Source organism: Phyllobates terribilis, unplaced genomic scaffold, assembly GCF_046119375.1.
Source record: "Phyllobates terribilis strain yellow unplaced genomic scaffold, ASM4611937v1 Scaffold_3__8_contigs__length_932513732, whole genome shotgun sequence".
In the NCBI taxonomy this organism is placed as follows: Eukaryota; Metazoa; Chordata; class Amphibia; order Anura; family Dendrobatidae; genus Phyllobates; species Phyllobates terribilis.
Window position 1 is genome coordinate 754,291,265 of NW_027362763.1, and position 72,089 is coordinate 754,363,353.

The following is a 72,089-nucleotide window of genomic DNA, read 5'->3' on the forward strand; positions in this document are numbered from 1 at the left end:
GGCTTGTAGCAGTGTGTGGGACATGTTTAATTAGCCCATCTATACTAACCTCCACCAGGTTGCAAATTCAAAATAATTTTTATCTGCATCTAGCTCTGAAAAAATATTTGGGCTTGGGCTTGTAGCAGTGTGTGGGACTTGTTTAATTAGTCCATCTATACTAACCTCCACCAGGTTGCAAATTCAAAATAATTTTTATCTGCATCTAGCTCTGAAAAAATATTTGGGCTTGGGCTTGTAGCAGTGTGTGGGACTTGTTCTATTAGTCCATCTATACTAACCTCCACCAGGTTGAAAATTAAAAATAATTTTTATCTGCATATAGATCTGAAAAAATATTTGGGCTTGGGCTTGTAGCAGTGTGTGGGACTTGTTCTATTAGTCCATCTATAATAACCTTCACCAGGTTGCAAATTCAAAATAATTTTTATCTGCATCTAGCTCTGAAAAAATATTTGGGCTTGGTCTTGTAGCAGTGTGTGGGACTTGCTCTATTAGTCCATCTATACTAACCTCCACCAGGTTGCAAATTCAAAATAATTTTTATCTGCATCTAGCTCTGAAAAAATATTTGGGCTTGGGCTTGTAGCAGTGTGTGGGACTTGTTCTATTAGTACATCTATACTAACCTCCACCAGGCTGCAAATTCCAAATAATTTTTATCTGCATCTAGCTCTGAAAAAATATTTGGGCTTGTAGCAGTGTGTGGGACTTGTTCTATTAGTCCATCTATACTAACCTCCACCAGGATGCAAATTCAAAATAATTTTTATCTGCATCTAGCTCTGAAAAAGTATTTGGGCTTGGGCTTGTAGTAGTGTGTGGTACTTGCTCTATTAGTCCATCTATACTAACCTCCACCAGGTTACAAATTAAAAATAATTTTTATCTGCATCTAGCTCTGAAAAAATATTTGGGCTTGGGCTTGTAGCAGTGTGTGGGACTTGTTTAATTAGTCCATCTATACTATCCTCCACCAGGTTGCAAATTCAAAATAATTTTTATCTGCGTCTAGCTCTGAAAAAATATTTGGGCTTGTAGCAGTGTGTGGGACTTGTTCTATTAGTCCATTTACACTACCCTCCACCAGGTTGCAAATTCAAAATAATTTTTATCTGCATCTAGCTCTGAAAAAATATTTGGGCTTGGGCTTGTAGGAGTGTGTGGGACTTGTTCTATTAGTCCATCTATACTAACCTCCACCAGGTTGCAAATTTAAAATAATTTTTATCTGCATCTAGCTCCGAAAAAATATTTGGGCTTGGGCTTGTAGCAGTGTGTGGAACTTGTTCTATTAGTCCATCTATACTAACCTTCACCAAGTTGCAAATTCAAAATAATTTTTATCTGTATCTAGCTCTGAAAAAATATTTGGGCTTGGGCTTGTAGCAGTATTTGGGACATGCTCTATTAGTCCATCTAAACTAACCTCCACCAGGTTGCAAATTAAAAATAATTTTTTTCTGCATCTAGCCCTGAAAAAGTATTTGGGCTTGGGCTTGTAGCAGTGTGTGGGACTTGTTTAATTAGTCCATCTATACTAACCTCCACCAGGTTGCAAATTCAAAAGAATTTTTATCTGCATCTAGCTCTGAAAAAATATTTGGGCTTGGGCTTGTAGCAGTGTGTGGGACTTGTTTTATTAGTCCATCTTTACTAAACTTCACCAGGTTGCAAATTAAAAATAATTTTTATCTGCATCTAGCTCTGAAAAAATATTTGGGCTTGGGCTTGTAGCAGTGTGTGGGACTTGTTCTATTAGTCCATGTATACTAACCTCCACCAGGTTGAAAATTCAAAATAATTTTTATCTGCATCTAGCTCTGAAAAAATATTTGGGCTTGGGCTTGTAGCAGTGTGTGGGACTTGTTCTATTAGTCCATCTATACTAACCTCCACCAGGTTGCAAATTCAAAATAATTTTTAACTGCATCTACCTCTGAAAAAATATTTGGGCTTGGGCTTGTAGCAGTGTGTGGGACTTGTTCTATTAGTCCATCTATACTAACCTCCACCAGGTTGCAAATTCAAAATAATTTTTTTCTGCATCTAGCTCTGAAAAAATATTTGGGCTTGGGCTTGTAGCAGTGTGTGGGACTTGTTCTATTAGTCCATCTATACTAACCTCCACCAGGTTTCAAATTCAAAATATTTTTTATCTGCATCTAGCTCTGAAAAAATATTTGGGCTTGTAGCAGTGTGTGGGACTTGTTCTATTAGTCCATCTATACTAACCTCCACCAGGTTGCAAATTCAAAATAATTTTTAACTGCATCTAGCTCTGAAAAAATATTTGGGTTTGGGCTTGTAACAGTGTGTGGGACTTGTTCTATTAGTCCATGTATACTAACCTCCACCAGGTTGCAAATTCAAAATAATTTTTAACTGCATCTAGCTCTGAAAAAATATTTGGGCTTGAGCTTGTAGCAGTGTGTGGGAATTGTTTAATTAGCCCATCTATACTAACCTCCACCAGGTTGCAAATTCAAAATAATTTTTATCTGCATCTAGCTCTGAAAAAATATTTGGGCTTGGGCTTGTAGCAGTGTGTGGGACTTGTTTAATTAGTCCATCTATACTAACCTCCACCAGGTTGCAAATTCAAAATAATTTTTATCTGCATCTAGCTCTGAAAAAAATATTTGGGCTTGGGCTTGTAGAAGTGTGTGGGACTTGTTCTATTAGTCCATCTATACTAACCTCCACCAGGTTGAAAATTAAAAATAATTTTAATCTGCATCTAGATCTGAAAAAATATTTGGGCTTGGGCTTGTAGCAGTGTGTGGGACTTGTTCTATTAGTCCATCTATAATAACCTTCACCAGGTTGCAAATTCAAAATAATTTTTATCTGCATCTAGCTCTGAAAAAATATTTGGGCTTGGTCTTGTAGCAGTGTGTGGGACTTACTCTATTAGTCCATCTATACTAACCTCCACCAGGTTGCAAATTCAAAATAATTTTTATCTGCATCTAGCTCTGAAAAAATATTTGGGCTTGGGCTTGTAGCAGTGTGTGGGACTTGTTCTATTAGTACATCTATACTAACCTCCACCAGGCTGCAAATTTCAAATAATTTTTATCTGCATCTAGCTCTGAAAAAATATTTGGGCTTGTAGCAGTGTGTGGGACTTGTTCTATTAGTCCATCTATACTAACCTCCACCAAGTTGCAAATTCAAAATAATTTTTATCTGTATCTAGCTCTGAAAAAATATTTGGGCTTGGGCTTGTAGCAGTATTTGGGACATTTTCCATTAGTCCATCTAAACTAACCTCCACCAGGTTGCAAATTAAAAATAATTTTTTTCTGCATCTAGCCCTGAAAAAATATTTGTGCTTGGGCTTGTAGCAGTGTTTGGGACTTGTTTAATTAGTCCATCTATACTAACCTCCACCAGGTTGCAAATTCAAAAGAATTTTTATCTGCATCTAGCTCTGAAAAAATATTTGGGCTTGGGCTTGTAGCAGAGTGTGGGACTTCTTTTATTAGTCCATCTTTACTAAACTTCACCAGGTTGCAAATTAAAAATAATTTTTATCTGCATCTAGCTCTGAAAAAATATTTGGGCTTGGGCTTGTAGCAGTGTGTGGGACTTGTTCTATTAGTCCATGTATACTAACCTCCACCAGGTTGCAAATTCAAAATAATTTTTATCTGCATCTAGCTCTTAAAAAATATTTGGGCTTGGGCTTGTAGCAGTGTGTGGGACTTGTTCTATTAGTCCATCTATACTAACCTCCACCAGGTTGCAAATTCAAAATAATTTTTAACTGCATCTAGCTCTGAAAAACTATTTGGGCTTGGGCTTGTAGCAGTGTGTGGGACTTGTTTAATTAGCCCATCTATACTAACCTCCACCAGGTTGCAAATTCAAAATAATTTTTATCTGCATCTAGCTCTGAAAAAATATTTGGGCTTGGGCTTGTAGCAGTGTGTGGGACTTGTTTAATTAGTCCATCTATACTAACCTCCACCAGGTTGCAAATTCAAAATAATTTTTATCTGCATCTAGCTCTGAAAAAATATTTGGGCTTGGGCTTGTAGCAGTGTGTGGGACTTGTTCTATTTGTCCATCTATACTAACCTCCACCAGGTTGAAAATTAAAAATAATTTTTATCTGCATCTAGATCTGAAAAAATATTTGGGCTTGGGCTTGTAGCAGTGTGTGGGACTTGTTCTATTAGTCCATCTATAATAACCTCCACCAGGTTGCAAATTCAAAATAATTTTTATCTGCATCTAGCTCTGAAAAAATATTTGGGCTTGGTCTTGTAGCAGTGTGTGGGACTTGTTCTATTAGTCCATCTATACTAACCTCCACCTGGTTGCAAATTCAAAATAATTTTTATCTGCATCTAGCTCTGAAAAAATATTTGGGCTTGGGCTTGTAGCAGTGTGTGGGACTTGTTTAATTAGCACATCTATACTAACCTCCACCAGGTTGCAAATTCAAAATAATTTTTATCTGCATCTAGCTCTGAAAAAATATTTGGGCTTGGGCTTGTAGCAGTGTGTGGGACTTGTTTAATTAGTCCATCTATACTAACCTCCACCAGGTTGCAAATTCAAAATAATTTTTATCTGCATCTAGCTCCGAAAAAATATTTGGGCTTGGGCTTGTAGCAGTGTGTAGGACTTGTTCTATTAGTCCATCTATACTAACCTCCACCAGGTTGCAAATTCAAAATAATTTTTTCTGCATCTAGCTCTGAAAAAGTATTTGGGCTTGGGCTTGTAGTAGTGTGTGGTACTTGCTCTATTAGTCCATCTATACTAACCTCCACCAGGTTTCAAATTAAAAACAATTTTTATCTGCATCTAGCTATGAAAAAATATTTGGGCTTGAGCTTGTAGCAGTGTGTGGGACTTGTTTAATTAGTCCATCTATACTATCCTCCACCAGGTTGCAAATTCAAAATAATTTTTTTCTGCGTCTAGCTCTGAAAAAATATTTGGGCTTGTAGCAGTGTGTGGGACTTGTTCTATTAGTCCATTTATACTAACCTCCACCAGGTTGCAAATTCAAAATAATTTTTATCTGCATCTAGCTCTGAAAAAATATTTGGGCTTGGGCTTGTAGCAGTGTGTGGGACTTGTTCTGTTAGTCCATCTATACTAACCTCCACCAGGTTGCAAATTTAAAATAATTTTTATCTGCATCTAGCTCCGAAAAAATATTTCGGCTTGGGCTTGTAGCAGTGTGTGGGACTTGTTCTATTAGTCCATCTATACTAACCTCCACCAAGTTGCAAATTCAAAATAATTTTTATCTGTATCTAGCTCTGAAAAAATATTTGGGATTGGGCTTGTAGCAGTATTTGGGACTTGTTTAATTAGTCCATCTAAACTAACCTCCACCAGGTTTCAAATTCAAAATAATTTTTATCTGCATCTAGCTCTGAAAAAATATTTGGTCTTGTAGCAGTGTGTGGGACTTGTTCTGTTAGTCCATCTATACTAACCTCCACCAGATTGCAAATTCAAAATAATTTTTATCTGCATCTAGCTCTGAAAAAATATTTGGGTTTGGGCTTGTAGCAGTGTGTGGGACTTGTTCTATTAGTCCATGTATACTAACCTCCACCAGGTTGCAAATTCAAAATAATTTTTATCTGCATCTAGCTCTGAAAAAATATTTGGGCTTGGGCTTGTAGCAGTGTGTGGGACTTGTTATATTAGTCCATCTATACTAACCACCACCAGATTGCAAATTCAAAATAATTTTTATCTGCATCTAGCTCTGAAAAAATATTTGGGTTTGGGCTTGTAGCAGTGTGTGGGACTTGTTCTATTAGTCCATGTATACTAACCTCCACCAGGTTGCAAATTAAAAATAATTTTTATCTGCATCTAGCTCTGAAAAAATATTTGGGCTTGGGCTTTTAGCAGTGTGTGGGACTTGTTATATTAGTCCATCTATACTAACCTCCACCAGGTTGCAAATTCAAAATAATTTTTAACTGCATCTAGCTCTGAAAAAATATTTGGGCTTGGGCTTGTAGCAGTGTGTGGGACTTGTTCTATTAGTCCATCTATACTAACCTCCACCAGGTTGCAAATTCAAAATAATTTTTATCTGCATCTAGCTCTGAAAAAATATTTGGGCTTGGGCTTGTAGCCGTGTGTGGGACTTGTTCTATTAGTCCATCTATACTAACCTCCACCAGGCTGCAAATTCCAAATAATTTTTATCTGCATCTAGCTCTGAAAAAATATTTGGGCTTGTAGCAGTGTGTGGGACTTGTTCTATTAGTACATCTATACTAACCTCCACCAGGCTGCAAATTCCAAATAATTTTTATCTGCATCTAGCTCTGAAAAAGTATTTGGGCTTGGGCTTGTAGTAGTGTGTGGTACTTGCTCTATTAATCCATCTATACTAACTTCCACCAGGTTTCAAATTAAAAATAATTTTTATCTGCATCTAGCTATGAAAAAATATTTGGGCTTGAGCTTGTAGCAGTGTGTGGGACTTGTTTAATTAGTCCATCTATACTATCCTCCACCAGGTTGCAAATTCAAAATAATTTTTTTCTGCGTCTAGCTCTGAAAAAATATTTGGGCTTGTAGGAGTGTGTGGGACTTGTTCTATTAGTCCATTTATACTAACCTCCACCAGGTTGCAAATTCAAAATAATTTTTATCTGCATCTAGCTCTGAAAAAATATTTGGGCTTGGGCTTGTAGCAGTGTGTGGGACTTGTTCTATTAATCCATCTATACTAACCTCCACCAGGTTGCAAATTTAAAATAATTTTTATCTGCATCTAGCTCTGAAAAAATATTTGGGCTTGGGCTTGTAGCAGTATTTGGGACATGCTCTATTAGTCCATCTAAACTAACCTCCACCAGGTTGCAAATTAAAAATAATTTTTTTCTGCATCTAGCCCTGAAAAAATATTTGGGCTTGGGCTTGTAGCAGTGTTTGGGACTTGTTTAATTAGTCCATCTATACTAACCTCCACCAGGTTGCAAATTCAAAAGAATTTTTATCTGCATCTAGCTCTGAAAAAATATTTGGGCTTGGGCTTGTAGCAGTGTGTGGGACTTCTTTTATTAGTCCATCTTTACTAAACTTCACCAGGTTGCAAATTAAAAATAATTTTTATCTGCATCTAGCTCTGAAAAAATATTTGGGCTTGGGCTTGTAGCAGTGTGTGGGACTTGTTCTATTAGTCCATGTATACTAACCTCCACCAGGTTGCAAATTCAAAATAATTTTTATCTGCATCTAGCTCTGAAAAAATATTTGGGCTTGGGCTTGTAGCAGTGTGTGGGACTTGTTCTATTAGTCCATCTATACTAACCTCCACCAGGTTGCAAATTCAAAATAATTTTTAACTGCATCTAGCTCTGAAAAAATATTTGGGCTTGGGCTTGTAGCAGTGTGTGGGACTTGTTTAATTAGCACATCTATACTAACCTCCACCAGGTTGCAAATTCAAAATAATTTTTATCTGCATCTAGCTCTGAAAAAATATTTGGGCTTGGGCTTGTAGCAGTGTGTGGGACTTGTTTAATTAGTCCATCTATACTAACCTCCACCAGGTTGCAAATTCAAAATAATTTTTATCTGCATCTAGCTCCGAAAAAATATTTGGGCTTGGGCTTGTAGCAGTGTGTAGGACTTGTTCTATTAGTCCATCTATACTAACCTCCACCAGGTTGCAAATTCAAAATAATTTTTTCTGCATCTAGCTCTGAAAAAGTATTTGGGCTTGGGCTTGTAGTAGTGTGTGGTACTTGCTCTATTAGTCCATCTATACTAACCTCCACCAGGTTTCAAATTAAAAACAATTTTTATCTGCATCTAGCTATGAAAAAATATTTGGGCTTGGGCTTGTAGCAGTGTGTGGGACTTGTTTAATTAGTCCATCTATACTATCCTCCACCAGGTTGCAAATTCAAAATAATTTTTTTCTGCGTCTAGCTCTGAAAAAATATTTGGGCTTGTAGCAGTGTGTGGGACTTGTTCTATTAGTCCATTTATACTAACCTCCACCAGGTTGCAAATTCAAAATAATTTTCATCTGCATCTAGCTCTGAAAAAATATTTGGGCTTGGGCTTGTAGCAGTGTGTGGGACTTGTTCTGTTAGTCCATCTATACTAACCTCCACCAGGTTGCAAATTTAAAATAATTTTTATCTGCATCTAGCTCCGAAAAAATATTTCGGCTTGGGCTTGTAGCAGTGTGTGGGACTTGTTCTATTAGTCCATCTATACTAACCTCCACCAAGTTGCAAATTCAAAATAATTTTTATCTGTATCTAGCTCTGAAAAAATATTTGGGATTGGGCTTGTAGCAGTATTTGGGACTTGTTTAATTAGTCCATCTAAACTAACCTCCACCAGGTTTCAAATTCAAAATAATTTTTATCTGCATCTAGCTCTGAAAAAATATTTGGGCTTGTAGCAGTGTGTGGGACTTGTTCTGTTAGTCCATCTATACTAACCTCCACCAGATTGCAAATTCAAAATAATTTTTATCTGCATCTAGCTCTGAAAAAATATTTGGGTTTGGGCTTGTAGCAGTGTGTGGGACTTGTTCTATTAGTCCATGTATACTAACCTCCACCAGGTTGCAAATTCAAAATAATTTTTATCTGCATCTAGCTCTGAAAAAATATTTGGGCTTGGGCTTGTAGCAGTGTGTGGGACTTGTTATATTAGTCCATCTATACTAACCACCACCAGATTGCAAATTCAAAATAATTTTTATCTGCATCTAGCTCTGAAAAAATATTTGGGTTTGGGCTTGTAGCAGTGTGTGGGACTTGTTCTATTAGTCCATGTATACTAACCTCCACCAGGTTGCAAATTCAAAATAATTTTTATCTGCATCTAGCTCTGAAAAAATATTTGGGCTTGGGCTTTTAGCAGTGTGTGGGACTTGTTATATTAGTCCATCTATACTAACCTCCACCAGGTTGCAAATTCAAAATAATTTTTAACTGCATCTAGCTCTGAAAAAATATTTGGGCTTGGGCTTGTAGCAGTGTGTGGGACTTGTTTAATTAGCCCATCTATACTAACCTCCAACAGGTTGCAAATTCAAAATAATTTTTATCTGCATCTAGCTCTGAAAAAATATTTGGGCTTGGGCTTGTAGCAGTGTGTGGGACTTGTTTAATTAGTCCATCTATACTAACCTCCACCAGGTTGCAAATTCAAAATAATTTTTATCTGCATCTAGCTCTGAAAAAATATTTGGGCTTGGGCTTGTAGCAGTGTGTGGGACTTGTTCTATTAGTCCATCTATACTAACCTCCACCAGGTTGAAAATTAAAAATAATTTTTATCTGCATCTAGATCTGAAAAAATATTTGGGCTTGGGCTTGTAGCAGTGTGTGGTACTTGTTTTATTAGTCCATATTTACTCACCTTCACCAGGTTGCAAATTCAAAATAATTTTTATCTGCACCTAGCTCTGAAAAAATATTTGGGCTTGGGCTTGTAGCAGTGTGTTTGACTTGTTCTATTAGTCCATCTATACAAACCTCCACCAGGTTGCAAATTAAAAATAATTTTTATCTGCATCTAGCTCTGAAAAAATATTTGGGCTTGGGCTTGTAGCAGTGTGTGGGACTTATTCTATTAGTCCATCTATACTAACCTCCACCAGGTTTCAAATTCAATATAATTTTTATCTGCATCTAGCTCTGAAAAAATATTTGGGCTTCGGCTTGTAGCAGTGTGTGGGACTTGTTCTATTAGTCCATCTATACTCACCTCCACCAGGTTGCAAATTCAAAATAATTTTTATCTGCATCTAGCTCTGAAAAAATATTTGGGCTTGTAGCAGTGTGTGGGACTTGTTCTATTAGTCCATCTATACTAACCTCCACCAGGTTGCAAATTCAAAATAATTTTTATCTGCATCTAGCTCTGAAAAAATATTTGGGCTTGGGCTTGTAGCAGTGTGTGGGACTTGTTCTATTAGTCCATCTATACTAACCTCCACCAGGTTGAAAATTAAAAATAATTTTTATCTGCATCTAGATCTGAAAAAATATTTGGGCTTGGGCTTGTAGCAGTGTGTGGGACTTGTTTTATTAGTCCATATTTACTCACCTTCACCAGGTTGCAAATTCAAAATAATTTTTATCTGCACCTAGCTCTCAAAAAATATTTGGGCTTGGGCTTGTAGCAATGTGTTTGACTTGTTCTATTAGTCCATCTATACAAACCTCCACCAGGTTGCAAATTAAAAATAATTTTTATCTGCATCTAGCTCTGAAAAAATATTTGGGCTTGGGCTTGTAGCAGTGTGTGGGACTTATTCTATTAGTCCATCTATACTAACCTCCACCAGGTTTCAAATTCAAAATAATTTTTATCTGCATCTAGCTCTGAAAAAATATTTGGGCTTGGGCTTTTAGCAGTGTGTGGGACTTGTTATATTAGTCCATCTATACTAACCTCCACCAGGTTGCAAATTCAAAATAATTTTTAACTGCATCTAGCTCTGAAAAAATATTTGGGCTTGGGCTTGTAGCAGTGTGTGGGACTTGTTTAATTAGCCCATCTATACTAACCTCCAACAGGTTGCAAATTCAAAATAATTTTTATCTGCATCTAGCTCTGAAAAAATATTTGGGCTTGGGCTTGTAGCAGTGTGTGGGACTTGTTTAATTAGTCCATCTATACTAACCTCCACCAGGTTGCAAATTCAAAATAATTTTTATCTGCATCTAGCTCTGAAAAAATATTTGGGCTTGGGCTTGTAGCAGTGTGTGGGACTTGTTCTATTAGTCCATCTATACTAACCTCCACCAGGTTGAAAATTAAAAATAATTTTTATCTGCATCTAGATCTGAAAAAATATTTGGGCTTGGGCTTGTAGCAGTGTGTGGTACTTGTTTTATTAGTCCATATTTACTCACCTTCACCAGGTTGCAAATTCAAAATAATTTTTATCTGCACCTAGCTCTGAAAAAATATTTGGGCTTGGGCTTGTAGCAGTGTGTTTGACTTGTTCTATTAGTCCATCTATACAAACCTCCACCAGGTTGCAAATTAAAAATAATTTTTATCTGCATCTAGCTCTGAAAAAATATTTGGGCTTGGGCTTGTAGCAGTGTGTGGGACTTATTCTATTAGTCCATCTATACTAACCTCCACCAGGTTTCAAATTCAATATAATTTTTATCTGCATCTAGCTCTGAAAAAATATTTGGGCTTCGGCTTGTAGCAGTGTGTGGGACTTGTTCTATTAGTCCATCTATACTCACCTCCACCAGGTTGCAAATTCAAAATAATTTTTATCTGCATCTAGCTCTGAAAAAATATTTGGGCTTGTAGCAGTGTGTGGGACTTGTTCTATTAGTCCATCTATACTAACCTCCACCAGGTTGCAAATTCAAAATAATTTTTATCTGCATCTAGCTCTGAAAAAATATTTGGGCTTGGGCTTGTAGCAGTGTGTGGGACTTGTTCTATTAGTCCATCTATACTAACCTCCACCAGGTTGAAAATTAAAAATAATTTTTATCTGCATCTAGATCTGAAAAAATATTTGGGCTTGGGCTTGTAGCAGTGTGTGGGACTTGTTTTATTAGTCCATATTTACTCACCTTCACCAGGTTGCAAATTCAAAATAATTTTTATCTGCACCTAGCTCTCAAAAAATATTTGGGCTTGGGCTTGTAGCAATGTGTTTGACTTGTTCTATTAGTCCATCTATACAAACCTCCACCAGGTTGCAAATTAAAAATAATTTTTATCTGCATCTAGCTCTGAAAAAATATTTGGGCTTGGGCTTGTAGCAGTGTGTGGGACTTATTCTATTAGTCCATCTATACTAACCTCCACCAGGTTTCAAATTCAAAATAATTTTTATCTGCATCTAGCTCTGAAAAAATATTTGGGCTTGGGCTTGTAGCAGTGTGTGGGACTTGTTCTATTAGTCCATCTATACTCACCTCCACCAGGTTGCAAATTCAAAATAATTTTTATCTGCATCTAGTTCTGAAAAAATATTTGGGCTTGTAGCAGTGTGTGGGACTTGTTCTATTAGTCCATCTATACTAACCTCCACCAGGTTGCAAATTCAAAATAATTTTTATCTGCATCTAGCTCTGAAAAAATATTTGGGCTTGGGCTTGTAGCAGTGTGTGGGACTTGTTCTATTAGTCCATCTATACTAACCTCCACCAGGTTGCAAATTCAAAATAATTTTTATCTGCATCTAGCTCTGAAAAAATATTTGGGCTTGGGCTTGTAGCAGTGTGTGGGACTTGTTCTATTAGTCCATCTATACTAACCTCCACCAGGTTGCAAATTCAATATAATTTTTATCTGCATTTAGCTCTGAAAAAATAATTGGGCTTGGGCTTGTAGCAGTGTGTGGGACTTGTTGTATTAGTCCATCTATACTAACCTCCACCAGGTTGCAAATTAAAAATAATTTTTATCTGCATCTAGATCTGAAAAAATATTTGGGCTTGGGCTTGTAGCAGTGTGTGGGACTTGTTCTATTAGTCCATCTATACTCATCTCCACCAGGTTGCAAATTTAAAATAATTTTTATCTGCATCTAGCTCTGAAAATATATTTGGGCTTGTAGCAGTGTGTGGGACTTGTTCTATTAGTCCATCTATACTAACCTCCACCAGGTTGCAAATTCAAAATAATTTTTATCTGCATCTAGCTCTGAAAAAATATTTGGGCTTGTAGCAGTGTGTGGGACTTGTTCTATTAGTCCATCTATACTAACCTCCACCAGGTTGCAAATTCAAAATAATTTTTTTCTGCATCTAGCTGTGAAAAAATATTTGGGCTTGGGCTTGTGGCAGTGTGTGGGACTTGTTCTGTTAGTCCATCTATACTAACCTCCACCAGGTTTCAAATTCAAAATAATTTTTATCTGCATCTAGCTCTGAAAAAATATTTGGGCTTGTAGCAGTGTGTGGGACTTGTTCTATTAGTTCATCTATACTAACCTCCACCAGATTGCAAATTCAAAATAATTTTTATCTGCATCTAGCTCTGAAAAAATATTTGGGTTTGGGCTTGTATCAGTGTGTGGGACTTGTTCTATTAGTCCATCTATACTAACCTCCACCAGGTTGCAAATTCAAAAGAATTTTTATCTGCATCTAGCTCTGAAAAAATATTTGGGCTTGTAGCAGTGTGTTGGACTTGTTCTATTAGTCCATCTATACTAACCTCCACCAGGTTGCAAATTAAAAATAATGTTTATCTGCAAATAGCTCTGAAAAAATATTTCGGCTTGGGATTGTAGCAGTGTGTGGGACTTGTTCTATTAGTCCATCTATACTAACCTCCACCAGGTTGCAAATTCAAAATAATTTTTATCTGCATCTAGCTCTGAAAAAATATTTGGGCTTGTAGCAGTGTGTGGGACTTGTTCTATTAGTCCATCTATACTAACCTCCACCCGGTTGCAAATTCAAAATAATTTTTTTCTACATCTAGCTGTGAAAAAATATTTGGGCTTGGGCTTGTAGCAGTGTGTGGGACTTGTTCTATTAGTCCATCTATACTAACCTCCACCAGGTTTCAAATTCAAAATAATTTTTATCTGCATCTAGCTCTGAAAAAATATTTGGGCTTGTAGCAGTGTGTGGGACTTGTTCTATTAGTTCATCTATACTAACCTCCACCAGATTGCAAATTCAAAATAATTTTTATCTGCATCTAGCTCTGAAAAAATATTTGGGTTTGGGCTTGTATCAGTGTGTGGGACTTGTTCTATTAGTCCATCTATACTAACCTCCACCAGGTTGCAAATTCAAAAGAATTTTTATCTGCATCTAGCTCTGAAAAAATATTTGGGCTTGTAGCTGTGTGTTGGACTTGTTCTATTAGTCCATCTATACTAACCTCCACCAGGTTGCAAATTAAAAATAATTTTTATCTGCAAATAGCTCTGAAAAAATATTTCGGCTTGGGATTGTAGCAGTGTGTGGGACTTGTTCTATTAGTCCATCTATACTAACCTCCACCAGGTTGCAAATTCAAAATAATTTTTATCTGCATCTAGCTCTGAAAAAATATTTGGGCTTGGGCTTGTAGCAGTGTGTGGGACTGGTTCTATTAGTCCATCTATACTCACCTCCCCCAGGTTGCAAATTTAAAATAATTTTTATCTGCATCTAGCTCTGAAAAAATATTTGGTCTTGGGCTTGTAGCATTGTGTGGGACTTGTTCTATTAGTCCATCTATACTAACCTCCACCAGGTTGCAAATACAAAATAATTTTTATCTGCATCTAGCTCTGAAAAAATATTTGGGCTTGGGCTTGTAGCAGTGTGTGGGACTTGTTCTATTAGTCCATCTATACTAACCTCCACCAGGTTGCAAATTCAAAATAATTTTTATCTGCATCTAGCTCTGAAAAAATATTTGGGCTTGTAGCAGTGTGTGGGACTTGTTCTATTAGTCCATCTATACTAACCTCCACCAGATTGCAAATTCAAAATAATTTTTATCTGCATCTAGCTCTGAAAAAATATTTGGGTTTGGGCTTGTAGCAGTGTGTGGGACTTGTTCTATTAGTCCATGTATACTAACCTCCACCAGGTTGCAAATTCAAAATAATTTTTATCTGCATCTAGCTCTGAAAAAATATTTGGGCTTGGGCTTGTAGCAGTGTGTGGGACTGGTTCTATTAGTCCATCTATACTCACCTCCCCCAGGTTGCAAATTTAAAATAATTTTTATCTGCATCTAGCTCTGAAAAAATATTTGGTCTTGGGCTTGTAGCATTGTGTGGGACTTGTTCTATTAGTCCATCTATACTAACCTCCACCAGGTTGCAAATACAAAATAATTTTTATCTGCATCTAGCTCTGAAAAAATATTTGGGCTTGGGCTTGTAGCAGTGTGTGGGACTTGTTCTATTAGTCCATCTATACTAACCTCCACCAGGTTGCAAATTCAAAATAATTTTTATCTGCATCTAGCTCTGAAAAAATATTTGGGCTTGTAGCAGTGTGTGGGACTTGTTCTATTAGTCCATCTATACTAACCTCCACCAGATTGCAAATTCAAAATAATTTTTATCTGCATCTAGCTCTGAAAAAATATTTGGGTTTGGGCTTGTAGCAGTGTGTGGGACTTGTTCTATTAGTCCATGTATACTAACCTCCACCAGATTGCAAATTCAAAATAATTTTTATCTGCATCTAGCTCTGAAAAAATATTTGGGCTTGGGCTTGTAGCAGTGTGTGGGACTTGTTCTATTAGTCCATCTATACTAACCTCCACCAGGTTGCAAATTCAAAATAATTTTTAACTGCATCTAGCTCTGAAAAAATATTTGGGCTTGGGCTTGTAGCAGTGTGTGGGACTTGTTTAATTAGCCCATCTATACTAACCTCCACCAGGTTGCAAATTCAAAATAATTTTTATCTGCATCTAGCTCTGAAAAAATATTTGGGCTTGGGCTTGTAGCAGTGTGTGGGACTTGTTCTATTAGTCCATCTATACTAACCTCCACCAAGTTGCAAATTCAAAATAATTTTTATCTGTATCTAGCTCTGAAAAAATATTTGGGATTGGGCTTGTAGCAGTATTTGGGACTTGTTTAATTAGTCCATCTAAACTAACCTCCACCAGGTTTCAAATTCAAAATAATTTTTATCTGCATCTAGCTCTGAAAAAATATTTGGGCTTGTAGCAGTGTGTGGGACTTGTTCTGTTAGTCCATCTATACTAACCTCCACCAGATTGCAAATTCAAAATAATTTTTATCTGCATCTAGCTCTGAAAAAATATTTGGGTTTGGGCTTGTAGCAGTGTGTGGGACTTGTTCTATTAGTCCATGTATACTAACCTCCACCAGGTTGCAAATTCAAAATAATTTTTATCTGCATCTAGCTCTGAAAAAATATTTGGGCTTGGGCTTGTAGCAGTGTGTGGGACTTGTTATATTAGTCCATCTATACTAACCACCACCAGATTGCAAATTCAAAATAATTTTTATCTGCATCTAGCTCTGAAAAAATATTTGGGTTTGGGCTTGTAGCAGTGTGTGGGACTTGTTCTATTAGTCCATGTATACTAACCTCCACCAGGTTGCAAATTCAAAATAATTTTTATCTGCATCTAGCTCTGAAAAAATATTTGGGCTTGGGCTTTTAGCAGTGTGTGGGACTTGTTATATTAGTCCATCTATACTAACCTCCACCAGGTTGCAAATTCAAAATAATTTTTAACTGCATCTAGCTCTGAAAAAATATTTGGGCTTGGGCTTGTAGCAGTGTGTGGGACTTGTTTAATTAGCCCATCTATACTAACCTCCAACAGGTTGCAAATTCAAAATAATTTTTATCTGCATCTAGCTCTGAAAAAATATTTGGGCTTGGGCTTGTAGCAGTGTGTGGGACTTGTTTAATTAGTCCATCTATACTAACCTCCACCAGGTTGCAAATTCAAAATAATTTTTATCTGCATCTAGCTCTGAAAAAATATTTGGGCTTGGGCTTGTAGCAGTGTGTGGGACTTGTTCTATTAGTCCATCTATACTAACCTCCACCAGGTTGAAAATTAAAAATAATTTTTATCTGCATCTAGATCTGAAAAAATATTTGGGCTTGGGCTTGTAGCAGTGTGTGGTACTTGTTTTATTAGTCCATATTTACTCACCTTCACCAGGTTGCAAATTCAAAATAATTTTTATCTGCACCTAGCTCTGAAAAAATATTTGGGCTTGGGCTTGTAGCAGTGTGTTTGACTTGTTCTATTAGTCCATCTATACAAAACTCCACCAGGTTGCAAATTAAAAATAATTTTTATCTGCATCTAGCTCTGAAAAAATATTTGGGCTTGGGCTTGTAGCAGTGTGTGGGACTTATTCTATTAGTCCATCTATACTAACCTCCACCAGGTTTCAAATTCAATATAATTTTTATCTGCATCTAGCTCTGAAAAAATATTTGGGCTTGGGCTTGTAGCAGTGTGTGGGACTTGTTCTATTAGTCCATCTATACTCACCTCCACCAGGTTGCAAATTCAAAATAATTTTTATCTGCATCTAGCTCTGAAAAAATATTTGGGCTTGTAGCAGTGTGTGGGACTTGTTCTATTAGTCCATCTATACTAACCTCCACCAGGTTGCAAATTCAAAATAATTTTTATCTGCATCTAGCTCTGAAAAAATATTTGGGCTTGGGCTTGTAGCAGTGTGTGGGACTTGTTCTATTAGTCCATCTATACTAACCTCCACCAGGTTGAAAATTAAAAATAATTTTTATCTGCATCTAGATCTGAAAAAATATTTGGGCTTGGGCTTGTAGCAGTGTGTGGGACTTGTTTTATTAGTCCATATTTACTCACCTTCACCAGGTTGCAAATTCAAAATAATTTTTATCTGCACCTAGCTCTCAAAAAATATTTGGGCTTGGGCTTGTAGCAATGTGTTTGACTTGTTCTATTAGTCCATCTATACAAACCTCCACCAGGTTGCAAATTAAAAATAATTTTTATCTGCATCTAGCTCTGAAAAAATATTTGGGCTTGGGCTTGTAGCAGTGTGTGGGACTTATTCTATTAGTCCATCTATACTAACCTCCACCAGGTTTCAAATTCAAAATAATTTTTATCTGCATCTAGCTCTGAAAAAATATTTGGGCTTGGGCTTGTAGCAGTGTGTGGGACTTGTTCTATTAGTCCATCTATACTCACCTCCACCAGGTTGCAAATTCAAAATAATTTTTATCTGCATCTAGTTCTGAAAAAATATTTGGGCTTGTAGCAGTGTGTGGGACTTGTTCTATTAGTCCATCTATACTAACCTCCACCAGGTTGCAAATTCAAAATAATTTTTATCTGCATCTAGCTCTGAAAAAATATTTGGGCTTGGGCTTGTAGCAGTGTGTGGGACTTGTTCTATTAGTCCATCTATACTAACCTCCACCAGGTTGCAAATTCAAAATAATTTTTATCTGCATCTAGCTCTGAAAAAATATTTGGGCTTGGGCTTGTAGCAGTGTGTGGGACTTGTTCTATTAGTCCATCTATACTAACCTCCACCAGGTTGCAAATTCAATATAATTTTTATCTGCATTTAGCTCTGAAAAAATAATTGGGCTTGGGCTTGTAGCAGTGTGTGGGACTTGTTGTATTAGTCCATCTATACTAACCTCCACCAGGTTGCAAATTAAAAATAATTTTTATCTGCATCTAGATCTGAAAAAATATTTGGGCTTGGGCTTGTAGCAGTGTGTGGGACTTGTTCTATTAGTCCATCTATACTCATCTCCACCAGGTTGCAAATTTAAAATAATTTTTATCTGCATCTAGCTCTGAAAATATATTTGGGCTTGTAGCAGTGTGTGGGACTTGTTCTATTAGTCCATCTATACTAACCTCCACCAGGTTGCAAATTCAAAATAATTTTTATCTGCATCTAGCTCTGAAAAAATATTTGGGCTTGTAGCAGTGTGTGGGACTAGTTCTATTAGTCCATCTATACTAACCTCCACCAGGTTGCAAATTCAAAATAATTTTTTTCTGCATCTAGCTGTGAAAAAATATTTGGGCTTGGGCTTGTGGCAGTGTGTGGGACTTGTTCTGTTAGTCCATCTATACTAACCTCCACCAGGTTTCAAATTCAAAATAATTTTTATCTGCATCTAGCTCTGAAAAAATATTTGGGCTTGTAGCAGTGTGTGGGACTTGTTCTATTAGTTCATCTATACTAACCTCCACCAGATTGCAAATTCAAAATAATTTTTATCTGCATCTAGCTCTGAAAAAATATTTGGGTTTGGGCTTGTATCAGTGTGTGGGACTTGTTCTATTAGTCCATCTATACTAACCTCCACCAGGTTGCAAATTCAAAAGAATTTTTATCTGCATCTAGCTCTGAAAAAATATTTGGGCTTGTAGCAGTGTGTTGGACTTGTTCTATTAGTCCATCTATACTAACCTCCACCAGGTTGCAAATTAAAAATAATTTTTATCTGCAAATAGCTCTGAAAAAATATTTCGGCTTGGGATTGTAGCAGTGTGTGGGACTTGTTCTATTAGTCCATCTATACTAACCTCCACCAGGTTGCAAATTCAAAATAATTTTTATCTGCATCTAGCTCTGAATAATATTTGGGCTTGTAGCAGTGTGTGGGACTTGTTCTATTAGTCCATCTATACTAACCTCCACCCGGTTGCAAATTCAAAATAATTTTTTTCTACATCTAGCTGTGAAAAAATATTTGGGCTTGGGCTTGTAGCAGTGTGTGGGACTTGTTCTATTAGTCCATCTATACTAACCTCCACCAGGTTTCAAATTCAAAATAATTTTTATCTGCATCTAGCTCTGAAAAAATATTTGGGCTTGTAGCAGTGTGTGGGACTTGTTCTATTAGTTCATCTATACTAACCTCCACCAGATTGCAAATTCAAAATAATTTTTATCTGCATCTAGCTCTGAAAAAATATTTGGGTTTGGGCTTGTATCAGTGTGTGGGACTTGTTCTATTAGTCCATCTATACTAACCTCCACCAGGTTGCAAATTCAAAAGAATTTTTATCTGCATCTAGCTCTGAAAAAATATTTGGGCTTGTAGCAGTGTGTTGGACTTGTTCTATTAGTCCATCTATACTAACCTCCACCAGGTTGCAAATTAAAAATAATTTTTATCTGCAAATAGCTCTGAAAAAATATTTCGGCTTGGGATTGTAGCAGTGTGTGGGACTTGTTCTATTAGTCCATCTATACTAACCTCCACCAGGTTGCAAATTCAAAATAATTTTTATCTGCATCTAGCTCTGAAAAAATATTTGGGCTTGGGCTTGTAGCAGTGTGTGGGACTGGTTCTATTAGTCCATCTATACTCACCTCCCCCAGGTTGCAAATTTAAAATAATTTTTATCTGCATCTAGCTCTGAAAAAATATTTGGTCTTGGGCTTGTAGCATTGTGTGGGACTTGTTCTATTAGTCCATCTATACTAACCTCCACCAGGTTGCAAATACAAAATAATTTTTATCTGCATCTAGCTCTGAAAAAATATTTGGGCTTGGGCTTGTAGCAGTGTGTGGGACTTGTTCTATTAGTCCATCTATACTAACCTCCACCAGGTTGCAAATTCAAAATAATTTTTATCTGCATCTAGCTCTGAAAAAATATTTGGGCTTGTAGCAGTGTGTGGGACTTGTTCTATTAGTCCATCTATACTAACCTCCACCAGATTGCAAATTCAAAATAATTTTTATCTGCATCTAGCTCTGAAAAAATATTTGGGTTTGGGCTTGTAGCAGTGTGTGGGACTTGTTCTATTAGTCCATGTATACTAACCTCCACCAGGTTGCAAATTCAAAATAATTTTTATCTGCATCTAGCTCTGAAAAAATATTTGGGCTTGGGCTTTTAGCAGTGTGTGGGACTGGTTCTATTAGTCCATCTATACTCACCTCCCCCAGGTTGCAAATTTAAAATAATTTTTATCTGCATCTAGCTCTGAAAAAATATTTGGTCTTGGGCTTGTAGCATTGTGTGGGACTTGTTCTATTAGTCCATCTATACTAACCTCCACCAGGTTGCAAATACAAAATAATTTTTATCTGCATCTAGCTCTGAAAAAATATTTGGGCTTGGGCTTGTAGCAGTGTGTGGGACTTGTTCTATTAGTCCATCTATACTAACCTCCACCAGGTTGCAAATTCAAAATAATTTTTATCTGCATCTAGCTCTGAAAAAATATTTGGGCTTGTAGCAGTGTGTGGGACTTGTTCTATTAGTTCATCTATACTAACCTCCACCAGATTGCAAATTCAAAATAATTTTTATCTGCATCTAGCTCTGAAAAAATATTTGGGTTTGGGCTTGTATCAGTGTGTGGGACTTGTTCTATTAGTCCATCTATACTAACCTCCACCAGGTTGCAAATTCAAAAGAATTTTTATCTGCATCTAGCTCTGAAAAAATATTTGGGCTTGTAGCAGTGTGTTGGACTTGTTCTATTAGTCCATCTATACTAACCTCCACCAGGTTGCAAATTAAAAATAATTTTTATCTGCAAATAGCTCTGAAAAAATATTTCGGCTTGGGATTGTAGCAGTGTGTGGGACTTGTTCTATTAGTCCATCTATACTAACCTCCACCAGGTTGCAAATTCAAAATAATTTTTATCTGCATCTAGCTCTGAATAATATTTGGGATTGTAGCAGTGTGTGGGACTTGTTCTATTAGTCCATCTATACTAACCTCCACCCGGTTGCAAATTCAAAATAATTTTTTTCTACATCTAGCTGTGAAAAAATATTTGGGCTTGGGCTTGTAGCAGTGTGTGGGACTTGTTCTATTAGTCCATCTATACTAACCTCCACCAGGTTTCAAATTCAAAATAATTTTTATCTGCATCTAGCTCTGAAAAAATATTTGGGCTTGTAGCAGTGTGTGGGACTTGTTCTATTAGTTCATCTATACTAACCTCCACCAGATTGCAAATTCAAAATAATTTTTATCTGCATCTAGCTCTGAAAAAATATTTGGGTTTGGGCTTGTATCAGTGTGTGGGACTTGTTCTATTAGTCCATCTATACTAACCTCCACCAGGTTGCAAATTCAAAAGAATTTTTATCTGCATCTAGCTCTGAAAAAATATTTGGGCTTGTAGCAGTGTGTTGGACTTGTTCTATTAGTCCATCTATACTAACCTCCACCAGGTTGCAAATTAAAAATAATTTTTATCTGCAAATAGCTCTGAAAAAATATTTCGGCTTGGGATTGTAGCAGTGTGTGGGACTTGTTCTATTAGTCCATCTATACTAACCTCCACCAGGTTGCAAATTCAAAATAATTTTTATCTGCATCTAGCTCTGAAAAAATATTTGGGCTTGGGCTTGTAGCAGTGTGTGGGACTGGTTCTATTAGTCCATCTATACTCACCTCCCCCAGGTTGCAAATTTAAAATAATTTTTATCTGCATCTAGCTCTGAAAAAATATTTGGTCTTGGGCTTGTAGCATTGTGTGGGACTTGTTCTATTAGTCCATCTATACTAACCTCCACCAGGTTGCAAATACAAAATAATTTTTATCTGCATCTAGCTCTGAAAAAATATTTGGGCTTGGGCTTGTAGCAGTGTGTGGGACTTGTTCTATTAGTCCATCTATACTAACCTCCACCAGGTTGCAAATTCAAAATAATTTTTATCTGCATCTAGCTCTGAAAAAATATTTGGGCTTGTAGCAGTGTGTGGGACTTGTTCTATTAGTCCATCTATACTAACCTCCACCAGATTGCAAATTCAAAATAATTTTTATCTGCATCTAGCTCTGAAAAAATATTTGGGTTTGGGCTTGTAGCAGTGTGTGGGACTTGTTCTATTAGTCCATGTATACTAACCTCCACCAGGTTGCAAATTCAAAATAATTTTTATCTGCATCTAGCTCTGAAAAAATATTTGGGCTTGGGCTTTTAGCAGTGTGTGGGACTGGTTCTATTAGTCCATCTATACTCACCTCCCCCAGGTTGCAAATTTAAAATAATTTTTATCTGCATCTAGCTCTGAAAAAATATTTGGTCTTGGGCTTGTAGCATTGTGTGGGACTTGTTCTATTAGTCCATCTATACTAACCTCCACCAGGTTGCAAATACAAAATAATTTTTATCTGCATCTAGCTCTGAAAAAATATTTGGGCTTGGGCTTGTAGCAGTGTGTGGGACTTGTTCTATTAGTCCATCTATACTAACCTCCACCAGGTTGCAAATTCAAAATAATTTTTATCTGCATCTAGCTCTGAAAAAATATTTGGGCTTGTAGCAGTGTGTGGGACTTGTTCTATTAGTCCATCTATACTAACCTCCACCAGATTGCAAATTCAAAATAATTTTTATCTGCATCTAGCTCTGAAAAAATATTTGGGTTTGGGCTTGTAGCAGTGTGTGGGACTTGTTCTATTAGTCCATGTATACTAACCTCCACCAGATTGCAAATTCAAAATAATTTTTATCTGCATCTAGCTCTGAAAAAATATTTGGGCTTGGGCTTGTAGCAGTGTGTGGGACTTGTTCTATTAGTCCATCTATACTAACCTCCACCAGGTTGCAAATTCAAAATAATTTTTAACTGCATCTAGCTCTGAAAAAATATTTGGGCTTGGGCTTGTAGCAGTGTGTGGGACTTGTTTAATTAGCCCATCTATACTAACCTCCACCAGGTTGCAAATTCAAAATAATTTTTATCTGCATCTAGCTCTGAAAAAATATTTGGGCTTGGGCTTGTAGCAGTGTGTGGGACTTGTTCTATTAGTCCATCTATACTAACCTCCACCAGGTTGCAAATTCAAAATAATTTTTATCTGCATCTAGCTCTGAAAAAATATTTGGGCTTGGGCTTGTAGCAGTGTGTGGGACTTGTTCTATTAATCCATCTATACTAACCTCCACCAGGTTGAAAATTAAAAATAATATTTATCTGCATCTAGATCTGAAAAAATATTTGGGCTTGGGCTTGTAGCAGTGTGTGGGACTTGTTTTATTAGTCCATATTTACTAACCTTCACCAGGTTGCAAATTCAAAATAATTTTTATCTGCACCTAGCTCTGAAAAAATATTTGGGCTTGGGCTTGTAGCAGTGTGTGGGACTTGTTCTATTAGTCCATCTATACAAACCTCCACCAGGTTGCAAATTAAAAATAATTTTTATCTGCATCTAGCTCTGAAAAAATATTTGGGCTTCGTCTTGTAGCAGTGTGTGGGACTTGTTCTATTAGTCCATCTATACTCACCTCCACCAGGTTGCAAATTCAAAATAATTTTTATCTGCATCTAGCTCTGAAAAAATATTTGGGCTTGTAGCAGTGTGTGGGACTTGTTCTATTAGTCCATCTATACTAACCTCCACCAGGTTGCAAATTCAAAATAATTTTTATCTGCATCTAGCTCTGAAAAAATATTTGGGCTTGGGCTTGTAGCAGTGTGTGGGACTTGTTCTATTAGTCCATCTATACTAACCTCCACCAGGTTGAAAATTAAAAATAATTTTTATCTGCATCTAGATCTGAAAAAATATTTGGGCTTGGGCTTGTAGCAGTGTGTGGGACTTGTTTTATTAGTCCATATTTACTCACCTTCACCAGGTTGCAAATTCAAAATAATTTTTATCTGCACCTAGCTCTGAAAAAATATTTGGGCTTGGGCTTGTAGCAATGTGTTTGACTTGTTCTATTAGTCCATCTATACAAACCTCCACCAGGTTGCAAATTAAAAATAATTTTTATCTGCATCTAGCTCTGAAAAAATATTTGGGCTTGGGCTTGTAGCAGTGTGTGGGACTTATTCTATTAGTCCATCTATACTAACCTCCACCAGGTTTCAAATTCAAAATAATTTTTATCTGCATCTAGCTCTGAAAAAATATTTGGGCTTGGGCTTGTAGCAGTGTGTGGGACTTGTTCTATTAGTCCATCTATACTCACCTCCACCAGGTTGCAAATTCAAAATAATTTTTATCTGCATCTAGCTCTGAAAAAATATTTGGGCTTGTAGCAGTGTGTGGGACTTGTTCTATTAGTCCATCTATACTAACCTCCACCAGGTTGCAAATTCAAAATAATTTTTATCTGCATCTAGCTCTGAAAAAATATTTGGGCTTGGGCTTGTAGCAGTGTGTGGGACTTGTTCTATTAGTCCATCTATACTAACCTCCACCAGGTTGCAAATTCAAAATAATTTTTATCTGCATCTAGCTCTGAAAAAATATTTGGGCTTGGGCTTGTAGCAGTGTGTGGGACTTGTTCTATTATTCCATCTATACTAACCTCCACCAGGTTGCAAATTCAATATAATTTTTATCTGCATTTAGCTCTGAAAAAATAATTGGGCTTGGGCTTGTAGCAGTGTGTGGGACTTGTTGTATTAGTCCATCTATACTAACCTCCACCAGGTTGCAAATTAAAAATAATTTTTATCTGCATCTAGATCTGAAAAAATATTTGGGCTTGGGCTTGTAGCAGTGTATGGGACTTGTTCTATTAGTCCATCTATACTCATCTCCACCAGGTTGCAAATTTAAAATAATTTTTATCTGCATCTAGCTCTGAAAAAATATTTGGGCTTGTAGCAGTGTGTTGGACTTGTTCTATTAGTCCATCTATACTAACCTCCACCAGGTTGCAAATTAAAAATAATTTTTATCTGCAAATAGCTCTGAAAAAATATTTCGGCTTGGGATTGTAGCAGTGTGTGGGACTTGTTCTATTAGTCCATCTATACTAACCTCCACCAGGTTGCAAATTCAAAATAATTTTTATCTGCATCCAGCTCTGAAAAAAATATTTGGGCTTGTAGCAGTGTGTGGGACTTGTTCTATTAGTCCATCTATACTAACCTCCACCAGGTTGCAAATTCAAAATAATTTTTTTCTACATCTAGCTGTGAAAAAATATTTGGGCTTGGGCTTGTAGCAGTGTGTGGGACTTGTTCTATTAGTCCATCTATACTAACCTCCACCAGGTTTCAAATTCAAAATAATTTTTATCTGCATCTAGCTCTGAAAAAATATTTGGGCTTGTAGCAGTGTGTGGGACTTGTTCTATTAGTTCATCTATACTAACCTCCACCAGATTGCAAATTCAAAATAATTTTTATCTGCATCTAGCTCTGAAAAAATATTTGGGTTTGGGCTTGTATCAGTGTGTGGGACTTCTTCTATTAGTCCATCTATACTAACCTCCACCAGGTTGCAAATTCAAAAGAATTTTTATCTGCATCTAGCTCTGAAAAAATATTTGGGCTTGTAGCAGTGTGTTGGACTTGTTCTATTAGTCCATCTATACTAACCTCCACCAGGTTGCAAATTAAAAATAATTTTTATTTGCAAATAGCTCTGAAAAAATATTTCGGCTTGGGATTGTAGCAGTGTGTGGGACTTGTTCTATTAGTCCATCTATACTAACCTCCACCAGGTTGCAAATTCAAAATAATTTTTATCTGCATCTATCTCTGAAAAAATATTTGGGCTTGGGCTTGTAGCAGTGTGTGGGACTGGTTCTATTAGTCCATCTATACTCACCTCCCCTAGGTTGCAAATTTAAAATAATTTTTATCTGCATCTAGCTCTGAAAAAATATTTGGTCTTGGGCTTGTAGCATTGTGTGTGACTTGTTCTATTAGTCCATCTATACTAACCTCCACCAGGTTGCAAATTCAAAATAATTTTTATCTGCATCTAGCTCTGAAAAAATATTTGGGCTTGGGCTTGTAGCAGTGTGTGGGACTTGTTCTATTAGTCCATCTATACTAACCTCCACCAGGTTGCAAATTCAAAATAATTTTTATCTGCATCTAGCTCTGAAAAAATATTTGAGCTTGTAGCAGTGTGTGGGACTTGTTCTATTAGTCCATCTATACTAACCTCCACCAGATTGCAAATTCAAAATAATTTTTATCTGCATCTAGCTCTGAAAAAATATTTGGGTTTGGGCTTGTAGCAGTGTGTGGGACATGTTCTATTAGTCCATGTATACTAACCTCCACCAGGTTGCAAATTCAAAATAATTTTTATCTGCATCTAGCTCTGAAAAAATATTTGGGCTTGGGCTTGTAGCAGTGTGTGGGACTTGTTCTATTAGTCCATCTATACTAACCTCCACCAGGTTGCAAATTCAAAATAATTTTTAACTGCATCTAGCTCTGAAAAAATATTTGGGCTTGGGCTTGTAGCAGTGTGTGGGACTTGTTTAATTAGCCCATCTATACTAACCTCCACCAGGTTGCAAATTCAAAATAATTTTTATCTGCATCTAGCTCTGAAAAAATATTTGGGCTTGGGCTTGTAGCAGTGTGTGGGACTTGTTCTATTAATCCATCTATACTAACCTCCACCAGGTTGAAAATTAAAAATAATATTTATCTGCATCTAGATCTGAAAAAATATTTGGGCCTGGGCTTGTAGCAGTGTGTGGGACTTGTTTTATTAGTCCATATTTACTAACCTTCACCAGGTTGCAAATTCAAAATAATTTTTATCTGCACCTAGCTCTGAAAAAATATTTGGGCTTGGGCTTGTAGCAGTGTGTGGGACTTATTCTATTAGTCCATCTATACTAACCTCCACCAGGTTGCAAATTAAAAATAATTTTTATCTGCATCTAGCTCTGAAAAAATATTTGGGCTTGGGCTTGTAGCAGTGTGTGGGACTTATTCTATTAGTCCATCTATACTAACCTCCACCAGGTTTCAAATTAAAAATAATTTTTATCTGCATCTAGATCTGAAAAAATATTTGGGCTTGGGCTTGTAGCAGTGTGTGGGACTTGTTCTATTAGTCCATCTATACTCACCTCCACCAGGTTGCAAATTTAAAATAATTTTTATCTGCATCTAGCTCTGAAAATATATTTGGGCTTGTAGCAGTGTGTGGGACTTGTTCTATTAGTCCATCTATACTAACCTCCACCAGGTTGCAAATTCAAAATAATTTTTATCTGCATCTAGCTCTGAAAAAATATTTGGGCTTGTAGCAGTGTGTGGGACTTGTTCTATTAGTCCATCTATACTAACCTCCACCAGGTTGCAAATTCAAAATAATTTTTTTCTGCATCTAGCTGTGAAAAAATATTTGGGCTTGGGCTTGTGGCAGTGTGTGGGACTTGTTCTGTTAGTCCATCTATACTAACCTCCACCAGGTTTCAAATTCAAAATAATTTTTATCTGCATCTAGCTCTGAAAAAATATTTGGGCTTGTAGCAGTGTGTGGGACTTGTTCTATTAGTTCATCTATACTAACCTCCACCAGATTGCAAATTCAAAATAATTTTTATCTGCATCTAGCTCTGAAAAAATATTTGGGTTTGGGCTTGTATCAGTGTGTGGGACTTGTTCTATTAGTCCATCTATACTAACCTCCACCAGGTTGCAAATTCAAAAGAATTTTTATCTGCATCTAGCTCTGAAAAAATATTTGGGCTTGTAGCAGTGTGTTGGACTTGTTCTATTAGTCCATCTATACTAACCTCCACCAGGTTGCAAATTAAAAATAATTTTTATCTGCAAATAGCTCTGAAAAAATATTTCGGCTTGGGATTGTAGCAGTGTGTGGGACTTGTTCTATTAGTCCATCTATACTAACCTCCACCAGGTTGCAAATTCAAAATAATTTTTATCTGCATCTAGCTCTGAATAATATTTGGGCTTGTAGCAGTGTGTGGGACTTGTTCTATTAGTCCATCTATACTAACCTCCACCCGGTTGCAAATTCAAAATAATTTTTTTCTACATCTAGCTGTGAAAAAATATTTGGGCTTGGGCTTGTAGCAGTGTGTGGGACTTGTTCTATTAGTCCATCTATACTAACCTCCACCAGGTTTCAAATTCAAAATAATTTTTATCTGCATCTAGCTCTGAAAAAATATTTGGGCTTGTAGCAGTGTGTGGGACTTGTTCTATTAGTTCATCTATACTAACCTCCACCAGATTGCAAATTCAAAATAATTTTTATCTGCATCTAGCTCTGAAAAAATATTTGGGTTTGGGCTTGTATCAGTGTGTGGGACTTGTTCTATTAGTCCATCTATACTAACCTCCACCAGGTTGCAAATTCAAAAGAATTTTTATCTGCATCTAGCTCTGAAAAAATATTTGGGCTTGTAGCAGTGTGTTGGACTTGTTCTATTAGTCCATCTATACTAACCTCCACCAGGTTGCAAATTAAAAATAATTTTTATCTGCAAATAGCTCTGAAAAAATATTTCGGCTTGGGATTGTAGCAGTGTGTGGGACTTGTTCTATTAGTCCATCTATACTAACCTCCACCAGGTTGCAAATTCAAAATAATTTTTATCTGCATCTAGCTCTGAAAAAATATTTGGGCTTGGGCTTGTAGCAGTGTGTGGGACTGGTTCTATTAGTCCATCTATACTCACCTCCCCCAGGTTGCAAATTTAAAATAATTTTTATCTGCATCTAGCTCTGAAAAAATATTTGGTCTTGGGCTTGTAGCATTGTGTGGGACTTGTTCTATTAGTCCATCTATACTAACCTCCACCAGGTTGCAAATACAAAATAATTTTTATCTGCATCTAGCTCTGAAAAAATATTTGGGCTTGGGCTTGTAGCAGTGTGTGGGACTTGTTCTATTAGTCCATCTATACTAACCTCCACCAGGTTGCAAATTCAAAATAATTTTTATCTGCATCTAGCTCTGAAAAAATATTTGGGCTTGTAGCAGTGTGTGGGACTTGTTCTATTAGTCCATCTATACTAACCTCCACCAGATTGCAAATTCAAAATAATTTTTATCTGCATCTAGCTCTGAAAAAATATTTGGGTTTGGGCTTGTAGCAGTGTGTGGGACTTGTTCTATTAGTCCATGTATACTAACCTCCACCAGGTTGCAAATTCAAAATAATTTTTATCTGCATCTAGCTCTGAAAAAATATTTGGGCTTGGGCTTGTAGCAGTGTGTGGGACTGGTTCTATTAGTCCATCTATACTCACCTCCCCCAGGTTGCAAATTTAAAATAATTTTTATCTGCATCTAGCTCTGAAAAAATATTTGGTCTTGGGCTTGTAGCATTGTGTGGGACTTGTTCTATTAGTCCATCTATACTAACCTCCACCAGGTTGCAAATACAAAATAATTTTTATCTGCATCTAGCTCTGAAAAAATATTTGGGCTTGGGCTTGTAGCAGTGTGTGGGACTTGTTCTATTAGTCCATCTATACTAACCTCCACCAGGTTGCAAATTCAAAATAATTTTTATCTGCATCTAGCTCTGAAAAAATATTTGGGCTTGTAGCAGTGTGTGGGACTTGTTCTATTAGTCCATCTATACTAACCTCCACCAGATTGCAAATTCAAAATAATTTTTATCTGCATCTAGCTCTGAAAAAATATTTGGGTTTGGGCTTGTAGCAGTGTGTGGGACTTGTTCTATTAGTCCATGTATACTAACCTCCACCAGATTGCAAATTCAAAATAATTTTTATCTGCATCTAGCTCTGAAAAAATATTTGGGCTTGGGCTTGTAGCAGTGTGTGGGACTTGTTCTATTAGTCCATCTATACTAACCTCCACCAGGTTGCAAATTCAAAATAATTTTTAACTGCATCTAGCTCTGAAAAAATATTTGGGCTTGGGCTTGTAGCAGTGTGTGGGACTTGTTTAATTAGCCCATCTATACTAACCTCCACCAGGTTGCAAATTCAAAATAATTTTTATCTGCATCTAGCTCTGAAAAAATATTTGGGCTTGGGCTTGTAGCAGTGTGTGGGACTTGTTCTATTAGTCCATCTATACTAACCTCCACCAGGTTGCAAATTCAAAATAATTTTTATCTGCATCTAGCTCTGAAAAAATATTTGGGCTTGGGCTTGTAGCAGTGTGTGGGACTTGTTCTATTAATCCATCTATACTAACCTCCACCAGGTTGAAAATTAAAAATAATATTTATCTGCATCTAGATCTGAAAAAATATTTGGGCTTGGGCTTGTAGCAGTGTGTGGGACTTGTTTTATTAGTCCATATTTACTAACCTTCACCAGGTTGCAAATTCAAAATAATTTTTATCTGCACCTAGCTCTGAAAAAATATTTGGGCTTGGGCTTGTAGCAGTGTGTGGGACTTGTTCTATTAGTCCATCTATACAAACCTCCACCAGGTTGCAAATTCCAAATAATTTTTATCTGCATCTAGCTCTGAAAAAATATTTGGGCTTCGTCTTGTAGCAGTGTGTGGGACTTGTTCTATTAGTCCATCTATACTCACCTCCACCAGGTTGCAAATTCAAAATAATTTTTATCTGCATCTAGCTCTGAAAAAATATTTGGGCTTGTAGCAGTGTGTGGGACTTGTTCTATTAGTCCATCTATACTAACCTCCACCAGGTTGCAAATTCAAAATAATTTTTATCTGCATCTAGCTCTGAAAAAATATTTGGGCTTGGGCTTGTAGCAGTGTGTGGGACTTGTTCTATTAGTCCATCTATACTAACCTCCACCAGGTTGAAAATTAAAAATAATTTTTATCTGCATCTAGATCTGAAAAAATATTTGGGCTTGGGCTTGTAGCAGTGTGTGGGACTTGTTTTATTAGTCCATATTTACTCACCTTCACCAGGTTGCAAATTCAAAATAATTTTTATCTGCACCTAGCTCTGAAAAAATATTTGGGCTTGGGCTTGTAGCAATGTGTTTGACTTGTTCTATTAGTCCATCTATACAAACCTCCACCAGGTTGCAAATTAAAAATAATTTTTATCTGCATCTAGCTCTGAAAAAATATTTGGGCTTGGGCTTGTAGCAGTGTGTGGGACTTATTCTATTAGTCCATCTATACTAACCTCCACCAGGTTTCAAATTCAAAATAATTTTTATCTGCATCTAGCTCTGAAAAAATATTTGGGCTTGGGCTTGTAGCAGTGTGTGGGACTTGTTCTATTAGTCCATCTATACTAACCTCCACCAGGTTGCAAATTCAAAATAATTTTTATCTGCATCTAGCTCTGAAAAAATATTTGAGCTTGTAGCAGTGTGTGGGACTTGTTCTATTAGTCCATCTATACTAACCTCCACCAGATTGCAAATTCAAAATAATTTTTATCTGCATCTAGCTCTGAAAAAATATTTGGGTTTGGGCTTGTAGCAGTGTGTGGGACATGTTCTATTAGTCCATGTATACTAACCTCCACCAGGTTGCAAATTCAAAATAATTTTTATCTGCATCTAGCTCTGAAAAAATATTTGGGCTTGGGCTTGTAGCAGTGTGTGGGACTTGTTCTATTAGTCCATCTATACTAACCTCCACCAGGTTGCAAATTCAAAATAATTTTTAACTGCATCTAGCTCTGAAAAAATATTTGGGCTTGGGCTTGTAGCAGTGTGTGGGACTTGTTTAATTAGCCCATCTATACTAACCTCCACCAGGTTGCAAATTCAAAATAATTTTTATCTGCATCTAGCTCTGAAAAAATATTTGGGCTTGGGCTTGTAGCAGTGTGTGGGACTTGTTCTATTAATCCATCTATACTAACCTCCACCAGGTTGAAAATTAAAAATAATATTTATCTGCATCTAGATCTGAAAAAATATTTGGGCCTGGGCTTGTAGCAGTGTGTGGGACTTGTTTTATTAGTCCATATTTACTAACCTTCACCAGGTTGCAAATTCAAAATAATTTTTATCTGCACCTAGCTCTGAAAAAATATTTGGGCTTGGGCTTGTAGCAGTGTGTGGGACTTATTCTATTAGTCCATCTATACTAACCTCCACCAGGTTGCAAATTAAAAATAATTTTTATCTGCATCTAGCTCTGAAAAAATATTTGGGCTTGGGCTTGTAGCAGTGTGTGGGACTTATTCTATTAGTCCATCTATACTAACCTCCACCAGGTTTCAAATTAAAAATAATTTTTATCTGCATCTAGATCTGAAAAAATATTTGGGCTTGGGCTTGTAGCAGTGTGTGGGACTTGTTCTATTAGTCCATCTATACTCACCTCCACCAGGTTGCAAATTTAAAATAATTTTTATCTGCATCTAGCTCTGAAAATATATTTGGGCTTGTAGCAGTGTGTGGGACTTGTTCTATTAGTCCATCTATACTAACCTCCACCAGGTTGCAAATTCAAAATAATTTTTATCTGCATCTAGCTCTGAAAAAATATTTGGGCTTGTAGCAGTGTGTGGGACTTGTTCTATTAGTCCATCTATACTAACCTCCACCAGGTTGCAAATTCAAAATAATTTTTTTCTGCATCTAGCTGTGAAAAAATATTTGGGCTTGGGCTTGTGGCAGTGTGTGGGACTTGTTCTGTTAGTCCATCTATACTAACCTCCACCAGGTTTCAAATTCAAAATAATTTTTATCTGCATCTAGCTCTGAAAAAATATTTGGGCTTGTAGCAGTGTGTGGGACTTGTTCTATTAGTTCATCTATACTAACCTCCACCAGATTGCAAATTCAAAATAATTTTTATCTGCATCTAGCTCTGAAAAAATATTTGGGTTTGGGCTTGTATCAGTGTGTGGGACTTGTTCTATTAGTCCATCTATACTAACCTCCACCAGGTTGCAAATTCAAAAGAATTTTTATCTGCATCTAGCTCTGAAAAAATATTTGGGCTTGTAGCAGTGTGTTGGACTTGTTCTATTAGTCCATCTATACTAACCTCCACCAGGTTGCAAATTAAAAATAATTTTTATCTGCAAATAGCTCTGAAAAAATATTTCGGCTTGGGATTGTAGCAGTGTGTGGGACTTGTTCTATTAGTCCATCTATACTAACCTCCACCAGGTTGCAAATTCAAAATAATTTTTATCTGCATCTAGCTCTGAATAATATTTGGGCTTGTAGCAGTGTGTGGGACTTGTTCTATTAGTCCATCTATACTAACCTCCACCCGGTTGCAAATTCAAAATAATTTTTTTCTACATCTAGCTGTGAAAAAATATTTGGGCTTGGGCTTGTAGCAGTGTGTGGGACTTGTTCTATTAGTCCATCTATACTAACCTCCACCAGGTTTCAAATTCAAAATAATTTTTATCTGCATCTAGCTCTGAAAAAATATTTGGGCTTGTAGCAGTGTGTGGGACTTGTTCTATTAGTTCATCTATACTAACCTCCACCAGATTGCAAATTCAAAATAATTTTTATCTGCATCTAGCTCTGAAAAAATATTTGGGTTTGGGCTTGTATCAGTGTGTGGGACTTGTTCTATTAGTCCATCTATACTAACCTCCACCAGGTTGCAAATTCAAAAGAATTTTTATCTGCATCTAGCTCTGAAAAAATATTTGGGCTTGTAGCAGTGTGTTGGACTTGTTCTATTAGTCCATCTATACTAACCTCCACCAGGTTGCAAATTAAAAATAATTTTTATCTGCAAATAGCTCTGAAAAAATATTTTGGCTTGGGATTGTAGCAGTGTGTGGGACTTGTTCTATTAGTCCATCTATACTAACCTCCACCAGGTTGCAAATTCAAAATAATTTTTATCTGCATCTAGCTCTGAAAAAATATTTGGGCTTGGGCTTGTAGCAGTGTGTGGGACTGGTTCTATTAGTCCATCTATACTCACCTCCCCCAGGTTGCAAATTTAAAATAATTTTTATCTGCATCTAGCTCTGAAAAAATATTTGGTCTTGGGCTTGTAGCATTGTGTGGGACTTGTTCTATTAGTCCATCTATACTAACCTCCACCAGGTTGCAAATACAAAATAATTTTTATCTGCATCTAGCTCTGAAAAAATATTTGGGCTTGGGCTTGTAGCAGTGTGTGGGACTTGTTCTATTAGTCCATCTATACTAACCTCCACCAGGTTGCAAATTCAAAATAATTTTTATCTGCATCTAGCTCTGAAAAAATATTTGGGCTTGTAGCAGTGTGTGGGACTTGTTCTATTAGTCCATCTATACTAACCTCCACCAGATTGCAAATTCAAAATAATTTTTATCTGCATCTAGCTCTGAAAAAATATTTGGGTTTGGGCTTGTAGCAGTGTGTGGGACTTGTTCTATTAGTCCATGTATACTAACCTCCACCAGGTTGCAAATTCAAAATAATTTTTATCTGCATCTAGCTCTGAAAAAATATTTGGGCTTGGGCTTGTAGCAGTGTGTGGGACTGGTTCTATTAGTCCATCTATACTCACCTCCCCCAGGTTGCAAATTTAAAATAATTTTTATCTGCATCTAGCTCTGAAAAAATATTTGGTCTTGGGCTTGTAGCATTGTGTGGGACTTGTTCTATTAGTCCATCTATACTAACCTCCACCAGGTTGCAAATACAAAATAATTTTTATCTGCATCTAGCTCTGAAAAAATATTTGGGCTTGGGCTTGTAGCAGTGTGTGGGACTTGTTCTATTAGTCCATCTATACTAACCTCCACCAGGTTGCAAATTCAAAATAATTTTTATCTGCATCTAGCTCTGAAAAAATATTTGGGCTTGTAGCAGTGTGTGGGACTTGTTCTATTAGTCCATCTATACTAACCTCCACCAGATTGCAAATTCAAAATAATTTTTATCTGCATCTAGCTCTGAAAAAATATTTGGGTTTGGGCTTGTAGCAGTGTGTGGGACTTGTTCTATTAGTCCATGTATACTAACCTCCACCAGATTGCAAATTCAAAATAATTTTTATCTGCATCTAGCTCTGAAAAAATATTTGGGCTTGGGCTTGTAGCAGTGTGTGGGACTTGTTCTATTAGTCCATCTATACTAACCTCCACCAGGTTGCAAATTCAAAATAATTTTTAACTGCATCTAGCTCTGAAAAAATATTTGGGCTTGGGCTTGTAGCAGTGTGTGGGACTTGTTTAATTAGCCCATCTATACTAACCTCCACCAGGTTGCAAATTCAAAATAATTTTTATCTGCATCTAGCTCTGAAAAAATATTTGGGCTTGGGCTTGTAGCAGTGTGTGGGACTTGTTCTATTAGTCCATCTATACTAACCTCCACCAGGTTGCAAATTCAAAATAATTTTTATCTGCATCTAGCTCTGAAAAAATATTTGGGCTTGGGCTTGTAGCAGTGTGTGGGACTTGTTCTATTAATCCATCTATACTAACCTCCACCAGGTTGAAAATTAAAAATAATATTTATCTGCATCTAGATCTGAAAAAATATTTGGGCTTGGGCTTGTAGCAGTGTGTGGGACTTGTTTTATTAGTCCATATTTACTAACCTTCACCAGGTTGCAAATTCAAAATAATTTTTATCTGCACCTAGCTCTGAAAAAATATTTGGGCTTGGGCTTGTAGCAGTGTGTGGGACTTGTTCTATTAGTCCATCTATACAAACCTCCACCAGGTTGCAAATTCCAAATAATTTTTATCTGCATCTAGCTCTGAAAAAATATTTGGGCTTCGTCTTGTAGCAGTGTGTGGGACTTGTTCTATTAGTCCATCTATACTCACCTCCACCAGGTTGCAAATTCAAAATAATTTTTATCTGCATCTAGCTCTGAAAAAATATTTGGGCTTGTAGCAGTGTGTGGGACTTGTTCTATTAGTCCATCTATACTAACCTCCACCAGGTTGCAAATTCAAAATAATTTTTATCTGCATCTAGCTCTGAAAAAATATTTGGGCTTGGGCTTGTAGCAGTGTGTGGGACTTGTTCTATTAGTCCATCTATACTAACCTCCACCAGGTTGAAAATTAAAAATAATTTTTATCTGCATCTAGATCTGAAAAAATATTTGGGCTTGGGCTTGTAGCAGTGTGTGGGACTTGTTTTATTAGTCCATATTTACTCACCTTCACCAGGTTGCAAATTCAAAATAATTTTTATCTGCACCTAGCTCTGAAAAAATATTTGGGCTTGGGCTTGTAGCAATGTGTTTGACTTGTTCTATTAGTCCATCTATACAAACCTCCACCAGGTTGCAAATTAAAAATAATTTTTATCTGCATCTAGCTCTGAAAAAATATTTGGGCTTGGGCTTGTAGCAGTGTGTGGGACTTATTCTATTAGTCCATCTATACTAACCTCCACCAGGTTTCAAATTCAAAATAATTTTTATCTGCATCTAGCTCTGAAAAAATATTTGGGCTTGGGCTTGTAGCAGTGTGTGGGACTTGTTCTATTAGTCCATCTATACTCACCTCCACCAGGTTGCAAATTCAAAATAATTTTTATCTGCATCTAGCTCTGAAAAAATATTTGGGCTTGTAGCAGTGTGTGGGACTTGTTCTATTAGTCCATCTATACTAACCTCCACCAGGTTGCAAATTCAAAATAATTTTTATCTGCATCTAGCTCTGAAAAAATATTTGGGCTTGGGCTTGTAGCAGTGTGTGGGACTTGTTCTATTAGTCCATCTATACTAACCTCCACCAGGTTGCAAATTCAAAATAATTTTTATCTGCATCTAGCTCTGAAAAAATATTTGGGCTTGGGCTTGTAGCAGTGTGTGGGACTTGTTCTATTATTCCATCTATACTAACCTCCACCAGGTTGCAAATTCAATAAAATTTTTATCTGCATTTAGCTCTGAAAAAATAATTGGGCTTGGGCTTGTAGCAGTGTGTGGGACTTGTTGTATTAGTCCATCTATACTAACCTCCACCAGGTTGCAAATTAAAAATAATTTTTATCTGCATCTAGATCTGAAAAAATATTTGGGCTTGGGCTTGTAGCAGTGTATGGGACTTGTTCTATTAGTCCATCTATACTCATCTCCACCAGGTTGCAAATTTAAAATAATTTTTATCTGCATCTAGCTCTGAAAATATATTTGGGCTTGTATCAGTGTGTGGGACTTGTTCTATTAGTCCATCTATACTAACCTCCACCAGGTTGCAAATTCAAAAGAATTTTTATCTGCATCTAGCTCTGAAAAAATATTTGGGCTTGTAGCAGTGTGTTGGACTTGTTCTATTAGTCCATCTATACTAACCTCCACCAGGTTGCAAATTAAAAATAATTTTTATCTGCAAATAGCTCTGAAAAAATATTTCGGCTTGGGATTGTAGCAGTGTGTGGGACTTGTTCTATTAGTCCATCTATACTAACCTCCACCAGGTTGCAAATTCAAAATAATTTTTATCTGCATCCAGCTCTGAAAAAAATATTTGGGCTTGTAGCAGTGTGTGGGACTTGTTCTATTAGTCCATCTATACTAACCTCCACCAGGTTGCAAATTCAAAATAATTTTTTTCTACATCTAGCTGTGAAAAAATATTTGGGCTTGGGCTTGTAGCAGTGTGTGGGACTTGTTCTATTAGTCCATCTATACTAACCTCCACCAGGTTTCAAATTCAAAATAATTTTTATCTGCATCTAGCTCTGAAAAAATATTTGGGCTTGTAGCAGTGTGTGGGACTTGTTCTATTAGTTCATCTATACTAACCTCCACCAGATTGCAAATTCAAAATAATTTTTATCTGCATCTAGCTCTGAAAAAATATTTGGGTTTGGGCTTGTATCAGTGTGTGGGACTTGTTCTATTAGTCCATCTATACTAACCTCCACCAGGTTGCAAATTCAAAAGAATTTTTATCTGCATCTAGCTCTGAAAAAATATTTGGGCTTGTAGCAGTGTGTTGGACTTGTTCTATTAGTCCATCTATACTAACCTCCACCAGGTTGCAAATTAAAAATAATTTTTATTTGCAAATAGCTCTGAAAAAATATTTCGGCTTGGGATTGTAGCAGTGTGTGGGACTTGTTCTATTAGTCCATCTATACTAACCTCCACCAGGTTGCAAATTCAAAATAATTTTTATCTGCATCTATCTCTGAAAAAATATTTGGGCTTGGGCTTGTAGCAGTGTGTGGGACTGGTTCTATTAGTCCATCTATACTCACCTCCCCTAGGTTGCAAATTTAAAATAATTTTTATCTGCATCTAGCTCTGAAAAAATATTTGGTCTTGGGCTTGTAGCATTGTGTGTGACTTGTTCTATTAGTCCATCTATACTAACCTCCACCAGGTTGCAAATTCAAAATAATTTTTATCTGCATCTAGCTCTGAAAAAATATTTGGGCTTGGGCTTGTAGCAGTGTGTGGGACTTGTTCTACTAGTCCATCTATACTAACCTCCACCAGGTTGCAAATTCAAAATAATTTTTATCTGCATCTAGCTCTGAAAAAATATTTGAGCTTGTAGCAGTGTGTGGGACTTGTTCTATTAGTCCATCTATACTAACCTCCACCAGATTGCAAATTCAAAATAATTTTTATCTGCATCTAGCTCTGAAAAAATATTTGGGTTTGGGCTTGTAGCAGTGTGTGGGACATGTTCTATTAGTCCATGTATACTAACCTCCACCAGGTTGCAAATTCAAAATAATTTTTATCTGCATCTAGCTCTGAAAAAATATTTGGGCTTGGGCTTGTAGCAGTGTGTGGGACTTGTTCTATTAGTCCATCTATACTAACCTCCACCAGGTTGCAAATTCAAAATAATTTTTAACTGCATCTAGCTCTGAAAAAATATTTGGGCTTGGGCTTGTAGCAGTGTGTGGGACTTGTTTAATTAGCCCATCTATACTAACCTCCACCAGGTTGCAAATTCAAAATAATTTTTATCTGCATCTAGCTCTGAAAAAATATTTGGGCTTGGGCTTGTAGCAGTGTGTGGGACTTGTTCTATTAGTCCATCTATACTAACCTCCACCAGGTTGCAAATTCAAAATAATTTTTATCTGCATCTAGCTCTGAAAAAATATTTGGGCTTGGGCTTGTAGCAGTGTGTGGGACTTGTTCTATTAATCCATCTATACTAACCTCCACCAGGTTGAAAATTAAAAATAATATTTATCTGCATCTAGATCTGAAAAAATATTTGGGCCTGGGCTTGTAGCAGTGTGTGGGACTTGTTTTATTAGTCCATATTTACTAACCTTCACCAGGTTGCAAATTCAAAATAATTTTTATCTGCACCTAGCTCTGAAAAAATATTTGGGCTTGGGCTTGTAGCAGTGTGTGGGACTTATTCTATTAGTCCATCTATACTAACCTCCACCAGGTTGCAAATTAAAAATAATTTTTATCTGCATCTAGCTCTGAAAAAATATTTGGGCTTGGGCTTGTAGCAGTGTGTGGGACTTATTCTATTAGTCCATCTATACTAACCTCCACCAGGTTTCAAATTAAAAATAATTTTTATCTGCATCTAGATCTGAAAAAATATTTGGGCTTGGGCTTGTAGCAGTGTGTGGGACTTGTTCTATTAGTCCATCTATACTCACCTCCACCAGGTTGCAAATTTAAAATAATTTTTATCTGCATCTAGATCTGAAAAAATATTTGGGCTTGGGCTTGTAGCAGTGTGTGGGACTTATTCTATTAGTCCATCTATACTAACCTCCACCAGGTTTCAAATTAAAAATAATTTTTATCTGCATCTAGATCTGAAAAAATATTTGGGCTTGGGCTTGTAGCAGTGTGTGGGACTTGTTCTATTAGTCCATCTATACTCACCTCCACCAGGTTGCAAATTTAAAATAATTTTTATCTGCATCTAGCTCTGAAAATATATTTGGGCTTGTAGCAGTGTGTGGGACTTGTTCTATTAGTCCATCTATACTAACCTCCACCAGGTTGCAAATTCAAAATAATTTTTATCTGCATCTAGCTCTGAAAAAATATTTGGGCTTGTAGCAGTGTGTGGGACTTGTTCTATTAGTCCATCTATACTAACCTCCACCAGGTTGCAAATTCAAAATAATTTTTATCTGCATCTAGCTCTGAAAAAATATTTGGGCTTGGGCTTGTAGCAGTGTGTGGGACTTGTTCTATTAGTCCATCTATACTAACCTCCACCAGGTTGCAAATTCAAAATAATTTTTATCTGCATTTAGCTCTGAAAAAATATTTGGGCTTGGGCTTGTAGCAGTGTGTGGGACTTGTTGTATTAGTCCATCTATACTAACCTCCACCAGGTTGCAAATTAAAAATAATTTTTATCTGCATCTAGATCTGAAAAAATATTTGGGCTTGGGCTTGTAGCAGTGTGTGGGACTTGTTCTATTAGTCCATCTATACTCACCTCCACCAGGTTGCAAATTTAAAATAATTTTTATCTGCATCTAGCTCTGAAAATATATTTGGGCTTGTAGCAGTGTGTGGGACTTGTTCTATTAGTCCATCTATACTAACCTCCACCAGGTTGCAAATTCAAAATAATTTTTATCTGCATCTAGCTCTGAAAAAATATTTGGGCTTGTAGCAGTGTGTGGGACTTGTTCTATTAGTCCATCTATACTAACCTCCACCAGGTTGCAAATTCAAAATAATTTTTTTCTGCATCTAGCTGTGAAAAAATATTTGGGCTTGGGCTTGTAGCAGTGTGTGGGACTTGTTCTATTAGTCCATCTATACTAACCTCCACCAGGTTTCAAATTCAAAATAATTTTTATCTGCATCTAGCTCTGAAAAAATATTTGGGCTTGTAGCAGTGTGTGGGACTTGTTCTATTAGTTCATCTATACTAACCTCCACCAGATTGCAAATTCAAAATAATTTTTATCTGCATCTAGCTCTGAAAAAATATTTGGGTTTGGGCTTGTATCAGTGTGTGGGACTTGTTCTATTAGTCCATCTATACTAACCTCCACCAGGTTGCAAATTGAAAATAATTTTTATCTGCCTCTAGCTCTGAAAAATTATTTGGGCATGTAGCAGTGTGTTGGACTTGTTCTATTAGTCCATCTATACTAACCTCCACCAGGTTGCAAATTAAAAATAATTTTTATCTGCAAATAGCTCTGAAAAAATATTTCGGCTTGGGATTGTAGCAGTGTGTGGGACTTGTTCTATTAGTCCATCCATACTAACCTCCACCAGGTTGCAAATTCAAAATAATTTTTATCTGCATCTAGCTCTGAAAAAATATTTGGGCTTGGGCTTGTAGCAGTGTGTGGGACTGGTTCTATTAGTCCATCTATACTCACCTCCCCCAGGTTGCAAATTTAAAATAATTTTTATCTGCATCTAGCTCTGAAGAAATATTTGGTCTTGGGCTTGTAGCATTGTGTGGGACTTGTTCTATTAGTCCATCTATACTAACCTCCACCAGGTTGCAAATTCAAAATAATTTTTATCTGCATCTAGCTCTGAAAAAATATTTGGGCTTGGGCTTGTAGCAGTGTGTGGGACTTGTTCTATTAGTCCATCTATATTAACCTCCACCAGGTTGCAAATTCAAAATAATTTTTATCTGCATCTAGCTCTGAAAAAGTATTTGGGCTTGGGCTTGTAGCAGTGTGTGGGACTTGTTCTATTAATCCATCTATACTAACCTCCACCAGGTTGAAAATTAAAAATAATTTTTATCTGCATCTAGATCTGAAAAAATATTTGGGCTTGGGCTTGTAGCAGTGTGTGGGACTTGTTTTATTAGTCCATATTTACTAACCTTCACCAGGTTGCAAATTCAAAATAATTTTTATCTGCACCTAGCTCTGAAAAAATATTTGGGCTTGGGCTTGTAGCAGTGTGTGAGACTTGTTCTATTAGTCCATCTATACAAACCTCCACCAGGTTGCAAATTAAAAATAATTTTTATCTGCATCTAGCTCTGAAAAAATATTTGGGCTTGGGCTTGTAGCAGTGTGTGGGACTTATTCTATTAGTCCATCTATACTAACCTCCACCAGGTTTCAAATTCAAAATAATTTTTATCTGCATCTAGCTCTGAAAAAATATTTGGGCTTGGGCTTGTAGCAGTGTGTGGGACTTGTTCTATTAGTCCATCTATACTCACCTCCACCAGGTTGCAAATTCAAAATAATTTTTATCTGCATCTAGCTCTGAAAAAATATTTGGGCTTGTAGCAGTGTGTGGGACTTGTTCTATTAGTCCATCTATACTAACCTCCACCAGGTTGCAAATTCAAAATAATTTTTATTTGCATCTAGCTCTGAAAAAATATTTGGGCTTGGGCTTGTAGCAGTGTGTGGGACTTGTTCTATTAGTCCATCTATACTAACCTCCACCAGGTTGCAAATTCAAAATAATTTTTATCTGTATCTAGCTCTGAAAAAATATTTGGGCTTGGGCTTGTAGCAGTATTTGGGACTTGCTCTATTAGTCCATCTAAACTAACCTCCACCAGGTTGCAAATTAAAAATAATTTTTTTCTGCATCTAGCCCTGAAAAAATATTTGGGCTTGGGCTTGTAGCAGTGTGTGGGACTTGTTTAATTAGTCCATCTATACTAACCTCCACCAGGTTGCAAATTCAAAATAATTTTTATCTGCATCTAGCTCTGAAAAAATATTTGGGCTTGGGCTTGTAGCAGTGTGTGGGACTTGTTCTATTAGTCCATCTATACTAACCTCCACCAGGTTGAAATTCAAAAGAATTTTTATGTGCATCTAGCTCTGAAAAAATATTTGGGCTTGGGCTTGTAGCAGTGTGTGGGACTTGTTTTATTAGTCCATCTTTACTAAACTTCACCAGGTTGCAAATTAAAAATAATTTTTATCTGCATCTAGCTCTGAAAAAATATTTGGGCTTGGGCTTGTAGCATTGTGTGGGACTTGTTCTATTAGTCCATCTATACTAAACTCCACCAGGTTGCAAATTCAAAATAATTTTTATCTGCATCTAGCTCTGAAAAAATATTTGGGCTTGGGCTTGTAGCAGTGTGTGGGACTGGTTCTATTAGTCCATCTATACTAACCTCCACCAGGTTGCAAATTCAAAATAATTTTTATCCGCATCTAGCTCTGAAAAAATATTTGGGCTTGGGCTTGTAGCAGTGTGTGGGACTTGTTTAATTAGTCCATCTATACTAACCTCCACCAGGTTGCAAATTCAAAATAATTTTTATCTGCATCTAGCTCTGAAAAAATATTTGGGCTTGTAGCAGTGTGTGGGACTTGTTCTATTAGTCCATCTATACTAACCTCCACCAGGTTGCAAATTCAAAATAATTTTTTTCTGCATCCAGCTCTGAAAAAATATTTGGGCTTGGGCTTGTAGCAGTGTGTGGGACTTGTTCTATTAGTCCATCTATACTAACCTCCACCAGGTTTCAAATTCAAAATAATTTTTATCTGCATCTAGCTCTGAAAAAATATTTGGGCTTGTAGCAGTGTGTGGGACTTGTTCTATTAGTCCATCTATACTAACCTCCACCAGATTGCAAATTCAAAATAATTTTTATCTGCATCTAGCTCTGAAAAAATATTTGGGTTTGGGCTTGTATCAGTGTGTGGGACTTGTTCTATTAGTCCATCTATACTAACCTCCACCAGGTTGCAAATTCAAAATAATTTTTATCTGCATCTAGCTCTGAAAAAATATTTGGGCTTGTAGCAGTGTGTGGGACTTGTTCTATTAGTCCATCTATACTAACCTCCACCAGGTTGCAAATTAAAAATAATTTTTATCTGCATCTAGCTCTGAAAAAATATTTGGGCTTGGGCTTGTAGCAGTGTGTGGGACTTGTTCTATTAGTCCATCTATACTAACCTCCACCAGGTTGCAAATTCAAAATAATTTTTATCTGCATCTAGCTCTGAAAAAATATTTGGGCTTGGGCTTGTAGCAGTGTGTGGGACTGGTTCTATTAGTCCATCTATACTAACCTCCCCCAGGTTGCAAATTTAAAATAATTTTTATCTGCATCTAGCTCTGAAAAAATATTTGGTCTTGGGCTTGTAGCATTGTGTGGGACTTGTTCTATTAGTCCATCTATACTAACCTCCACCAGGTTGCAAATTCAAAATAATTTTTATCTGCATCTAGCTCTGAAAAAATATTTGGGCTTGGGCTTGTAGCAGTGTGTGGGACTTGTTCTATTAGTCCATCTATACTAACCTCCACCAGGTTGCAAATTCAAAATAATTTTTATCTGCATCTAGCTCTGAAAAAATATTTGGTCTTGGTCTTGTAGCAGTGTGTGGGACTTGCTCTATTAGTCCATCTATACTAACCTCCACCAGGTTGCAAATTCAAAATAATTTTTATCTGCATCTAGCTCTGAAAAAATATTTGGGCTTGGGCTTGTAGCAGTGTGTGGGACTTGTTCTATTAGTCCATCTATACTAACCTCCACCAGATTGCAAATTTCAAATAATTTTTATCTGCATCTAGCTCTGAAAAAATATTTGGGCTTGTAGCAGTGTGTGGGACTTGTTCTATTAGTCCATCTATACTAACCTCCACCAGGTTTCAAATTAAAAATAATTTTTATCTGCATCTAGCTCTGAAAAAATATTTGGGCTTGGGCTTCTAGCAGTGTGTGGGACTTGTTCTATTAGTCCATCTATACTAACCTCCACCAGGTTGCAAATTCAAAATAATTATTATCTGCATCTAGCTCTGAAAAAATATTTGGGTTGGGCTTGTAGCAGTGTGTGGGACTTGTTCTATTAGTCCATCTATACTAACCTCCACCAGGTTGCAAATTCAAAATAATTTTTATCTGCATCTAGCTCTGAAAAAATATTTGGGCTTGTAGCAGTGTGTGGGACTTGTTCTATTAGTCCATCTATACTAACCTCCACCAGGTTGCAAATTCAAAATAATTTTTATCTGCATCTAGCTCTGAAAAAATATTTGGGCTTGTAGCAGTGTGTGGGACTTGTTCTATTAGTCCATCTATACTAACCTCCACCAGGTTGCAAATTCAAAATAATTTTTATCTGCATCTAGCTCTGAAAAAATATTTGGGCTTGGGCTTGTAGCAGTGTGTGGGACTTGTTCTATTAGTCCATCTATAATAACCTCCACCAGGTTGCAAATTCAAAATAATTTTTATCTGCATCTAGCTCTGAAAAAATATTTGGGCTTGGGCTTGTAGCAGTGTGTGGGACTTGTTCTATTAGTCCATCTATACTAACCTCCACCAGGTTTCAAATTCAAAATAATTTTTATCTGCATCTAGCTCTGAAAAAATATTTGGGCTTGTAGCAGTGTGTGGGACTTGTTCTATTAGTCCATCTATACTAACCTCCACCAGGTTGCAAATTAAAAATAATTTTTATCTGCATCTAGCTCTGAAAAAATATTTGGGCTTGTAGCAGTGTGTGGGACTTGTTCTATTAGTCCATCTATACTAACCTCCACCAGGTTGCAATTTCAAAATAATTTTTATCTGCATCTAGCTCTGAAAAAATATTTGGGCTTGGTCTTGTAGCAGTGTGTGGGACTTGCTCTATTAGTCCATCTATACTAACCTCCACCAGGTTGCAAATTCAAAATAATTTTTATCTGCATTTAGCTCTGAAAAAATATTTGGGCTTGGGCTTGTAGCAGTGTGTGGGATTTGTTCTATTAGTCCATCTATACTAACCTCCACCAGGCTGCAAATTCCAAATAATTTTTATCTGCATCTAGCTCTGAAAAAATATTTGGGCTTGTAGCAGTGTGTGGGACTTGTTCTATTAGTCCATCTATACTAACCTCCACCAGTTTGCAAATTTAAAATAATTTTTATCTGCATCTAGCTCTGAAAAAGTATTTGGGCTTGGGCTTGTAGTAGTGTGTGGTACTTGCTCTATTAGACCATCTATACTAACCTCCACCAGGTTTCAAATTAAAAATAATTTTTATCTGCATCTAGCTATGAAAAAATATTTGGGCTTGGGCTTGTAGCAGTGTGTGGGACTTGTTTAATTAGTCCATCTATTCTATCCTCCACCAGGTTGCAAATTCAAAATAATTTTTATCTGCGTCTAGCTCTGAAAAAATATTTGGGCTTGTAGCAGTGTGTGGGACTTGTTCTATTAGTCCATTTATACTAACCTCCACCAGGTTGCAAATTCAAAATAATTTTTATCTGCATCTAGCTCCGAAAAAATATTTGGGCTTGGGCTTGTAGCAGTGTGTGGGACTTGTTCTATTAGTCCATCTATACTAACCTCCACCAAGTTGCAAATTCAAAATAATTTTTATCTGTATCTAGCTCTGAAAAAATATTTGGGCTTGGGCTTGTAGCAGTATTTGGGACTTGCTCTATTAGTCCATCTAAACTAACCTCCACCAGGTTGCAAATTAAAAATAATTTTTTTCTGCATCTAGCCCTGAAAAAATATTTGGGCTTGGGCTTGTAGCAGTGTGTGGGACTTGTTTAATTAGTCCATCTATACTAACCTCCACCAGGTTGCAAATTCAAAATAATTTTTATCTGCATCTAGCTCTGAAAAAATATTTGGGCTTGGGCTTGTAGCAGTGTGTGGGACTTGTTCTATTAGTCCATCTATACTAACCTCCACCAGGTTGCAAATTCAAAAGAATTTTTATCTGCATCTAGCTCTGAAAAAATATTTGGGCTTGGGCTTGTAGCAGTGTGTGGGACATGTTTTATTAGTCCATCTTTACTAAACTTCACCAGGTTGCAAATTAAAAATAATTTTTATCTGCATCTAGCTCTGAAAAAATATTTGGGCTTGGGCTTGTAGCAGTGTGTGGGACTTGTTCTATTAGTCCATCTATACTAACCTCCACCAGGTTGCAAATTCAAAATAATTTTTATCTGCATCTAGCTCTGAAAAAATATTTGGGCTTGGGCTTGTAGCAGTGTGTGGGACTGGTTCTATTAGTCCATCTATACTAACCTCCCCCAGGTTGCAAATTTAAAATAATTTTTATCTGCATCTAGCTCTGAAAAAATATTTGGTCTTGGGCTTGTAGCAGTGTGTGGGACTTGTTCTATTAGTCCATCTATACTAACCTCCACAAGGTTGCAAATTCAAAATAATTTTTATCCACATCTAGCTCTGAAAAAATATTTGGGTTTGGGCTTGTAGCAGTGTTTGGGACTTGTTTAATTAGTCCATCTATACTAACCTCCACCAGGTTGCAAATTCAAAATAATTTTTATCTGCATCTAGCTCTGAAAAAATATTTGGGCTTGTAGCAGTGTGTGGGACTTGTTCTATTAGTCCATCTATACTAACCTCCACCAGGTTGCAAATTCAAAATAATTTTTTTCTGCATCCAGCTCTGAAAAAATATTTGGGCTTGGGCTTGTAGCAGTGTGTGGGACTTGTTCTATTAGTCCATCTATACTAACCTCCACCAGGTTTCAAATTCAAAATAATTTTTATCTGCATCTAGCTCTGAAAAAATATTTGGGCTTGTAGCAGTGTGTGGGACTTGTTCTATTAATCCATCTATACTAACCTCCACCAGATTGCAAATTCAAAATAATTTTTATCTGCATCTAGCTCTGAAAAAATATTTGGGTTTGGGCTTGTATCAGTGTGTGGGACTTGTTCTATTAGTCCATCTATACTAACCTCCACCAGGTTTCAAATTAAAAATAATTTTTATCTGCATCTAGCTCTGAAAAAATATTTGGGCTTGTAGCAGTGTGTGGGACTTGTTCTATTAGTCCATCTATACTAACCTCCACCAGGTTGCAAATTAAAAATAATTTTTATCTGCATCTAGCTCTGAAAAAATATTTGGGCTTGGGCTTGTAGCAGTGTGTGGGACTTGTTCTATTAGTCCATCTATACTAACCTCCACCAGGTTGCAAATTCAAAATAATTTTTATCTGCATCTAGCTCTGAAAAAATATTTGGGCTTGTAGCAGTGTGTGGGACTTGTTCTATTAGTCCATCTATACTAACCTCCACCAGGTTGCAAATTCAAAATAATTTTTATCTGCATCTAGCTCTGAAAAAATATTTGGGCTTGTAGCAGTGTGTGGGACTTGTTCTATTAGTCCATCTATACTAACCTCCACCAGGTTGCAAATTCAAAATAATTTTTATCTGCATCTAGCTCTGAAAAAATATTTGGGCTTGGGCTTGTAGCAGTGTGTGGGACTTGTTCTATTAGTCCATCTATAATAACCTCCACCAGGTTGCAAATTCAAAATAATTTTTATCTGCATCTAGCTCTGAAAAAATATTTGGGCTTGGGCTTGTAGCAGTGTGTGGGACTTGTTCTATTAGTCCATCTATACTAACCTCCACCAGGTTTCAAATTCAAAATAATTTTTATCTGCACCTAGCTCTGAAAAAATATTTGGGCTTGTAGCAGTGTGTGGGACTTGTTCTATTAGTCCATCTATACTAACCTCCACCAGGTTGCAAATTAAAAATAATTTTTATCTGCATCTAGCTCTGAAAAAATATTTGGGCTTGTAGCAGTGTGTGGGACTTGTTCTATTAGTCCATCTATACTAACCTCCACCAGGTTGCAAATTCAAAATAATTTTTATCTGCATCTAGCTCTGAAAAAATATTTGGGCTTGGTCTTGTAGCAGTGTGTGGGACTTGCTCTATTAGTCCATCTATACTAACCTCCACCAGGTTGCAAATTCAAAATAATTTTTATCTGCATTTAGCTCTGAAAAAATATTTGGGCTTGGGCTTGTAGCAGTGTGTGGGATTTGATATATTAGTCCATCTATACTAACCTCCACCAGGCTGCAAATTCCAAATAATTTTTATCTGCATCTTGCTCTGAAAAAATATTTGGGCTTGTAGCAGTGTGTGGGACTTGTTCTATTAGTCCATCTATACTAACCTCCACCAGTTTGCAAATTCAAAATAATTTTTATCTGCATCTAGCTCTGAAAAAGTATTTGGGCTTGGGCTTGTAGTAGTGTGTGGTACTTGCTCTATTAGACCATCTATACTAACCTCCACCAGGTTTCAAATTAAAAATAATTTTTATCTGCATCTAGCTATGAAAAAATATTTGGGCTTGGGCTTGTAGCAGTGTGTGGGACTTGTTTAATTAGTCCATCTATACTATCCTCCACCAGGTTGCAAATTCAAAATAATTTTTATCTGCGTCTAGCTCTGAAAAAATATTTGGGCTTGTAGCAGTGTGTGGGACTTGTTCTATTAGTCCATTTATACTAACCTCCACCAGGTTGCAAATTCAAAATAATTTTTATCTGCATCTAGCTCTGAAAAAATATTTGGGCTTGGGCTTGTAAGAGTGTGTGGGACTTGTTCTATTAGTCCATCTATACTAACCTCCACCAGGTTGCAAATTTAAATAAATTTTTATCTGCATCTAGCTCCGAAAAAATATTTGGGCTTGGGCTTGTAGCAGTGTGAGGGACTTGTTCTATTAGTCCATCTATACTAACCTCCACCAAGTTGCAAATTCAAAATAATTTTTATCTGTATCTAGCTCTGAAAAAATATTTGGGCTTGGGCTTATAGCCGTATTTGGGACTTGCTCTATTAGTCCATCTAAACTAACCTCCACCAGGTTGCAAATTAAAAATAATTTTTTTCTGCATCTAGCCCTGAAAAAATATTTGGGCTTGGGCTTGTAGCAGTGTGTGGGACTTGTTTAATTAGTCCATCTATACTAACCTCCACCAGGTTGCAAATTAAAAATAATTTTTATCTGCATCTAGCTCTGAAAAAATATTTGGGCTTGGGCTTGTAGCAGTGTGTGGGACTTGTTCTATTAGTCCATCTATACTAACCTCCACCAGGTTGCAAATTCAAAATAATTTTTATCTGCATCTAGCTCTGAAAAAATATTTGGGCTTGGGCTTGTAGCAGTGTGTGGGACTGGTTCTATTAGTCCATCTATACTAACCTCCCCCAGGTTGCAAATTTAAAATAATTTTTATCTGCATCTAGCTCTGAAAAAATATTTGGTCTTGGGCTTGTAGCAGTGTGTGGGACTTGTTCTATTAGTCCATCTATACTAACCTCCACCAGGTTGCAAATTCAAAATAATTTTTATCTGCATCTAGCTCTGAAAAAATATTTGGGCTTGGGCTTGTAGCAGTGTTTGGGACTTGTTTAATTAGTCCATCTATACTAACCTCCACCAGGTTGCAAATTCAAAATAATTTTTATCTGCATCTAGCTCTGAAAAAATATTTGGGCTTGTAGCAGTGTGTGGGACTTGTTCTATTAGTCCATCTATACTAACCTCCACCAGGTTGCAAATTCAAAATAATTTTTTTCTGCATCCAGCTCTGAAAAAATATTTGGGCTTGGGCTTGTAGCAGTGTGTGGGACTTGTTCTATTAGTCCATCTATACTAACCTCCACCAGGTTTCAAATTCAAAATAATTTTTATCTGCATCTAGCTCTGAAAAAATATTTGGGCTTGTAGCAGTGTGTGGGACTTGTTCTATTCGTCCATCTATACTAACCTCCACCAGATTGCAAATTCAAAATAATTTTTATCTGCATCTAGCTCTGAAAAAATATTTGGGTTTGGGCTTGTATCAGTGTGTGGGACTTGTTCTATTAGTCCATCTATACTAACCTCCACCAGGTTGCAAATTCAAAATAATTTTTATCTGCATCTAGCTCTCAAAAAATATTTGGGCTTGTAGCAGTGTGTGGGACTTGTTCTATTAGTCCATCTACACTAACCTCCACCAGGTTGCAAATTAAAAATAATTTTTATCTGCATCTAGCTCTGAAAAAATATTTGGGCTTGGGCTTGTAGCAGTGTGTGGGACTTGTTCTATTAGTCCATCTATACTAACCTCCACCAGGTTGCAAATTCAAAATAATTTTTATCTGCATCTAGCTCTGAAAAAATATTTGGGCTTGGGCTTGTAGCAGTGTGTGGGACTGGTTCTATTAGTCCATCTATACTAACCTCCCCCAGGTTGCAAATTTAAAATAATTTTTATCTGCATCTAGCTCTGAAAAAATATTTGGTCTTGGCTTGTAGCATTGTGTGGGACTTGTTCTATTAGTCCATCTATACTAACCTCCACCAGGTTGCAAATTCAAAATAATTTTTATCTGCATCTAGCTCTGAAAAAATATTTGGGCTTGGGCTTGTAGCAGTGTGTGGGACTTGTTCTATTAGTCCATCTATACTAACCTCCACCAGGTTGCAAATTCAAAATAATTTTTATCTGCATCTAGCTCTGAAAAAATATTTGGGCTTTTAGCAGTGTGTGGGACTTGTTCTATTAGTCCATCTATACTAACCTCCACCAGGTTGCAAATTCAAAATAATTTTTATCTGCATCTAGCTCTGAAAAAATATTTGGGCTTGGGCTTGTAGCAGTGTGTGGGACTTGTTCTATTAGTCCATCTATACTAACCTCCACCAGGTTTCAAATTCAAAATAATTTTTATCTGCATCTAGCTCTGAAAAAATATTTGGGCTTGTAGCAGTGTGTGGGACTTGTTCTATTAGTCCATCTATACTAACCTCCACCAGATTGCAAATTCAAAATAATTTTTATCTGCATCTAGCTCTGAAAAAATATTTGGGTTTCGGCTTGTAGCAGTGTGTGGGACTTGTTCTATTAGTCCATGTATACTAACCTCCACCAGGTTGCAAATTCAAAATAATTTTTATCTGCATCTAGCTCTGAAAGAATATTTGGGCTTGGGCTTGTAGCAGTGTGTGGGACTTGTTCTATTAGTCCATCTATACTAACCTCCACCAGGTTGCAAATTCAAAATAATTTTTAACTGCATCTAGCTCTGAAAAAATATTTGGGCTTGGGCTTGTAGCAGTGTGTGGGACTTGTTCTATTAGTCCATCTATACAAACCTCCACCAGGTTGCAAATTAAAAATAATTTTTATCTGCATCTAGCTCTGAAAAAATATTTGGGCTTGGGCTTGTAGCAGTGTGTGGGACTTATTCTATTAGTCCATCTATACTAACCTCCACCAGGTTTCAAATTCAAAATAATTTTTATCTGCATCTAGCTCTGAAAAAATATTTGGGCTTGGGCTTGTAGCAGTGTGTGGGACTTGTTCTATTAGTCCATCTATACTCACCTCCACCAGGTTGCAAATTCAAAATAATTTTTATCTGCATCTAGCTCTGAAAAAATATTTGGGCTTCTAGCAGTGTGTGGGACTTGTTCTATTAGTCAATCTATACTAACTTCCACCAGGTTGCAAATTCAAAATAATTTTTAACTGCATCTAGCTCTGAAAAAATATTTGGGCTTGGGCTTGTAGCAGTGTGTGGGACTTGTTTAATTAGCCCATCTATACTAACCTCCACCAGGTTGCAAATTCAAAATAATTTTTATCTGCATCTAGCTCTGAAAAAATATTTGGGCTTGTAGCAGTGTGTGGGACTTGTTCTATTAGTCCATCTATACTAACCTCCACCAGATTGCAAATTCAAAATAATTTTTATCTGCATCTAGCTCTGAAAAAATATTTGGGTTTGGGCTTGTAGCAGTGTGTGGGACTTGTTCTATTAGTCCATGTATACTAACCTCCACCAGATTGCAAATTCAAAATAATTTTTATCTGCATCTAGCTCTGAAAAAATATTTGGGCTTGGGCTTGTAGCAGTGTGTGGGACTTGTTCTATTAGTCCATCTATACTAACCTCCACCAGGTTGCAAATTCAAAATAATTTTTAACTGCATCTAGCTCTGAAAAAATATTTGGGCTTGGGCTTGTAGCAGTGTGTGGGACTTGTTTAATTAGCCCATCTATACTAACCTCCACCAGGTTGCAAATTCAAAATAATTTTTATCTGCATCTAGCTCTGAAAAAATATTTGGGCTTGGGCTTGTAGCAGTGTGTGGGACTTGTTTAATTAGTCCATCTATACTAACCTCCACCAGGTTGCAAATTCAAAATAATTTTTATCTGGATCTAGCTCTGAAAAAATATTTGGGCTTGGGCTTTTAGCAGTGTGTGGGACGTGTTCTATTAGTCCATCTATACTAACCTCCACCAGGTTGCAAATTAAAAATAATTTTTATCTGTATCTAGATCTGAAAAAATATTTGGGCTTGGGCTTCTAGCAGTGTGTGGGACTTGTTTTATTAGTCCATATTTACTAACCTTCACCAGGTTGCAAATTCAAAATAATTTTTATCTGCACCTAGATCTGAAAAAATATTTGGGCTTGGGCTTGTAGCAAAGTGTGGGACTTGTTCTATTAGTCCATCTATACAAAACTCCACCAGGTTGCAAATTAAAAATAATTTTTATCTGCATCTAGCTCTGAAAAAATATTGGGGCTTTTGCTTGTAGCAGTGTGTGGGACTTGTTCTATTAGTCCATCTATACTAACCTCCACCAGGTTGCAAATTCAAAATAATTTTTATCTGCATTTAGCTCTGAAAAAATATTTGGGCTTGTAGCAGTGTGTGGGACTTGTTCTATTAGTCCATCTATACTAACCTCCACCAGGTTGCAAATTAAAAATAATTTTTATCTGCATCTAGCTCTGAAAAAATATTTGGGCTTGGGCTTGTAGTAGTGTGTGGGACTTGTTCTATTAGTCCATCAATACAAACCTCCACCAGGTTGCAAATTAAAAATAATTTTTATCTGCATCTAGCTCTGAAAAAATATTTGGGCTTGGGCTTGTAGCAGTGTGTGGGACTTATTCTATTAGTCCATCTATACTAACCTCCACCAGGTTTCAAATTCAAAATAATTTTTATCTGCATCTAGCTCTGAAAAAATATTTGGGCTTGGGCTTGTAGCAGTGTGTGGGACTTGTTCTATTAGTCCATCTATACTCACCTCCACCAGGTTGCAAATTCAAAATAATTTTTATCTGCATCTAGCTCTGAAAAAATATTTGGGCTTGTAGCAGTGTGTGGGACTTGTTTAATTAGTCCATCTATACTAACCTCCAAAAGGTTGCAAATTAAAAATAATTTTTATCTGCATCTAGCTCTGAAAAAATATTTGGGCTTGGCCTTGTAGCAGTGTGTGGGACTTGTTCTATTAGTCCATCTATACAAACCTCCACCAGGTTGCAAATTAAAAATAATTTTTATCTGCATCTAGCTCTGAAAAAATATTTGGGCTTGGGCTTGTAGCAGTGTGTGGGACTTATTCTATTAGTCCATCTATACAAACCTCCACCAGGTTTCAAATTCAAAATAATTTTTATCTTCATCTAGCTGTGAAAAAATATTTGGGCTTGGGCTTGTAGCAGTGTGTGGGACTTGTTCTATTAGTCCATCTATACTCACCTCCTCCAGGTTGCAAATTCAAAATAATTTTTATCTGCATCTAGCTCTGAAAAAATATTTGGGCTTGTAGCAGTGTGTGGGACTTGTTCTATTAGTCTATCTATAATAACCTCCACCAGGTTGCAAATTCAAAATAATTTTTATCGGCATCTAGCTCTGAAAAAATATTTGGGCTTGGGCTTGTAGCAGTGTGTGGGACTTGTTCTATTAGTCCATCTATACTAACCTCCACCAGGTTGCAAATTCAAAATAATTTTTATCTGCATCTAGCTCTGAAAAAATATTTGGGCTTGGGCTTGTAGCAGTGTGTGGGACTTGTTTTATTAGTCCATATTTACTAACCTTCACCAGGTTGCAAATTCAAAATAATTTTTATCTGCACCTAGCTCTGAAAAAATATTTGGGCTTGGGCTTGTAGCAGTGTGTGGGACTTGTTCTATTAGTCCTTCTATACAAACCTCCACCAGGTTGCAAATTAAAAATAATTTTTATCTGCATCTAGCTCTGAAAAAATATTGGGGCTTGGGCTTGTAGCAGTGTGTGGGACTTGTTCTATTAGTCCATCTATACGAGCCTCCACCAGGTTGCAAATTCAAAATAATTTTTATCTGCATCTAGCTCTGAAAAAATATTTGGGCTTGTAGCAGTGTGTGGGACTTGTTCTATTAGTCCATCTATACTAACCTCCACCAGGTTGCAAATTAAAAATATTTTTTATCTGCATCTAGCTCTGAAAAAATATTTGGGCTTGGGCTTGTAGCAGTGTGTGGGACTTGTTCTATTAGTCCATCTATACTAACCTCCACCAGGTTGCAAATTCAAAATAATTTTTATCTGCATCTAGCTCTGAAAAAATATTTGGGCTTGGGCTTGTAGCAGTGTGTGGGACTGGTTCTATTAGTCCATCTATACTAACCTCCCCCAGGTTGCAAATTTAAAATAATTTTTATCTGCATCTAGCTCTGAAAAAATATTTGGTCTTGGGCTTGTAGCAGTGTGTGGGACTTGTTCTATTAGTCCATCTATACTAACCTCCACCAGGTTGCAAATTAAAAATAATTTTTATCTGCATCTAGCTCTGAAAAAATATTTGGGCTTGGGCTTGTAGCAGTGTGTGGGACTTATTCTATTAGTCCATCAATACTAACCTCCACCAGGTTTCAAATTCAAAATAATTTTTATCTGCATCTAGCTGTGAAAAAATATTTGGGCTTGGGCTTGTAGCAGTGTGTGGGACTTGTTCTATTAGTCCATCTATACTAACCTCCACCAGGTTTCAAATTCAGAATAATTTTTATCTGCATCTAGCTCTGAAAAAATATTTGGGCTTGTAGCAGTGTGTGGGACTTGTTCTATTAGTCCATCTATACTAACCTCCACCAGATTGCAAATTCAAAATAATTTTTATCTGCATCTAGCTCTGAAAAAATATTTGGGTTTGGGCTTGTATCAGTGTGTGGGACTTGTTCTATTAGTCCATCTATACTAACCTCCACCAGGTTGCAAATTCAAAATAATTTTTATCTGCATCTAGCTCTGAAAAAATATTTGGGCTTGTAGCAGTGTGTGGGACTTGTTCTATTAGTCCATCTACACTAACCTCCACCAGGTTGCAAATTAAAAATAATTTTTATCTGCATCTAGCTCTGAAAAAATATTTGGGCTTGGGCTTGTAGCAGTGTGTGGGACTTGTTCTATTAGTCCATCTATACTAACCTCCACCAGGTTGCAAATTCAAAATAATTTTTATCTGCATCTAGCTCTGAAAAAATATTTGGGCTTGGGCTTGTAGCAGTGTGTGGGACTGGTTCTATTAGTCCATCTATACTAACCTCCCCCAGGTTGCAAATTTAAAATAATTTTTATCTGCATCTAGCTCTGAAAAAATATTTGGTCTTGGCTTGTAGCATTGTGTGGGACTTGTTCTATTAGTCCATCTATACTAACCTCCACCAGGTTGCAAATTCAAAATAATTTTTATCTGCATCTAGCTCTGAAAAAATATTTGGGCTTGGGCTTGTAGCAGTGTGTGGGACTTGTTCTATTAGTCCATCTATACTAACCTCCACCAGGTTGCAAATTCAAAATAATTTTTATCTGCATCTAGCTCTGAAAAAATATTTGGGCTTTTAGCAGTGTGTGGGACTTGTTCTATTAGTCCATCTATACTAACCTCCACCAGGTTGCAAATTCAAAATAATTTTTATCTGCATCTAGCTCTGAAAAAATATTTGGGCTTGGGCTTGTAGCAGTGTGTGGGACTTGTTCTATTAGTCCATCTATACTAACCTCCACCAGGTTTCAAATTCAAAATAATTTTTATCTGCATCTAGCTCTGAAAAAATATTTGGGCTTGTAGCAGTGTGTGGGACTTGTTCTATTAGTCCATCTATACTAACCTCCACCAGATTGCAAATTCAAAATAATTTTTATCTGCATCTAGCTCTGAAAAAATATTTGGGTTTCGGCTTGTAGCAGTGTGTGGGACTTGTTCTATTAGTCCATGTATACTAACCTCCACCAGGTTGGAAATTCAAAATAATTTTTATCTGCATCTAGCACTGAAAGAATATTTGGGCTTGGGCTTGTAGCAGTGTGTGGGACTTGTTCTATTAGTCCATCTATACTAACCTCCACCAGGTTGCAAATTCAAAATAATTTTTAACTGCATCTAGCTCTGAAAAAATATTTGGGCTTGGGCTTGTAGCAGTGTGTGGGACTTGTTCTATTAGTCCATCTATACAAACCTCCACCAGGTTGCAAATTAAAAATAATTTTTATCTGCATCTAGCTCTGAAAAAATATTTGGGCTTCTAGCAGTGTGTGGGACTTGTTCTATTAGTCCATCTATACTAACCTCCACCAGGTTGCAAATTCAAAATAATTTTTATCTGCATCTAGCTCTGAAAAAATATTTGGGCTTGGGCTTGTAGCAGTGTGTGGGACTTGTTCTATTAGTCCATCTATACTAACCTCCACCAGTTTGCAAATTCAAAATAATTTTTATCTGCATCTAGCTCTGAAAAAATATTTGGGCTTGGGCTTGTAGCAGTGTGTGGGACTTGTTCTATTAGTCAATCTATACTAACTTCCACCAGGTTGCAAATTCAAAATAATTTTTAACTGCATCTAGCTCTGAAAAAATATTTGGGCTTGGGCTTGTAGCAGTGTGTGGGACTTGTTTAATTAGCCCATCTATACTAACCTCCACCAGGTTGCAAATTCAAAATAATTTTTATCTGCATCTAGCTCTGAAAAAATATTTGGGCTTGGGCTTGTAGCAGTGTGTGGGACTTGTTTAATTAGTCCATCTATACTAACCTCCACCAGGTTGCAAATTCAAAATAATTTTTATCAGGATCTAGCTCTGAAAAAATATTTGGGCTTGGGCTTTTAGCAGTGTGTGGGACGTGTTCTATTAGTCCATCTATACTAACCTCCACCAGGTTGCAAATTAAAAATAATTTTTATCTGTATCTAGATCTGAAAAAATATTTGGGCTTGGGCTTCTAGCAGTGTGTGGGACTTGTTTTATTAGTCCATATTTACTAACCTTCACCAGGTTGCAAATTCAAAATAATTTTTATCTGCACCTAGATCTGAAAAAATATTTGGGCTTGGGCTTGTAGCAAAGTGTGGGACTTGTTCTATTAGTCCATCTATACAAACCTCCACCAGGTTGCAAATTAAAAATAATTTTTATCTGCATCTAGCTCTGAAAAAATATTGGGGCTTTTGCTTGTAGCAGTGTGTGGGACTTGTTCTATTAGTCCATCTATACTAACCTCCACCAGGTTGCAAATTCAAAATAATTTTTATCTGCATTTAGCTCTGAAAAAATATTTGGGCTTGTAGCAGTGTGTGGGACTTGTTCTATTAGTCCATCTATACTAACCTCCACCAGGTTGCAAATTCAAAATAATTTTTATCTGCATCTAGCTCTGAAAAAATATTTGGGCTTGGGCTTGTAGTAGTGTGTGGGACTTGTTCTATTAGTCCATCAATACAAACCTCCACCAGGTTGCAAATTAAAAATAATTTTTATCTGCATCTAGCTCTGAAAAAATATTTGGGCTTTTAGCAGTGTGTGGGACTTGTTCTATTAGTCCATCTATACTAACCTCCACCAGGTTGCAAATTCAAAATAATTTTTATCTGCATCTAGCTCTGAAAAAATATTTGGGCTTGGGCTTGTAGCAGTGTGTGGGACTTGTTCTATTAGTCCATCTATACTAACCTCCACCAGGTTTCAAATTCAAAATAATTTTTATCTGCATCTAGCTCTGAAAAAATATTTGGGCTTGTAGCAGTGTGTGGGACTTGTTCTATTAGTCCATCTATACTAACCTCCACCAGATTGCAAATTCAAAATAATTTTTATCTGCATCTAGCTCTGAAAAAATATTTGGGTTTCAGCTTGTAGCAGTGTGTGGGACTTGTTCTATTAGTCCATGTATACTAACCTCCACCAGGTTGGAAATTCAAAATAATTTTTATCTGCATCTAGCACTGAAAGAATATTTGGGCTTGGGCTTGTAGCAGTGTGTGGGACTTGTTCTATTAGTCCATCTATACTAACCTCCACCAGGTTGCAAATTCAAAATAATTTTTAACTGCATCTAGCTCTGAAAAAATATTTGGGCTTGGGCTTGTAGCAGTGTGTGGGACTTGTTCTATTAGTCCATCTATACAAACCTCCACCAGGTTGCAAATTAAAAATAATTTTTATCTGCATCTAGCTCTGAAAAAATATTTGGGCTTCTAGCAGTGTGTGGGACTTGTTCTATTAGTCCATCTATACTAACCTCCACCAGGTTGCAAATTCAAAATAATTTTTATCTGCATCTAGCTCTGAAAAAATATTTGGGCTTGGGCTTGTAGCAGTGTGTGGGACTTGTTCTATTAGTCCATCTATACTAACCTCCACCAGTTTGCAAATTCAAAATAATTTTTATCTGCATCTAGCTCTGAAAAAATATTTGGGCTTGGGCTTGTAGCAGTGTGTGGGACTTGTTCTATTAGTCAATCTATACTAACTTCCACCAGGTTGCAAATTCAAAATAATTTTTAACTGCATCTAGCTCTGAAAAAATATTTGGGCTTGGGCTTGTAGCAGTGTGTGGGACTTGTTTAATTAGCCCATCTATACTAACCTCCACCAGGTTGCAAATTCAAAATAATTTTTATCTGCATCTAGCTCTGAAAAAATATTTGGGCTTGGGCTTGTAGCAGTGTGTGGGACTTGTTTAATTAGTCCATCTATACTAACCTCCACCAGGTTGCAAATTCAAAATAATTTTTATCTGGATCTAGCTCTGAAAAAATATTTGGGCTTGGGCTTTTAGCAGTGTGTGGGACGTGTTCTATTAGTCCATCTATACTAACCTCCACCAGGTTGCAAATTAAAAATAATTTTTATCTGTATCTAGATCTGAAAAAATATTTGGGCTTGGGCTTCTAGCAGTGTGTGGGACTTGTTTTATTAGTCCATATTTACTAACCTTCACCAGGTTGCAAATTCAAAATAATTTTTATCTGCACCTAGATCTGAAAAAATATTTGGGCTTGGGCTTGTAGCAAAGTGTGGGACTTGTTCTATTAGTCCATCTATACAAACCTCCACCAGGTTGCAAATTAAAAATAATTTTTATCTGCATCTAGCTCTGAAAAAATATTGGGGCTTTTGCTTGTAGCAGTGTGTGGGACTTGTTCTATTAGTCCATCTATACTAACCTCCACCAGGTTGCAAATTCAAAATAATTTTTATCTGCATTTAGCTCTGAAAAAATATTTGGGCTTGTAGCAGTGTGTGGGACTTGTTCTATTATTCCATCTATACTAACCTCCACCAGGTTGCAAATTCAAAATAATTTTTATCTGCATCTAGCTCTGAAAAAATATTTGGGCTTGGGCTTGTAGTAGTGTGTGGGACTTGTTCTATTAGTCCATCAATACAAACCTCCACCAGGTTGCAAATTAAAAATAATTTTTATCTGCATCTAGCTCTGAAAAAATATTTGGGCTTGGGCTTGTAGCAGTGTGTGGGACTTATTCTATTAGTCCATCTTTACTAACCTCCACCAGGTTTCAAATTCAAAATAATTTTTATCTGCATCTAGCTCTGAAAAAATATTTGGGCTTGGGCTTGTAGCAGTGTGTGGGACTTGTTCTATTAGTCCATCTATACTCACCTCCACCAGGTTGCAAATTCAAAATAATTTTTATCTGCATCTAGCTCTGAAAAAATATTTGGGCTTGTAGCAGTGTGTGGGACTTGTTTAATTAGTCCATCTATACTAACCTCCAAAAGGTTGCAAATTAAAAATAATTTTTATCTGCATCTAGCTCTGAAAAAATATTTGGGCTTGGCCTTGTAGCAGTGTGTGGGACTTGTTCTATTAGTCCATCTATACAAACCTCCACCAGGTTGCAAATTAAAAATAATTTTTATCTGCATCTAGCTCTGAAAAAATATTTGGGCTTGGGCTTGTAGCAGTGTGTGGGACTTATTCTATTAGTCCATCTATACAAACCTCCACCAGGTTTCAAATTCAAAATAATTTTTATCTTCATCTAGCTGTGAAAAAATATTTGGGCTTGGGCTTGTAGCAGTGTGTGGGACTTGTTCTATTAGTCCATCTATACTCACCTCCTCCAGGTTGCAAATTCAAAATAATTTTTATCTGCATCTAGCTCTGAAAAAATATTTGGGCTTGTAGCAGTGTGTGGGACTTGTTCTATTAGTCTATCTATAATAACCTCCACCAGGTTGCAAATTCAAAATAATTTTTATCGGCATCTAGCTCTGAAAAAATATTTGGGCTTGGGCTTGTAGCAGTGTGTGGGACTTGTTCTATTAGTCCATCTATACTAACCTCCACCAGGTTGCAAATTCAAAATAATTTTTATCTGCATCTAGCTCTGAAAAAATATTTGGGCTTGGGCTTGTAGCAGTGTGTGGGACTTGTTTTATTAGTCCATATTTACTAACCTTCACCAGGTTGCAAATTCAAAATAATTTTTATCTGCACCTAGCTCTGAAAAAATATTTGGGCTTGGGCTTGTAGCAGTGTGTGGGACTTGTTCTATTAGTCCTTCTATACAAACCTCCACCAGGTTGCAAATTAAAAATAATTTTTATCTGCATCTAGCTCTGAAAAAATATTGGGGCTTGGGCTTGTAGCAGTGTGTGGGACTTGTTCTATTAGTCCATCTATACGAACCTCCACCAGGTTGCAAATTCAAAATAATTTTTATCTGCATCTAGCTCTGAAAAAATATTTGGGCTTGTAGCAGTGTGTGGGACTTGTTCTATTAGTCCATCTATACTAACCTCCACCAGGTTTCAAATTCAAAATAATTTTTATCTGCATCTAGCTGTGAAAAAATATTTGGGCTTGGGCTTGTAGCAGTGTGTGGGACTTGTTCTATTAGTCCATCTATACTAACCTCCACCAGGTTGCAAATTCAAAATAATTTTTATCTGCATCTAGCTCTGAAAAAATATTTGGGCTTGGGCTTGTAGCAGTGTGTGGGACTTGTTCTATTAGTCCATCTATACTAACCTCCACCAGGTTGCAAATTCAAAATAATTTTTAACTGCATCTAGCTCTGAAAAAATATTTGGGCTTGGGCTTGTAGCAGTGTGTGGGACTTGTTTAATTAGCCCATCTATACTAACCTCCACCAGGTTGCAAATTCAAAATAATTTTTATCTGCATCTAGCTCTGAAAAAATATTTGGGCTTGGGCTTGTAGCAGTGTGTGGAACTTGTTTAATTAGTCCATCTATACTAACCTCCACCAGGTTGCAAATTCAAAATAATTTTTATCTGCATCTAGATCTGAAAAAATATTTGGGCTTGGGCTTGTAGCAGTGTGTGGGACTTGTTTTATTAGTCCATATTTACTAACCTTCACCAGGTTGCAAATTCAAAATAATTTTTATCTGCACCTAGCTCTGAAAAAATATTTGGGCTTGGGCTTGTAGCAGTGTGTGGGACTTGTTCTATTAGTCCTTCTATACAAACCTCCACCAGGTTGCAAATTAAAAATAATTTTTATCTGCATCTAGCTCTGAAAAAATATTGGGGCTTGGGCTTGTAGCAGTGTGTGGGACTTGTTCTATTAGTCCATCTATACTAACCTCCACCAGGTTGCAAATTAAAAATAATTTTTATCTGCATCTAGCTCTGAAAAAATATTTGGGCTTGGGCTTGTAGCAGTGTGTGGGACTTGTTCTATTAGTTCATCTATACTAACCTCCACCAGGTTGCAAATTCAAAATAATTTTTATCTGCATCTAGCTCTGAAAAAATATTTGGGCTTGGGCTTGTAGCAGTGTGTGGGACTTGTTCTATTAGTCCATCTATACTAACCTCCACCAGGTTGCAAATTCAAAATAATTTTTAACTGCATCTAGCTCTGAAAAAATATTTGGGCTTGGGCTTGTAGCAGTGTGTGGGACTTGTTTAATTAGCCCATCTATACTAACCTCCACCAGGTTGCAAATTCAAAATAATTTTTATCTGCATCTAGCTCTGAAAAAATATTTGGGCTTGGGCTTGTAGCAGTGTGTGGGACTTGTTCTATTAGTCCATCTATACTAACCTCCACCAGGTTTCAAATTCAAAATAATTTTTATCTGCATCTAGCTCTGAAAAAATATTTGGGCTTGTAGCAGTGTGTGGGACTTGTTCTATTAGTCCAACTATACTAACCTCCACCAGATTGAAAATTCAAAATAATTTTTATCTGCATCTAGCTCTGAAAAAATATTTGGGCTTGGGCTTGTAGCAGTGTGTGGGACTTTTTTTATTAGTCCATATTTACTAACCTTCACCAGGTTGCAAATTCAAAATAATTTTTATCTGCACCTAGATCTGAAAAAATATTTGGGCTTGGGCTTGTAGCAGAGTGTGGGACTTGTTCTATTAGTCCATCTATACAAACCTCCACCAGGTTGCAAATTAAAAATAATTTTTATCTGCATCTAGCTCTGAAAAAATATTGGGGCTTGGGCTTGTAGCAGTGTGTGGGACTTGTTCTATTAGTCCATCTATACTAACCTCCACCAGGTTGCAAATTCAAAATAATTTTTATCTGCATCTATCTCTGAAAAAATATTTGGGCTTGTAGCAGTGTGTGGGACTTGTTCTATTAGTCCATCTATACTAACCTCCACCAGGTTGCAAATTAAAAATAATTTTTATCTGCATCTGGCTCTGAAAAAATATTTGGGCTTGGGCTTGTAGCAGTGTGTGGGACTTGTTCTATTAGTCCATCTATACTCACCTCCACCAGGTTGCAAATTCAAAATAATTTTTATCTGCATCTAGCTCTGAAAAAATATTTGGGCTTGTAGCAGTGTGTGGGACTTGTTTAATTAGTCCATCTATACTAACCTCCACCAGGTTGCAAATTAAAAATAATTTTTATCTGCATCTAGCTCTGAAAAAATATTTGGGCTTGGGCTTGTAGCAGTGTGTGGGACTTGTTCTATTAGTCCATCTATACAAACCTCCACCAGGTTGCAAATTAAAAATAATTTTTATCTGCATCTAGCTGTGAAAAAATATTTGGGCTTGGGCTTGTAGCAGTGTGTGGGACTTGTTCTATTAGTCCATCTATACTCACCTCCACCAGGTTGCAAATTCAAAATAATTTTTATCTGCATCTAGCTCTGAAAAAATATTTGGGCTTGTAGCAGTGTGTGGGACTTGTTCTATTAGTCTATCTATACTAACCTCCACCAGGTTGCAAATTCAAAATAATTTTTATCGGCATCTAGCTCTGAAAAAATATTTGGGCTTGGGCTTGTAGCAGTGTGTGGGACTTGTTCTATTAGTCCATCTATACTAACCTCCACCAGGTTGCAAATTCAAAATAATTTTTAACTGCATCTAGCGCTGAAAAAATATTTGGGCTTGGGCTTGTAGCAGTGTGTGGGACTTGTTTAATTAGCCCATCTATACTAACCTCCACCAGGTTGCAAATTCAAAATAATTTTTATCTGCATCTAGCTCTGAAAAAATATTTGGGCATGGGCTTGTAGCAGTGTGTGGGACTTGTTTAATTAGTCCATCTATACTAACCTCCACCAGGTTGCAAATTCAAAATAATTTTTATCTGCATCTAGCTCTGAAAAGATATTTGTCTTGGGCTTGTAGCAGTGTGTGGGACTTGTTCTATTAGTCCATCTATACTAACCTCCACCAGGTTGCAAGTTAAAAATAATTTTTATCTGCATCTAGATCTGAAAAAATATTTGGGCGTGGGCTTGTAGCAGTGTGTGGGACTTGTTTTATTAGTCCATATTTACTAACCTTCCCCAGGTTGCAAATTCAAAATAATTTTTATCTGCATCTAGCTCTGAAAAAATATTTGGGCTTGGGCTTGTAGCAGTGTGTGGGACTTGTTCTATTAGTCCATCTATACAAACCTCCACCAGGTTGCAAATTAAAAATAATTTTTATCTGCATCTAGCTCTGAAAAAATATTTGGGCTTGGGCTTGTAGCAGTGTGTGGGACTTATTCTATTAGTCCATCTATACAAACCTCCACCAGGTTTCAAATTCAAAATAATTTTTATCTGCATCTAGCTGTGAAAAAATATTTCGGCTTGGGCTTGTAGCAGTGTGTGGGACTTGTTCTATTAGTCCATCTATACTCACCTCCACCAGGTTGCAAATTCAAAATAATTTTTATCTGCATCTAGCTCTGAAAAAATATTTGGGCTTGTAGCAGTGTGTGGGACTTGTTCTATTAGTCTCTCTATACTAACCTCCACCAGGTTGCAAATTCAAAATAATTTTTATCGGCATCTAGCTCTGAAAAAATATTTGGGCTTGGGCTTGTAGCAGTGTGTGGGACTTGTTCTATTAGTCCATCTATACTAACCTCCACCAGGTTGCAAATTCAAAATAATTTTTATCTGCATCTAGCTCTGAAAAAATATTTGGGCTTGGGCTTGTAGCAGTGTGTGGGACTTGTTCTATTAGACCTTCTATACAAACCTCCACCAGGTTGCAAATTAAAAATAATTTTTATCTGCATCTAGCTCTGAAAAAATATTGGGGCTTGGGCTTGTAGCAGTGTGTGGGACTTGTTCTATTAGTCCATCTATACTAACCTCCACCAGGTTGCAAATTAAAAATAATTTTTATCTGCATCTAGCTCTGAAAAAATATTTGGGCTTGGGCTTGTAGCAGTGTGTGGGACTTGTTCTATTAGTTCATCTATACTAACCTCCACCAGGTTGCAAATTCAAAATAATTTTTATCTGCATCTAGCTCTGAAAAAATATTTGGGCTTGGGCTTGTAGCAGTGTGTGGGACTTGTTCTATTAGTCCATCTATACTAACCTCCACCAGGTTGCAAATTCAAAATAATTTTTAACTGCATCTAGCTCTGAAAAAATATTTGGGCTTGGGCTTGTAGCAGTGTGTGGGACTTGTTTAATTAGCCCATCTATACTAACCTCCACCAGGTTGCAAATTCAAAATAATTTTTATCTGCATCTAGCTCTGAAAAAATGTTTGGGCTTGGGCTTGTAGCAGTTTGTGGGACTTGTGCTATTAGTCCATCTATACTAACCTCCACCAGGTTTCAAATTCAAAATAATTTTTATCTGCATCTAGCTCTGAAAAAATATTTGGGCTTGTAGCAGTGTGTGGGACTTGTTCTATTAGTCCATCTATACTAACCTCCACCAGATTGAAAATTCAAAATAATTTTTATCTGCATCTAGCTCTGAAAAAATATTTGGGCTTGGGCTTGTAGCAGTGTGTGGGACTTGTTTTATTAGTCCATATTTACTAACCTTCACCAGGTTGCAAATTCAAAATAATTTTTATCTGTACCTAGATCTGAAAAAATATTTGGGCTTGGGCTTGTAGCAGAGTGTGGGACTTGTTCTATTAGTCCATCTATACAAACCTCCACCATGTTGCAAATTAAAAATAATTTTATTTGCATCTAGCTCTGAAAAAATATTGGGGTTTGGGCTTGTAGCAGTGTGTGGGACTTGTTCTATTAGTCCATCTATACTAACCTCCACCAGGTTGCAAATTCAAAATAATTTTTATCTGCATCTAGCTCTGAAAAAATATTTGGGCTTGTAGCAGTGTGTGGGACTTGTTCTATTAGTCCATCTATACTAACCTCCACCAGGTTGCAAATTAAAAATAATTTTTATCTGCATCTAGCTCTGAAAAAATATTTGGGCTTGGGCTTGTAGCAGTGTGTGGGACTTGTTCTATTAGTCCATCAATACAAACCTCCACCAGGTTGCAAATAAAAAATAATTTTTATCTGCATCTAGCTCTGAAAAAATATTTGGGCTTGGGCTTGTAGCAGTGTGTGGGACTTGTTTTATTAGTCCATATTTACTAACCTTCACCAGGTTGCAAATTCAAAATAATTTTTATCTGCACCTAGCTCTGAAAAAATATTTTGGCTTGGGCTTGTAGCAGTGTGTGGGACTTGTTCTATTAGTCCTTCTATACAAACCTCCACCAGGTTGCAAATTAAAAATAATTTTTATCTGCATCTAGCTCTGAAAAAATATTGGGGCTTGGGCTTGTAGCAGTGTGTGGGACTTGTTTAATTAGTCCATCTATACTAACCTCCACCAGGTTGCAAATTCAAAATAATTTTTATCTGCATCTAGCTCTGAAAAAATATTTGGGCTTGGGCTTTTAGCAGTGTGTGGGAATGGTTCTATTAGTCCATCTATACTAACCTCCACCAGGTTGCAAATTAAAAATAATTTTTATCTGCATCTAGCTCTGAAAAAATATTTGGGCTTGGGCTTGTAGCAGTGTGTGGGACTTGTTCTATTAGTCCATCTATACAAACCTCCACCAGGTTGCAAATTAAAAATAATTTTTATCTGCATCTAGCTCTGAAAAAATATTTGGGCTTGGGCTTGTAGCAGTGTGTGGGACTTATTCTATTAGTCCATCTATACAAACCTCCACCAGGTTTCAAATTCAAAATAATTTTTATCTGCATCTAGCTGTGAAAAAATATTTGGGCTTGGGCTTGTAGCAGTGTGTGGGACTTGTTCTATTAGTCCATCTATACTCACCTCCACCAGGTTGCAAATTCAAAATAATTTTTATCTGCATCTAGCTCTGAAAAAATATTTGGGCTTGTAGCAGTGTGTGGGACTTGTTCTATTAGTCTCTCTATACTAACCTCCACCAGGTTGCAAATTCAAAATAATTTTTATCGGCATCTAGCTCTGAAAAAATATTTGGGCTTGGGCTTGTAGCAGTGTGTGGGACTTGTTCTATTAGTCCATCTATACTAACCTCCACCAGGTTGCAAATTCAAAATAATTTTTATCTGCATCTAGCTCTGAAAAAATATTTGGGCTTGGGTTTGTAGCAGTGTGTGGGGCTTGTTCTATTAGTCCATCTATACTAACCTCCACCAGGTTGCAAATTAAAAATAATTTTTATCTGCATCTAGCTCTGAAAAAATATTGGGGCTTGGGCTTGTAGCAGTGTGTGGGACTTGTTCTATTAGTCCATCTATACTAACCTCCACCAGGTTGCAAATTAAAAATAATTTTTATCTGCATCTAGCTCTGAAAAAATATTGGGGCTTGGGCTTGTAGCAGTGTGTGGGACTTGTTCTATTAGTCCATCTATACTAACCTCCACCAGGTTGCAAATTCAAAATAATTTTTATCTGCATCTATCTCTGAAAAAATATTTGGGCTTGTAGCAGTGTGTGGGACTTGTTCTATTAGTCCATCTATACTAACCTCCACCAGGTTGCAAATTAAAAATAATTTTTATCTGCATCTGGCTCTGAAAAAATATTTGGGCTTGGGCTTGTAGCAGTGTGTGGGACTTGTTCTATTAGTCCATCTATACTCACCTCCACCAGGTTGCAAATTCAAAATAATTTTTATCTGCATCTAGCTCTGAAAAAATATTTGGGCTTGTAGCAGTGTGTGGGACTTGTTTAATTAGTCCATCTATACTAACCTCCACCAGGTTGCAAATTAAAAATAATTTTTATCTGCATCTAGCTCTGAAAAAATATTTGGGCTTGGGCTTGTAGCAGTGTGTGGGACTTGTTCTATTAGTCCATCTATACAAACCTCCACCAGGTTGCAAATTAAAAATAATTTTTATCTGCATCTAGCTGTGAAAAAATATTTGGGCTTGGGCTTGTAGCAGTGTGTGGGACTTGTTCTATTAGTCCATCTATACTCACCTCCACCAGGTTGCAAATTCAAAATAATTTTTATCTGCATCTAGCTCTGAAAAAATATTTGGGCTTGTAGCAGTGTGTGGGACTTGTTCTATTAGTCTATCTATACTAACCTCCACCAGGTTGCAAATTCAAAATAATTTTTATCGGCATCTAGCTCTGAAAAAATATTTGGGCTTGGGCTTGTAGCAGTGTGTGGGACTTGTTCTATTAGTCCATCTATACTAACCTCCACCAGGTTGCAAATTCAAAATAATTTTTAACTGCATCTAGCGCTGAAAAAATATTTGGGCTTGGGCTTGTAGCAGTGTGTGGGACTTGTTTAATTAGCCCATCTATACTAACCTCCACCAGGTTGCAAATTCAAAATAATTTTTATCTGCATCTAGCTCTGAAAAAATATTTGGGCATGGGCTTGTAGCAGTGTGTGGGACTTGTTTAATTAGTCCATCTATACTAACCTCCACCAGGTTGCAAATTCAAAATAATTTTTATCTGCATCTAGCTCTGAAAAGATATTTGTCTTGGGCTTGTAGCAGTGTGTGGGACTTGTTCTATTAGTCCATCTATACTAACCTCCACCAGGTTGCAAGTTAAAAATAATTTTTATCTGCATCTAGATCTGAAAAAATATTTGGGCGTGGGCTTGTAGCAGTGTGTGGGACTTGTTTTATTAGTCCATATTTACTAACCTTCCCCAGGTTGCAAATTCAAAATAATTTTTATCTGCATCTAGCTCTGAAAAAATATTTGGGCTTGGGCTTGTAGCAGTGTGTGGGACTTGTTCTATTAGTCCATCTATACAAACCTCCACCAGGTTGCAAATTAAAAATAATTTTTATCTGCATCTAGCTCTGAAAAAATATTTGGGCTTGGGCTTGTAGCAGTGTGTGGGACTTATTCTATTAGTCCATCTATACAAACCTCCACCAGGTTTCAAATTCAAAATAATTTTTATCTGCATCTAGCTGTGAAAAAATATTTCGGCTTGGGCTTGTAGCAGTGTGTGGGACTTGTTCTATTAGTCCATCTATACTCACCTCCACCAGGTTGCAAATTCAAAATAATTTTTATCTGCATCTAGCTCTGAAAAAATATTTGGGCTTGTAGCAGTGTGTGGGACTTGTTCTATTAGTCTCTCTATACTAACCTCCACCAGGTTGCAAATTCAAAATAATTTTTATCGGCATCTAGCTCTGAAAAAATATTTGGGCTTGGGCTTGTAGCAGTGTGTGGGACTTGTTCTATTAGTCCATCTATACTAACCTCCACCAGGTTGCAAATTCAAAATAATTTTTATCTGCATCTAGCTCTGAAAAAATATTTGGGCTTGGGCTTGTAGCAGTGTGTGGGACTTGTTCTATTAGACCTTCTATACAAACCTCCACCAGGTTGCAAATTAAAAATAATTTTTATCTGCATCTAGCTCTGAAAAAATATTGGGGCTTGGGCTTGTAGCAGTGTGTGGGACTTGTTCTATTAGTCCATCTATACTAACCTCCACCAGGTTGCAAATTAAAAATAATTTTTATCTGCATCTAGCTCTGAAAAAATATTTGGGCTTGGGCTTGTAGCAGTGTGTGGGACTTGTTCTATTAGTTCATCTATACTAACCTCCACCAGGTTGCAAATTCAAAATAATTTTTATCTGCATCTAGCTCTGAAAAAATATTTGGGCTTGGGCTTGTAGCAGTGTGTGGGACTTGTTCTATTAGTCCATCTATACTAACCTCCACCAGGTTGCAAATTCAAAATAATTTTTAACTGCATCTAGCTCTGAAAAAATATTTGGGCTTGGGCTTGTAGCAGTGTGTGGGACTTGTTTAATTAGCCCATCTATACTAACCTCCACCAGGTTGCAAATTCAAAATAATTTTTATCTGCATCTAGCTCTGAAAAAATGTTTGGGCTTGGGCTTGTAGCAGTTTGTGGGACTTGTGCTATTAGTCCATCTATACTAACCTCCACCAGGTTTCAAATTCAAAATAATTTTTATCTGCATCTAGCTCTGAAAAAATATTTGGGCTTGTAGCAGTGTGTGGGACTTGTTCTATTAGTCCATCTATACTAACCTCCACCAGATTGAAAATTCAAAATAATTTTTATCTGCATCTAGCTCTGAAAAAATATTTGGGCTTGGGCTTGTAGCAGTGTGTGGGACTTGTTTTATTAGTCCATATTTACTAACCTTCACCAGGTTGCAAATTCAAAATAATTTTTATCTGTACCTAGATCTGAAAAAATATTTGGGCTTGGGCTTGTAGCAGAGTGTGGGACTTGTTCTATTAGTCCATCTATACAAACCTCCACCATGTTGCAAATTAAAAATAATTTTTATTTGCATCTAGCTCTGAAAAAATATTGGGGTTTGGGCTTGTAGCAGTGTGTGGGACTTGTTCTATTAGTCCATCTATACTAACCTCCACCAGGTTGCAAATTCAAAATAATTTTTATCTGCATCTAGCTCTGAAAAAATATTTGGGCTTGTAGCAGTGTGTGGGACTTGTTCTATTAGTCCATCTATACTAACCTCCACCAGGTTGCAAATTAAAAATAATTTTTATCTGCATCTAGCTCTGAAAAAATATTTGGGCTTGGGCTTGTAGCAGTGTGTGGGACTTGTTCTATTAGTCCATCAATACAAACCTCCACCAGGTTGCAAATAAAAAATAATTTTTATCTGCATCTAGCTCTGAAAAAATATTTGGGCTTGGGCTTGTAGCAGTGTGTGGGACTTGTTTTATTAGTCCATATTTACTAACCTTCACCAGGTTGCAAATTCAAAATAATTTTTATCTGCACCTAGCTCTGAAAAAATATTTTGGCTTGGGCTTGTAGCAGTGTGTGGGACTTGTTCTATTAGTCCTTCTATACAAACCTCCACCAGGTTGCAAATTAAAAATAATTTTTATCTGCATCTAGCTCTGAAAAAATATTGGGGCTTGGGCTTGTAGCAGTGTGTGGGACTTGTTTAATTAGTCCATCTATACTAACCTCCACCAGGTTGCAAATTCAAAATAATTTTTATCTGCATCTAGCTCTGAAAAAATATTTGGGCTTGGGCTTTTAGCAGTGTGTGGGAATGGTTCTATTAGTCCATCTATACTAACCTCCACCAGGTTGCAAATTAAAAATAATTTTTATCTGCATCTAGCTCTGAAAAAATATTTGGGCTTGGGCTTGTAGCAGTGTGTGGGACTTGTTCTATTAGTCCATCTATACAAACCTCCACCAGGTTGCAAATTAAAAATAATTTTTATCTGCATCTAGCTCTGAAAAAATATTTGGGCTTGGGCTTGTAGCAGTGTGTGGGACTTATTCTATTAGTCCATCTATACAAACCTCCACCAGGTTTCAAATTCAAAATAATTTTTATCTGCATCTAGCTGTGAAAAAATATTTGGGCTTGGGCTTGTAGCAGTGTGTGGGACTTGTTCTATTAGTCCATCTATACTCACCTCCACCAGGTTGCAAATTCAAAATAATTTTTATCTGCATCTAGCTCTGAAAAAATATTTGGGCTTGTAGCAGTGTGTGGGACTTGTTCTATTAGTCTCTCTATACTAACCTCCACCAGGTTGCAAATTCAAAATAATTTTTATCGGCATCT